Raw genomic sequence first — 72,089 nt, 5'->3', positions numbered from 1 at the left:
GGATACCAATTATAGAATCAAAATAGAGTAAAAACTCTAATTGATTGAGAAGAAGAAAAACTCTTTAGAATAATCTCACAAAATTTCAAAAGGGAAGAATTCTTAAGAAAGCTTTCAAATGCTTATAATTAAGCTTTGATTGTTGGATGATAAAACTCAAATACAAGTAGGGTATTTATAGGTTACAAGAAACAATCTAAACCACTCATTAAAATAAGCACTAAATAATCTAAACCATTGAAATTAAAACATGAGAAAAATACTTAATTTTTACCTAACAATGACATCAAAACTAAATTGATGTAAGCAATGACATCAAATTAATTTAGGTGTGAACTTATTTAGGCTAATATTGAATTTTCAACAATTTTCTCATCTTGGAATTTCCCAATCAGTGAGTTCTCTTTTTTTAGCCAAGAATTGTGCCTACTATTAATGATTTTTAAGTTTTGATGTTACACTCTATGCGGAAGATGAAATGCCAGGTCCCTCCTACAGGGATGGAAACAAGATTTTTTGTTTAAAGCAAATTGTCGAAACGATTTTTTTCTTGAAGGGTGAAAAAAGGTGAGATTTTAAAAACCACATTAATTCTTAATTATCTCTTTTTAATTTAAAAACAAATACGATTTAAAAGACCTCTTATTTCGAAAATTTTTGGATTTCCTTTACGATCGAACAATACAGTTCAAGGAGTCGCCACCAATCTTTGATTAGGGTGTGATTGGGCACCCAAAAATGCTTTGTCATTTTAAATAAAAATTAATTTTAATTAAAACAACAAATTGAGGTCTGCGTTACCAAAATCCGAGTTTGGGAGTCGGTTACGTGTGGGGAAGGATTAGCACCCCCACAACGCCCTAAATCGGTACCTAGTCAATTAATTAACGTTTTTGCAATGAACTTTACAAATTCGAACTTAATTTAATTTTTGATCCCATAAAACAAAGATATAAATTTAAAAACATTTAACAGCACTCAAACAAATTAAATTAAAATTACCAAGTCATTTTAAAAAGATAAAGAATGTTCGATTATTTACAAATATCGAGACCAGATCTTAAAGATATAACAACATTTTCTCGATATATTTAAATAAACGAACATTTCTTTTTCTTTTATTCCCAAATTTTAGGCGACGAATCAATTTTTTTGGTTTCACTTTCGGGATACACTTTTATTTTAAAATCATTAAAAGCAGACCTCAAATCAGTTATGACTGCCCACTTAAAACAATTTTAAATTAAAAGTGTATTACCCTTAATTCAATTATGTATTATGTTGAGTTATGCAAATGCGGTTACCATGCGAATCGTGCAAGAAGGATGTCATGCCAAAATTAATTAAAAAACATTAAAAATATCATACAACGTAACATATAAAAAAAATTATATATATATTTTAATTAAAAATCATAAACCATGCATATTAACATATTATGTACAAGTGTGACTCAAATATAAAAATAAAAACATGATATGTCAAACTACGAATTTTTTTAGAAAAAACATGTATATACATATTAAAAATGTGACTAAATTTAAATAAATGTAAAATCCAATCTATAAAATCAAAAGTAATCCAATGACCTAATTATAAAAATGCTCACAAACAAGGGACCTACACATGAATAACTAAAATTAAAACTGGAAAAACAGCAAAATTAGGACAAACATATGAGGTTAAATTCTAAAGTAGTCCTAAAGGTGACTAAGGTGTAAAACAAGCTTAAAATTTGAGGACTGGAAACCTGATTTCACCAAGAAATACAATGGCTAAAAATTAATTAATCCAAATGATATTATACAAAACCTAACTAAACCTAAACTAAAGTTTAATTTACCCTTTGGCCGCACAACTCTTCTTCTCTCACATCACGCAGCCATGGATTTCAAACATTGCCTCCCAACGCCATCATCTCTGACATATCACTTTTGCTTTCTATTTTCTAATCCAATTTTGCATTATCATCTATAATAGGGATTGGAACTATCGGTAGCTGAGCTATAGCCTATAGTCAAACTCCTCTGCTACTCTTAATTGAAACCCTCAATACCCACGAGCCTTCAAAACTTCTTTGGCCACCGCTCAACAATGGCCCCTTTCTCCGATCACCCAAAACTTCTGTGACACCTAAACTACTTCCCTACTCCGGTGAAGACTCAATATAACAAGGTAAATGGATTTCTCTATTTTCTATTTTATTTCGAAATCATTCGACTCATTAAGACTAAACCCAAATTTTTTACGACAATGAAATCCTAACGGCGACGAGAAGTCAACTAAACTCCACCGGATTTCCTATAACCCAAGTAATTCAACCCCAAAACCCTTTCTTCTTTACTAATATTTCATCCTTAAACGCACACAAAGGCACTGGAAAACAAAAATTGAAACAAATAAAAAATACCTCAATAAATTTGTATTGCTTCGAGAATAGTAGGGAAAATCTTTGTTACACTGCTCGCCCTTTCGAATACGGGAAAAGGACTGCTATTTACACTGCTTATGTTTGCCTTGTATTTTTTGTGTCAAAATGAGAACGATTACACTGTTTTTTGTTACAATGAATCCCCTAAAAAAATGCAGTGCTCTCCCCTGTTCTGTGCTCTTCCTCCCTCTGGTTCCTCTCTGGTAACCCCCCTAATGCTCTCATTTTTAGTGGTTAAATGTCCCACGTTTCTGGTAGTTATTTCCCCACTATTTTTTTTCCTGGTTTTTAACTCCCAAAAACTACTTTCATTTGCCCATGATATAGGCCCAGACAAATTAAGCATCTACAGCTGCCCCTCTTTGCTCATTGTTGTGCAACGAGAATAGAGCAAAGATCAATAGATGATCAAGTTTGTCCGGCCATTAGAACTTCAGAAGATTAATCCGCTTCTCTGCTATTTCAGGATAAGCGAGACTTGAAAAAATCTTCAAATGGCGGGTCTGCTCCCTATTCTTTCATGGAGTATAAGACTCGAACAATATTCAGTAAACGTGTTTGCTCCCTATTCATTCAGGGAGTATAAGACTCGAATAATCTTCAGTAAACGTGTCTGCTCCATATTCGTTCAGGGAGTATAAGACTCGAACAATCTTCAAAAAACGGGTCCGCTCCCTATTCCTTCAGAGAGTATAAGACTCGATCTTCAATAAACGTGTCCGCTCCCTATTCCTTCAGAGAGTATATGACTCAATCTTCAACGAACTTGTCCGCTCCCTATTCCTTCAGAGAGTATAGGACTCAATCTTCAACGAACTTGTCCGCTCCCTATTCCTTCAGAGAGTATAGGACTCAATCTTCAACAAACGAGTTTGCTTCACTACTCTTTCGTGAAGGCTTATAGATTTAATTGCTTCACTGCTCTTTCGTGAAGGCTTAAATTTACTTATTTTGAAGGTCAAACTGAAAGCCATTGGATATTTGAATCTTCTTTGACTCAATTTTCGTCTGAACAACATTCTTGTCAAAATCTCAAGACCAGTTATCTTCATCTCGATGCTTCAAACTCTTCAATCTTCAACTATCATTGGGAAACCTGCAAATGCTTAAGTCATCATGCAATTATGAGTGCCATGATCCTATTCATGCCTAAATGTATGCAAATATGCAATTTGATGCACTTTCTTCTTCGAAGGAACTCTATCTCCTTTGATCTCGATGGAACTCGTATTCATCTTGGGCACAGAACGTTTGACCAGTTCACCCTAGTTGACACTCTCAATTCCATATCTCTTGCCTTAACATGACCTTGGCTCCTTTCTTTCTTGAAACCCGCTAGTATCCATGATCAAATTCTCGACAAACAACAATCTCTTAGGGTCATCTTTTAATGGCTGAGATTTTCTACGAACTCCAAAGTTTTAACCTCCCATAACCACACAAGCTTACATGTTAGAACCATTGTCAACTTCAGAATACCTGCATTTTCCAAAACCTTTTTCACAATAATACAAAATGATCTCATGTACTTCAAGTTAAGCTATATGTTTTAACTTTTCAAAATAAGACGCTTACAAAAGGGAAACGAACAAGAAAAGACATCTCTTTATTTATATAAATACAGAGAATTTTAGGCAACTAAATGGCAAACTTTTAACTGGAAACAGTAAAAGAACAAAAGAGTAGGCGTCTTCAAATATCAATAATGCAAATGCTTTTGAACTGGCACGCCGTTAGAATGTCTCGAGTGTAGCTTCTGTTAGAAAGATCTCCAAAATTGTGATGCTTAAGAGTATGAAGCTACTTCTAAACTCCCAAATTTCTATCATTGAATGCCCTAAACCAGATTCAATAATCTTTAGTCTCATTCCTGATCACCATGTTATTGTCACTATCCATATCAGGAGCTCGTTCCACTTCCAAAATTGATTCAGAACCTCCACCATGTACGAATTCTGAATTTCAAATTCAACTCAAGTCGCCCTTTGTGGGTTTTCAACTTGGGACCTCCTTTGGTTCCAAGACGCCCTTTTCGGGTTTTCATCTTGAACCCTCCTTTTATTTCTATTTTTTTCATTTTTCTCTTTTTTTCTTTCATTTTTCTTCCATTTTCCATTTTTTTCGTTTTCCAATCATTTTCCTTTTTTCTTATTTTTTTTCTTCTCTTTCTTCTTCTCATTTTTATTATTATTTTTTCATTTTTTCTCTTTTATTTCTTCTTCAAGCGAAATATCTCTTAACAGCGTCAGAATTCACTGGATATGGTAATTCTGATCCGTTCATTTCAGTTAGGACTAGAGCTCCCCCAGAAAAGGTCTTCTTGACAACATAAGGTCCTTCCCAATTGGGCATCCATTTTCCTCTGAAATCCTTCTGAATAGGCAAAATCCTTTTAAACACCAAATCTCCCTCATGGAATTCTCGAAGGCGAGCTTTCTTACCATGTGCCTGTATCATACGTTTTTGGTACATCTGACCATGACAAATAGCTTTCAATCTCTTTTCTTCAATCAAATTCAACTGGTCATACCTAGCTTGGACCCATTCTGCCTCATCAAGCTTTACCTCTGACAAAATCCGAAGTGAGGGAATTTCCACCTTAATAGGTAAGACAGCTTCCATCTCATAAACCAAAGAAAACGGAGTTACCCCAGTTGAAGTCCGTACTGAAGTTCGATAAGCAAACAGAGCAAATGGCAACTTCTCATGCCAATCCTTATAGGTCTCAGTCATTTTCTATATGAGCCTTTTGATGTTCTTATTGGCTACCTCTACTGCCTCATTCATCTTTGGGCGATAAGTGGTGGAATTATGATGCTTTATTTTGAACTGTTTACAGACCGAGTCCATCATCTTATTATTTAAATTCAACGCATTATCAGAGATAATCCTCTCGGGCAAACCATATCTACAAATGATCTCCTTCTTCAAAAATTTGCATATTGTAGACTGGGTAACATTTGCGTAAGAAGCTGCTTCTACCCACTTGGTGAAATAATCTATGGCTACCAGAACGAAGCGATGCCCATTTGAAGCTTTGGGCGAAATTTGTCCAATAACATCCATGCCCCACATTGAGAATGGCCACGGAGCTGTCATTACATGCAACGGATGAGGAGGAGTATGTATTCTATCTCCATAAATCTGACACTTGTGACATTTTCGGGCATAATTGATAAAGTCTGTTTCTATAGTTGACCAATAATACCCAAATCTCATAATCTGCCTAGCCATAGCATGCCCATTAGCATGGGTACCACATATTCCCTCATGCACTTCTTCAAGAATCAATTTGGCTTCTTTCGCGTCCACACATCTTAACAAGACCTGATCCAGACTTTTCTTGTATAGGGTCTCACCATCAAGCACATACCCTGATGACATTCTTCTAATGGTTCTCTTATCATTCTCAGTAGCCTGTTCTGGATAACTCTGATACCTTATATATTGCAAGATATCATAATACCAAGGGTTTCCATCTTCTTCCTCTTCAATATTAAAACAATGGGCTGGATACTCATAAGCTTTCATTTCAATGGGCATCATATTTGAATGCTCGTTCATCTTAAACGCTGCTGCCAGTGTGGATAAGGCATCTGCCATTTGATTCTCTTCTCTGGGGAGATAATTGAAAGTTACTTCATCAAATTCTTCAACAAGTTCCATAACTAACTTACGGTATTCTACAAGCTTAGGATCTTTTGTCTCCCATTCTCCCCTGAGTTGGTAAATTACCAAAGCTGAATCCCCATATACTTTAAGCATTTTTACTTTGCGTTCAACAGCAGCTCTAAGACCCAGAACACAAGCTTCATACTCGGTCATATTGTTTGTACAATCAAAATTAAGCCGACTGGTAAAAGGATAATGCTCTCCTTCTGGTGAGACCAAAATTGCCCCGATTTCATGTCCCAAGGCATTTGAAGCACCATCGAAGTTCAACTTCCAATATTTGCTAGTTGATGCAACTGCTTCTTCTACTGAAATAGCCATTAAATCTTCATCTGGGAAATCAAAGCTCAACGACTCATATTCTTGCGAAGCCCTGCTTGCAATGAATTCTGCTATAGCACTTCCTTTAATTACTGTCTGGTTTACATACTGGATGTCAAACTCGGACAATAAGATCTGCCAACGAGCTAATCTTCCAGATAATGCAGGCACACCCATTAGATATTTCAAGGGATCAAGCTTGGATATAAGCCAAGTAGTATGATACAACATATATTGCCTAAGCCTTCGGGTAGCCCATACTAAAGCGTAACACAACTTTTCAATGGGTGAGTATCTTGTCTCACATTCAGTGAACTTCTTACTGAGATAATAGATAGCCCTTTCTTTCTTCTCAGTTTGGTCACGTTGCCCCAGCACACACCCCATTGAATTTTCATAAACCGACAAATAAAGAATCAAGGGTTTGCCTGAGATGGGTGGCGCTAAGATTGGAGTGCTCGACAAATATCTTTTCACTGCTTCAAAAGCTCTTTGACAATCCTCACTCCATTCCCCTGAGTTATTCTTACGAAGAAGGCGGAATATGGGATCACACTTTTCCGTCAGCTGTGAAATAAACCGAGCTATATAATTCAATCTCCCCAAAAATCCTCTAACTTCTTTTTGTGTTCGTGGGGCTGGCAAGTCTTGAATAACCTTTACTTTATCTGGGTCTATTTCAATTCCTTTTTGGCTTACTATAAATCCCAATAACTTCCCAGATGTCACCCCAAAAGTACACTTGTTTGGGTTGAGTTTTAGCTGGCATCTTCTTAGTCTTTTAAAAAGCTTTCTCAAATTCCCGATATGTTCTTCCTCTGTCTTAGCTTTGACAATCATATCATCGACATAAACTTCTATCTCTTTATGCATCATGTCATGAAATAACGTCACCATGGCCCTTTGATATGTTGCCCCTGCATTCTTTAGTCCAAACGGCATTACTTTATAACAAAACGTTCCCCACATGGTAACGAATTTCGTTTTTTCCATATCTTCAGGGTTCATCTTAATTTGATTGTAGCCAGAGAAACCATCCATAAAAGAGAAAAAAGAATTTCCAGCAGTATTATCCACTAGCGTATCTATATGTGGCAAAGGAAAATTATCCTTTGGACTGGCTCGGTTGAGATCTCTGTAGTCGACACACATTCGAACTTTCCCATCCTTCTTCGGTACTGGGACAATATTCGCCACCCATTCAGGATATTTAGCCACTTTAAGAAACCCGACATCAAATTGTTTCTTTACTTCCTCTTTAATCTTGAGCAGCATCTCAGGTCTCATTCTTCTCAGTTTTTGCTGTACCGGTTTACATTCAGGCTTTATTGGCAGTTTGTGAACAACCAACTCTGTATCTAAACCCAGCATATCTTCGTATGACCAAGCAAACACATCCTTGTATTCTTGAAGGAATTCTATCAAATCATGTCGACCTCCAACTGACAGAGTGGTTCCAATCTTTACTTCTCTCTTATTCTCATCTGTTCCCAAATTCAAAATCTCAGTAGGCTCTTTATGAGGTAGAATCTGCTTATCTTCATTCTCCACCATTTTCAGCAATTCAGAAGGTAGTTCACATCCCTCATCATCATCATAATCCTTGATTTCTCCTTGACATATAGGCTTCTCGAAATCAATCTCCGGGTCAGAGTCATTGGCATTCATATTATTGATATCTGAGCTCCTGAAAAAATAATGAAAGAGAAGATATATATACATATGGGAGGATCTTTTCCCATATAAATAAATAGAAAAAAATAAATACATATATATATACAACAAAGAATGAATGAATGAATGAAATGCATGGGAAAATGTTTGCCATTTGGAACTAACAGAATGCATCTTTTATTGAAAGCAAGAAAAAACAAACAGCTTAACCCTTTACATAAAATCACCTATTGCCCCTGGGTATGAACAACAGGGAGAAAGTTCCAGTGCATTACTCTGTAAAAGATTTGTAAACTACAGGCAGTTCTTTAGCAGTCCAATTGTTCAACACGAAGCCCGGCGGTGCAGGATAAATGCCCATAGCTCTCATTTCCTCAAATTCATCATCAGTTATAACGTTAATGCCTAAATCTCCCAAGGCATTCTCAACCATCACCTCAGTATTCCTCGAATTCCCTTGAAACATATGCCCCCCAGATATGAAAATGCTACTCAACGGCGGGAAGGTCATGGGTTCCCAGCTAAGGTCTTCACCAGCCAATCTGGCCTTTCTGATTTCTTGGCCCTTCTTAATTCCCCTCATCTTATCCCTCGAAGTTGGCTGATACCCCAAACCAAATCGATCTCTTTTAGTAACAGGGCATATTGGATTCACCGGTCCTTGCAACTATTGACCTAACCCCTTTCCAACTTTCGCTCCTCTTCCAAGAGTCAATTTGAGCCCCATCTTGGTATAGTCTGACAATCGAGGCTTTGGTATCTTCTTGCCTTCGGCTACAAACGTAGCATTGACAAACTCTAACGATCTGAAAGAACACTCGACGGCTTGCTCATCAACTTCAATATACGGAGCAGTAGTAGAAACAGAAGCAATAATGTCCTCTTCAGCATGAATAAATACCAACCTTCCATCAATCACAAATTTCAGTCTCTGGTGCAATGTGGACGGAACTGCACCGGCCTGATGAATCCAAGGCCTTCCCAACAAACATTTGTACGTAGGCATAATGTCCATTACGAGAAATTCCACTTCATAAGTTGCTGGACCAATATTCAGAGGAACATCAATCTTGCCCAACACTTATCTTTTAGTCCCATCGAAAGCTCGAACCACACTTTGGCAGGTTCTCATAAGCGTACTATCTAATGGAAGCTTCTTTAGAGTCACTAAGGGCATCACATTCAAAGCTGAACCATTATCAACCAATACCCGGGACAACACATGCCCTTTACATTTAACTGTAATGTGCAACGCCTTCTGACTACCTATCATCCCAGAAGGGATTTCATCCTCAGAAAAAGATAAAAAATTATCAGCTTGTATATTGGAAACTAACTGGTCCAACTTTTCAATGGGCAACTCTTTCGGAATAAAAGTCTGGTTCAAAACCTTTAACAGAGCATTCCTATGGGCCTCTGAACTCAAAAGTAATGATAAAACAGAAATACGGGCAGGCAACTTGTGTAACTGTTCCACAACACTGTACTCACTGTGTTTCAGAAATTTCAAAAATTCTACCGCTTCATTCTCGGTTACTGGTTCATTGATAACAGGCTTATCTTCTTCTATCTGCACATCAACCTTTTTCCCCTTATCAACTGCAACCTTCTTCTCAGACTCTTTAGGTGTATTAAGAGAATAACACCTACTACTTCTAGTAAAGCGTCCCACCTCATCTACTTCCTCATTCTCTTTTGTTACATATCCCATCTGGCAATCATATCTCCAAGGCACTTGTTTATTATCCCGATATGGGAATGGAGATGGAGGTGTAATAACCACTTTCGGGGCTACCTTCTCAGCAACTCGATTTTTGGGAGTAATAATTAGGGGACAACTGGCATTGTATACCCCTTTAGACGATCATTCTGAAGCACAAACTTCCGCTTCCTCTTCTTCAGTAATCTCTCTAAAGAACTCAATTTCTTTACTGTCCATCATGTCTTGTACCAAAGATAGGAAGTCAGGACATTGCTGAATATTGTGTCTTTCACTGTTATGATACTGACATACCTCTCCACTATTAAACTGTTCAACCACCAAACTGGGCTTCAACCATCCTATCTTAACCATCTGGCACCACACCCAACTCATGGGTGATACCACCTCACTAACATTCCTTACAATTCTCTTTCCTTTCTCTTCAGTAATCGCGTTAACTCCTGCCCCTGCATGGCTTGGCAACGGATTCTGAGCTATATTTGGCTTCTCACTGTCACCAAAGTTGATGACATTCCTCGTTCTCAAAGCTTGGAAAACCTTCTTAAAAGCAATACAATTCTCAATGGAATGCCCAGGGTTCCCTGCATAGTACTCACACTGAGCATTAGCATCATACCATTTGGGAAAAGGAGGTTGCATTGGAGTCACGTGATACGGCGAAACCACATGCCGATCATACAAAATCTGAAACAATTCCTTATAAGTCATCGGAATTGGATCAAATTGAGACCTCTCTCTCCTCTGGTCCCTTGCCCCTTGTCTATTATCATTTTGTGTTGACGACCCTACTCCTTGAGGACGGGAAACAGTGATGTTATTAGAATCGTACTGCCTCACATTGCTGACTTCGTTTTCCTTTTTCCTCGTTGGTGGCCTCTTACTATACTCTCCTCCCTCGAGCTTCCCACTCTTAACAGCCATTTCAATCATTTCTCCCGCCGTAACTACATCAGCAAAACTTCGATAAGGATTACCGATAAGATGCGAGAAAAAGAGAGCCTTTAAGGTGTTAACAAAAAGCATATTTGTTTCCTCCTCTTCCAAAGCCGGGTGGACTTGCACTGCTACATCTCTCCATCTTTGAGCATATTGTCTAAAACTCTCGTTATACTTCTTTTCCATTCCTTGTAACATCATCCTGTTGGGTCTAACATCTTTTACATGTTTGTATTGCTCAAGAAAGGACTTAGCCAAGTCTTTCCACGATTTAATATTAGCTCTACTTAGCTGGTTATACCACCGGATTGCCGAGCCAGTTAAGCTTTCCTGAAAGCAGTGTATCAACAATTGATCGTCCCCTATGTATCCGGTCATCTTCCTACAAAACATTGTGATATGCGCAGAGGGGAACCTGGTACCATCAAACTTCTCAAAGTCAGGAACCTTGAACTTTGGAGGCAAGACCAGATCAGGAACTAGACTTAACTCCTTTGCGTCAAATCCATAGACACTAGTATCTTCTTTCATGGCTCTAACTTCTCTTTCTAGTTGTTTCCATTTCTCTTCCAGTGGATCGTTTTGTTTTTTCTTGGCTTCTTCATCAAGGTCCGGAACTTGATGATATTGATGTTCTTCCTGATATGAACTAGATCCAGGTTGTACGTTAACAGAAGCACCGACTGGATTAGTGTGCACCTTCCCAACATGAACAGGGGTCACTTGAACGTTCTAAGATTGTTCTGGGGTTAACCCTGGATGATGAAGTGGGTCCTCAGTTACACCTTCTGGCATAGGGCTTTTCCCATGTTCTGGATTTCTTCCTTCCAACATACTCGCAAACTTAGCAAACATCTCTTTTTTGGGCATTCATCATATCTTCTTGCATTTCCTTGATATTATCTTATAACTCCAACCAAGCCTTCTCAATTTGGGCAAGTTTGTCTACCATAACTTTCTTCCTGGTTCTGTAGATATGCTTGGGATTTTCCAGTATTACTCTGTCACAGAGTCATTTTGTTATCGCTGATATTTATTAATGAATATGAAACATATGATTATGAATGAATAAAATGTTATGTAAAAATTTAAATGTATTAAAAATGCATATGCAAAATGCAGGGTGTTGATCCTGGAACGACTCCTTAGAACAACTCTTTATATTAGAACGACGTTCAATTACAAAGTTGAAACATATCACAAATAAATCTGCACCATCTCTCCTATTTCTTGTACGTGTGCTAGTAACTCTACAATCTTCTGGTTTTCTTCAGCCTCAGGATCTAGTTCTTCAGTCACATCAGCAGCTTCCTCAGATAGAATGACCAAATATTGAGCTATTCCCCGCGCGTGTTCTAGGTAACAGGCAATAAAGTCCTCTCTTTTGCTTAACTCTCGCCTGAGCTCGCTCCCATCGAAAACGCCACTGTATATCCCCCTCATAAGGAACTATCGATAGCTCACTTGTTTGCCTCTGAAACTCTTGAACCATGGCTTCAAGCTCGCTCACTTGTTTTTTCAGACTTTCAACCTCTCCCTGGCTCGAGCTACATTCCTTGTTTCGGTATCATCGTAATGCAGTCTCTAAACTTGAAATTTTCTCCTTCAACTTCTCATTCTGGGCTTGACTCTTTTGTAACCGTTGCTCTAAAGAATCCTTTTCTTTCGATAAAATCTTCACTTGATGCCTGCTTTGCTTGAGCTCTTCTTGACTCTCTCCGGCTATTCTTTTGAGGCTCGCCACCTCTTGCCTCAATTCGACAGACTTACTCGAGCTAGAACCTACTTGAGCTTTTACCATTCGCTGATAAGTTGACCGAAGATCGTCAAAATCCAGCCGAAGTTGCTTCTCTACTTTTTCAATTCGATCTGCTCTACTCTTCTGAATGTCAATCTCCAATCCTTTTTGATACACTTCATCTTCTAGCTTCTGCAAAGTCATTCTCCATTGTCTCCGTTTTGCTTCGAAATCGCGCTTGGCTAACTCTAATGGAGATGACACCACTCTCAACTGTTCCTCCACCGGCTGAATATTTTCAGGATTCACTATCGGGATGTTATCATTTACTCGACCGCTTCTCCACTGCTCGTACTCTTGAGATAACTCGAGATCATAGGTAAACAAATTCACGCGACGAGTTTGCTTCCAGGCCTCAGCAACCCCTTTAACTTTACCCTTATACTGATCTCCTTTGAATGCAAAATCCGACCCTACCAAGTCCTATGTGGCTGGAATGAACTGCCTTGACCCATACTGTCTGGAAACTAGTAGCGGTGCATACCCAACAGAACTCCATATACCTGGCAAAGGAACCCAATCTCGCTATCCACATCGGTAAAGTATATCCGAAGAGGTTTTCCACGAAGCTCGCCACAAAATATCTCCATCTCTAATATCCTTGAAGATGACAATCCATTTTTCTTCGGTGAAGCCCCCAGGCCATTCTTTAGAAAGAAAATCTTTCAAAGGCGAGAACCCCTCTAGAAACACTCGTCCTGGTGCTCTTTCAACATGTTTAAAATGACTCAGAATCCACACTAGCAGCAAAGGCGCACATCCTATAAAGCGTCATTCTCCCTCGCGCCTATAAGAACTCAAAGACCGGAACGTCTCAGCTAAAATGGCTGGAACATGATCCACATGCTTGTCTAATCTTTCAAATAGGTCAACGACTGATACGTCTACATATCCTAGCACTTTTGGAAAAATAACGAGCCCATAAATCCCTAAAGCAAACAAGTCAAGCTTCTTTCTCTTATCAGGATGATGAGCAATTACTTCTTTCAGAGCAGCCCAAGAGATGCACTCACTGTCTCCCTTCTTCTTAATGTTTCTGGTTACCCAATCTTCACTCATTCCGGTCATCAATAGTAATTTCTTCTTAAATGAAGGAGTGACTGGCAGCTTGATATATATTCTATCTATCTGGGACCTCGGACAACGGACCAATGCTTGATACTCCTCTATTGTTGGTGTTAGATCCACTCTACCAAGTGTGAAACAGCCATAAGCCGGATTCCAGAACTGCGCCAATGCTCTAAATAGATTTCGATCAATAGGAACATCCAGAAGATAAGGAATATCGCCATACAACTGATAAAACATCTCCTTATCGGCTGCTTCCCATCTTCCTCATATCTCTCTTAGCTCACTCAGATCATTCTGACGCACGTTGATGTGAGTATAACCAAATAACTCCGACACGTATCCAGGCATCACGCTGTCCCCATTGGTCAGTTGGGACTGTTCTGACCACCTCAGAACATCGACATTGTCCTCAACCTTTTTCTGAACCGTTTGTTCCATATTACTGGCCTTCTATATGGACATCGATCCCAAATCAACACCATGTAATGGATAGTGCAATGCAAAAAAGAAAAGAAACAAGACAAAGACAACAAAAGATCGGTTAGTAAACATAAAGCAATTAAATCGGGATAATAATTTGTTCAAGAATCCTACCCACATGTTGGCTACCCAATCATGCTTTATCAGATCCTACCCAACATGATATCTACCCCCATGCTTTGTTATTCACAAAAATAAATCCTAACTGCATGATATCTAATTTGCATGCTTGTTCAAAAAATAAACCTAACCGCATGATATCTAGTTCGCATGCTTATTCAAAAAAAAATGAAACTCAAAAAAGCTTTTCCTTGTGTACCCTCCTCATGGGATTCTTAAGGTTCGGGTTTAGTTCAACCTAAGTTCGGGCTCTACGTTCACTATATGCCGGGTTAGGTTCTAAAGCAATAGGTTCTCGAATTGTCCTTGTTGGTTCCCCCTTGGGCTGCCGAACCCTCAATCCTGGCCCATCACAGGCTTTAGGGGATCGAGTTCAATTTCGAGGGAATACACCTCCTTATGTCCATACGGAGGTGATTACCATCACGAGGACCATAAGGCGTGAGCTCCAGGAGCAATCCACTATCCCATGCGGAGGTGAAAACCACACGAGGGCATAGTCTCTCACTCCTACTTAAATAGGACGGAGCGGGGTTTTAGCTCATGTTATGATAATGCAGTTGTGCAGTGTGTGAGGAAAAGCGAAAAAACAATAAAAAAACACTCAAAATCAATTCCCAAAACACACAATTATTCTGAAATCATTAGCAAACAGATCAGTACAACTATTTAATTGTCAATCAAATTAAATTAAAGAAATCAAAATACAAACAAAACTTATTAAAAACAAAGCAAGGGATCAAAAATCAAATTAAAACGAATTTGTAATTTTCAATTGCAAAAACAATTAATTAATCAACTATCGGCTTGACTCTCTAAAAAAAGTTCCCAGTGGAGTCGCCAAGCTGTCGAAACGATTTTTTTCTTGAAGGGTGAAAAAAGGTGAGATTTTGAAAACCACATTAATTCTTAATTATCTCTTTTTAATTTAAAAACAAATGCGATTTAAAAGACCTCTTGTTTCGAAAATTTTTGGATTTCCTTTACGATCGAACAATACGGTTCAAGGAGTCGCCACCAATCTTTGATTAGGGTGTGATTGGGCACCCAAAAATGCTTTGTCATTTTAAATAAAAATTAATTTTAATTAAAACAACAAATTGAGGTCTGCGTTACCAAAATCCGAGTTTGGGAGTCGGTTACGTGTGGGGAAGGATTAGCACCCCCACAACGCCCTAAATAGGTACCTAGTCAATTAATTAACGTTTTTGCAATGAACTTTACAAATTCGAACTTAATTTAATTTTTGATCCCATAAAACAAAGATATATAAATTTAAAAACATTTAACATCACTCAAACAAATTAAATTAAAATTACCAAGTCATTTTAAAAAGATAAAGAATGTTCGATTATTTACAAATATCGAGACCAAATCTTAAAGATATAACAACCTTTTCTCGATATATTTAAATAAACGAACATTTCTTTTTCTTTCATTCCCAAATTTTAGGCGACGAATCAATTTTTTTGGTTTCACTTTCGGGATACACTTTTATTTTAAAATCATTAAAAGCAGACCTCAAATCAGTTATGACTGCCCACTTAAAACAATTTTAAATTAAAAGTGTATTACCCTTAATTCAATTATGTATTATGTCGAGTTATGCAAATGCGGTTACCATGCGAATCGTGCAAGAAGGATGTCATGCCAAAATTAATTAAAAAACATTAAAAATATCATACAACGTAACATACAAAAAAAATTATATATATATTTTAATTAAAAATCATAAACCATTCATATTAACATATTATGTACAAGTGTGACTCAAATATAAAAATAAAAACATGATATGTCAAACTACGAATTTTTTAGAAAAAACATGTATATACATATTAAAAATGTGACTAAATTTAAATAAATGTAAAATCCAATCTATAAAATCAAAAGTAATCCAATGACCTAATTATAAAAATGCTCACAAACAAGGGACCTACACATGAATAACTAATATTAAAACTGGAAAAACAACAAAATTAGGACAAACATATGAGGTTAAATTCTAAAGTAGTCCTAAAGGTGACTAAGGTGTAAAACAAGCTTAAAATTTGAGGACTAGAAACCTGATTTCACCAAGAAATACAATGGCTAAAAATTAATTAATCCAAATGATATTATACAAAACCTAACTAAACCTAAACTAAAGTTTAATTTACCCTTTGGCCGCACAACTCTTCTTCTCTCACATCACGCAGCCATGGATTTCAAACATTGCCTCTCAACGCCATCATCTCTGACATATCACTTTTGCTTTCTATTTTCTAATCCAATATTGCATTATCATCTATAATAGGGATTGGAACTGTCGGTAGCCGAGCTATAGCCTATAGTCAAACTCCTCTGCTACTCTTAATTGAAACCCTCAATACTCATAAGCCTTCAAAACTTCTTTGGCCACCGCTCAACAATGGCCCCTTTCTCCGATCACCCAAAACTTCTGTGACACCTAAACTACTTCCCTACTCCGGTGAAGACTCAATATAACAAGGTAAATGGATTTCTCTATTTTCTATTTTATTTCGAAATCATTCGACTCATTAAGACTAAACCCAAATTTTTTACGACAATGAAATCCTAACGGCGACGAGAAGTCAACTAAACTCCACCGGATTTCCTATAACCCAAGTAATTCAACCCCAAAACCCTTTCTTCTTTACTAATATTTCATCCTTAAACGCACACAAAGGCACTGGAAAACAAAAATTGAAACAAATAAAAAATACCTCAATAAATTTGTATTGCTTCGAGAATAGTAGGGAAAATCTTTGTTACACTGCTCGCCCTTTCGAATACGGGAAAAGGACTGCTGTTTACACTGCTTATGTTTGCCTTGTATTTTTCGTGTCAAAATGAGAACGATTACACTGTTTTTTGTTACAATGAATCCCCTAAAAAAATGCAGTGCTCTCCCCTGTTCTGTGCTCTTCCTCCCTCTGGTTCCTCTCTGGTAGCCCCCCTAATGCTCTCTTTTTTAGTGGTTAAATGTCCCACGTTTCTGGTAGTTATTTCCCCACTATCTTTTTTCTGGTTTTTAACTCCCAAAAACTACTTTCATTTGCCCATGATATAGGCCCAGACAAATTAAGCATATACACAAATGTTTTAAAATTTTTAAGGGACGAACATATATTCATGTTGTTCTTGCTACAGAGGTGGCATTGGATCCATTGATCGGGGGCTCGGGGCAATATCTGCCGGGAACACGGTGCTGCTAAAACCATCGAAAATGGCCCCAGCTTGCATGTCTTTTCTCACTCAAGCCATTCCTCAATACTTGGACAACAAAGCCATTAAGGTCATCGGTGGTGGAGCAGATGTAGGTAAACAACTACTTGAGCTGAAATGGGACAAAAATATTCTTCACCGGTAATAAGTTCCCTCCACTTTAAAAACATTCCAATGTATCCGACGATCGGAATCGACAAATATTTCTGATTTTGGTTTATCTGTAGGGAGTCCAAGTTGGTCGCTTGGTCATGACTGCAGCTGCAAAACATTTGACTCCGGTTACTTTAGAGCTTGGTGGCAAATGCCATGCCATTGTGCATAATACTCTCTCCAACCCTTCAAAAGGAAAGGTATTTTTACTTATTTTATGTATCATTTAAAGCCTTATGTATGTATATATGAAGAGGGTCAATGGCTTGACGCCTGTAATTTGCTTTATGGTATCAATGTGACTGCTAAAACAATTATAGAGGGAAGTGGGGGCCTTTCACTGGACAAGCTTGCATTGCAATAGGTTATGTTCTTGTGGAAGAGAAATTAGCTTATACTCTGGTATTAACTATGGAATTTTTAATGGAACAGGAGAATGGAATTTCAATTTGAATTCATGGATTCTTTTTTTGGTTTCAGATTGAGATATTAAAGAAGTGTATCAAGAGGTTTTATGGTGATAACCTCAAAGAGTTGAAAAGTATCTCCAGAATTGTTAACAAGCACCAGTTTCAAAGATTGGTTAATCTCATGAAAGATCCCCATGCTGCATCCTCAATTGTTTATGGTGGTTAAGTGAATGAAGAACAACTGTAATTTTTGTTGCGGAAGGCGGATATAGAATAGAGCAAAATCGCAATTAATAATTTGAAAAAATAAAAATGAAGATAAAATAGACACAAAATTTACGTGGAAAACCCCTAAATAATATAGGGTAAAAACCACGGCCAACGGTAGAAGAATTTCACTATGAGAAAATAGGAATTACAAATTCTCTCGATCTACCAAGGAGAAAACAATGATAATTCTCTCTTGATAAAAAAGAAGAAAACAACTATCAATAAACTCTATAAATTCTCTAGTATTGGGAGAAAGCTAGAATGATTTGGGATGATTTTGAAGCTAAATGAGCTAGGATATTTATAGTTGAATCTTAAGGACTAATCTTATAAAGACCATAAAGTACAATGACTAAATTTAAGATTTTACCATTTTTTTCAAAACTTTCTGCACTGAATTTTGACAAAACATTTTCGGTGCTTTCGGTGCAATAACTTGCACCATCGAAAATGCTTTGACTTTTCAACAATCTCCCACTTGAAGATTTGATTGGAACAATCATATATTCACACTATTCTTTCTACCTTGTACCATTATGTTGCTTATGTCTCTGACATGCCACAAGAGGACCGATACAGGTAAATATATCAACATTGATCGCCTTCGTCATAAAATTTGCTATCCTGTCTTTGGTATGGATTTTCTACATATCTACCATCACTTCTTCCACCTTTTCACGAATGAAATGGTACTGAACTCGTATGTGCTTTGTCCTTGAATGAAATGTTGGATTCCTTGCTAGATGCAGGACGCTTTGACTGTCACAAAATAGAGAGACATACTCTTGATTGTGCCCAAGCTCCTCCAATAGCATCTTCAACCAAATTGCTTCTTTACTGGCTTGTGTAGCTGCTACATATTCTGCCTCTGTTGTAGAAGTAGCCACAACTGACTGCAATTTTAAAACCCAGCTTACAGCTCCACTAGTAACTTTGAACACATATCCTGTAGTAGATTTACTTTTATTCAAATCCACTGCATAGTCAGAATTGACATACCCATTGATAAGTAAGTTTGATCCTTCGTAACATAATGCAACATTTGAGGTCCCTTTGATGTATCTCAGGATCCTCTTTACTGTATTCCAATGCTCTTTGCCTGGATTTTCCATGTACCGACTAACCACTCCCACTGCTTATGAAATGTCTGGTCTTGTGCATATCATAACGAACATTAAACTTCCCACTGATGATGCATACGGTACTCGAGACATCTCCATCCTCTCTTGTTCACTGCTATGACTCATACTGGATGATAATTTGAAGTTAATAGGAAGAGTGTAGAAATTGACTTATAATCTTGCATGTTGAATCGTGACAAGATTTTCTTCAAGTAATTCTTTTGTGAAAGCCAAATCTTCATATTACTTCTGTCTCGGTGAATTTGCATCTATATAATCTTGTTTGTTGATCCCAAGTCCTTCATTTCAAATTCCCTAGCCATTTGTGCCTTCAATTCTTCAATATGATCTTTGTTGGGTCCTGCAACCAACATGTCATCCACATACAACAACAATATAACAAAATCGTTATCACCAGACCTCTTGAAATAAGCACAAGGGTCTGCATTAAGTCTGTTGTATCCAAGACACACAATGAAGGAATCAAATCTCTTATACCAACACCTCGACGACTGCTTTAGACTGTACAGAGATTAGTTCAACCTACAAACCAAGTTCTTCTTTTCGTCTTCTTCAAAACCTTTAGGCTGGAGCATGTAAATCTCTTCTTCAAGATTTCCATGAAGAAAAACTATTTTAACATCTAGTTGCTCTAGATGTAAGTTCAATGTAGCACACATTGCTAAGACTACTTGAACTGTTGTTAGTCGAACCACATGAGAAAAGATTTCATTGAAATCAATACCTTCTTTTTGAGCATATCCTTTGACCACCAGTCTTGAACGATACCTCTCCACTTGATCGTCACCATTTCACTTGATTTTGAAGACCCATTTGTTACCAATTGGCTTCCTTCCTTGTGGTAGTGGTACAAGGTCCCATGTATTATTTTTATGAAGGGATTAAATTTCTTCTTGCGTCGCCATCATCCATAGTGAAGCATCTGAGCTGTTTATTGTCTCCTGGTATGTTGATAGTACACCGTCCTCTATTAAAAGGCAGTATGCAATATTACCTTCTATAACATAATCTGAGTTCCAATTGGGACGTCTTCTCACACGATCTGATTGACGAGTTGTTGGAGCTTCATAACTCCCTGGTTCTTGTTCATCATGTGCTGCTTCTACTTCAGAAGAATCTCCTTGTTCAACCTCCTTTTCCGTATGTATTTGTGTAGTCTCTGACTTTTCAGCGCTATCATCGTCTTCTTTTCTTTGTATTTTATCTTCTACAAAGATATCATCTCTACTGATGATCACTTTGCGGACAGTGGGATCCCACAAGTGATACCCCTTTAAACCATCAGCATACCCCAAGAATTTGCATTTCCTGGATTTTAGATCCAGCTTTGAAATTTCTTAGGAGTTGTACATCACATACATAATACTTCCAAATACATGGATGTTTGAATAATCAGCTGGTTTACCAGTCCATATCTCCAATGGTGTCTTTAGCTTTATTACAGTTGATGGAGCTCGATTCACCAAATAACAGACGATATTAACTGCTTATGCCCAGAATGATTTTTCTATGCCTGCATCCCTCAACATTGCTCTTGTTCTTTCTAACAAGGTTCTGTTCATTCGCTTTGTCACTCCATTTTATTGAGGAGTGTTCGCCATTGTGAACTGTCTTTTGATGCCTTCTTTCCTGCAAAAATCACCAAATTCTTAACTTATGTATTCTCCTCCATTATCTGTTCTGAAACACTTGATCTTATTTCCATAATCAAGTTCCACCCGCGGTTTGAAGTTTTTGAATGTTGAAAACACGTCTGGCTTCTTCTTAATAGGGTACACCCAACATCTCCTGGAGTAGTCATCAATAAATGAGACAAAATATTTTGCTCCGCCTAGGGATGTAACTGGTACTTGCCATACGTCAGAGTGAACCAATTCTAGAACACTTTTGCCTCTAGAATTTGATGTGTTGAATTTCAACCGGTGTTGCTTTCTTGTTATGCAATGCTCACACAAAGTAAGTGATACCTTTGTTAAGCCTTGAAGTAGCTTTTGCTCCACAAGGAATTTCATTCCTTGTTCTGACATGTGTCTAAGTTTCTGATGCCATAGCATTGAAGAATCTGAACTACATGAGGCAACAGAGGCTTCTGCTTCTAGCAAAGTCTCTCCCTTCAGCATGTACAAGTTTTCTGCTATCTTTTCACCTTTCATCACCACAAGTGCTCCACAGAACACCTTCATGATTCATTTCCATGTTTCAATTTTGCTTGCATTATTATCCAACAATCCATAGGATAATAAATTTTTCTTCAGGCCTTTCACGTGGCTCACATCTCGAACAACTTTAATTGTTCCATCATACATCTTCAATTTGATGGTTCCCACACCAACGATCTGTAAAGCATGATCATTGCAACTATACACAGATCCTCCTGAGATAGGTTCATAATGATGGAATCATTCTCTTCTTGAGGTCATATGATATGTCACTCTCGAATCAATGAGTCATATATCTGCAAATCTTTTTCTGCCTTCCACGGTGGTTGACGCTTCACAACATAGAGCATCTCCATCATCTGAAGTGTTTGCGGTATTGCCTTGTGGATTGGAATTTTTATTTAGACTCCAACAATCTTTCTTCAAGTAACCCTTCTTTCCACAGTTGTAGCACTTTAAATTCTTTTTGCTTCTTGACTTCGATCTACCATGTTTGTAACTGCTACTTTGGCCACATTCTGTTGATCTCCCTCTCATCATTGTCAACGCTCCTGCTTGTTGCAGATTTACTTGTCTGTCTTCCTTGTTCTTGCATCGATTTTCTTCTTTTAGAACAGTAGTTGCAACGTCATCGAAGACTAGACTGGCGACATTACTGTTTGTCAAGTTGATGATGAGTTGATCATACGAATCATGTAGACTTTGAAGTAGAAGTTCAGTCCGTTCTTATTATTCTATTGTACATATTAAGGATGTAAGCTGAGAAAATAAAGTGTTCAATGTGTTTAAGTACTCCGTCACTGAAGTAGATTCTGACATACATAGAGTGTACAATTTCCTTTTACGGAAAATTTTATTGTGCAACGATGTGGCCTCGTACAATTTGGTGAGATGATCTCATATCTCCTTAGCTATCTTCTCCTCCTCGATGCTTGAAAATACTTCATCTGCTATTGCTAGATGAAAGTTTGTCATATCATTCTCGTCTATCTCGATCCATTTGTTGTCATCTGTGAAATCTACTGGCCTTTCACTGATAGCTGCTAGACAACCGTTTTTCCTCAGGATGACCTTCATCTTCAATTTCCACAATGAGAAATTTCTCCCATTAAATTTTTCAATATCAAATTTTGTTGTCATAGCTTCTATTACGGGTAGCTCCCACTATTTCACTATCGTGAATAATTATCTGTAACCTTCAAAGAATGGGTAATATCTTATTACTTTCTTATGTTGGAGGATCCACCTTTTGGTGGAAACCACAAAGAAAATAAGCAGATATAACATACTCAAATCTGGCTCGGATACCAATTGTTGCGGAAGACGGCTATCGGATAGAGCAAAATCGCAACTGATAATTTGAGAAAATAAAAATGAAGATAAAAGAGACATAAAATTTACGTGGAAACCCCCTAAATAATATAGGGTAAAAACCACGGGCAACGGTAGAAGAATTTCACTATGAAAAAATAAGAATTACAACTTCTCTCGATCTACCAAGGAGAAAACAATGATAATTCTCTATTGATAAAAAAGAAGAAAACAACTCTCAAGAAACTCTCTAAATTCTCTAGTATTGGGAGAAAGCTAGAATGATTTGGGATGATTTTGAAGCTAAATAAGCTAGGGTATTTATAGTTGAAACTTAAGGACTAATCTTATATATACCCTATAGTATAATGACTAAATTTAAGATTTTACCATTTTTTTCAAAACTTTATGCATCGAATTTTGACAAAGCATTTTCGGTGCTTTCGGTGCTTTTGGTGCAACAACTTGCACCACCGAAAATGCTTTGACTTTTCAAAAAATTTCTTCTTAAACTCTTCATTTATTTTAAAATAGTCACCTTTATCTATAAGTACATAGAGCTTATTTATGGCATTAAGGGGTTGTTTGTTTACTTCAAAATGATTAAGCGCTGAATGATTCAAATGTTGAATGATTCAGAGGCTCTGTATGAATTAGCTCTGAATGTGACATGTTGTTTGATAATAGCTCTGAATCATTCAGAATGTACTTCTGTGTTGAATCATTTAGCACTGTTTTGTTGAATCAGTCATCACTGAATCATTCAGAGGTACGAAACAAACGTGCTGAATGCTGAACCGTTCAACATTCAACGCTGAATGGTTCCATTAAGAGGCAAACAAAACAACCCCTAAGTTAGCTGAATCATTTAGCTCATTTGGATTTCGAAGCATTTATTCTTATTTAATGTAAATTTATCACTTTTTTACAGTGTCATTGAGCCAACAATCTTATTAGATCCACCACTTGATTCTGAGCTCATGAATGAAGAAATCTTCGGCCCATTGCTTCCAATAATTACAGTGAGAGATTCTCCACTTCAGTTTTCTTGTTAATTTTCCTCCTGCAGAATGTTTGTTCTAAAGAAAGTCACCATTGTTGTATAGCTGAAAAAATTGAAGAAAGCATCGAATTCATCAACTCCAAGCCAAACCCTCTTGTTATTTGTGCTTTTACTGAGGACGAAACCTTCAAGAAACAAATTTTATCAGAAACTTCTTCGGGATCTGTAACATTCAATGACTCCATGATTCAGGTATTATTTATTCACCTTCTATTCGAACTTCTAATGTATTTCTGTCAAGCAAATGCTATATTTAGTTGCAGCAAAAATCCCCAAACTATCACACAAGCTTTAAATTGATCTTAAATTTCGGAAACATTCTAATCGACTCATCAAAGTATCAGCAATGTATTATTCAATCTTTCTATATGTGTATACTTATCAAATGGACAACTTAGATACGAAGTGTTAAATGAAATAGACAACATGGTACTTTTTAGCATGTTAGATCAAACTGTCAATGCATCAAATATATGTGTTTACCATTTGATCCACATATTTTAAATATCACACTAAAATTTGAACTGATATGTATCGTCTAAACTAATGGTAAGCAGTGGGGAGATCCATTTATTTCCACCATGAATTATGATTTTCTTTAGTTAATTAATTATTTATTTTACCTGCTGTACCAACCACCCTATATAAAAATTTTATGTTGTTAATATATATGTGGTCACCTTGAAAAGTATTTTTAGGTCCGTCACTGATAGTAATCAAATTTTTATAATCAAATTCTTTATGTATTGACATGTTAAATGTTAACAATGTGTGTGTACAGTTCCTATGCGATTCACTGCCATTTGGAGGGGTGGGACAAAGTGGGTTTGGAAGGTACCATGGGAAGTACTCATTCGACACTTTCAGCCATGAGAAATCTGTGTTACAGAGAGCCTTCTACCCTGAACTGGAACCAAGGTATCCTCCATGGACGAATTTCAAGCTTATGTTCATCAAATTAGCCTACGGGTTCGACTACTTTGGATTATTGCTCCTCATGCTGGACTTCAGAAAGTCTTAGTTTGGGACGACAACCAGCTTCGTAACAAAATGTTCTGTTCTTTATAGTAATGACTCCCTTTACAATTCACAATAAAAATGTTTGGTTCTTTTCATTATCTGTACTGTTTCTTACTTTCTTAACAATAACGAGGATGCATGTGCCACCATTTTTTGTTCCTTGGGCAGTAAAGGGGCGGTAATCCAAAACCTAATGGGATATCCGTTGAATCTATGATATCTTTAGCGTTGGCCTATTGAGATTTGAGACTTGGGAATAAACCTAACCTACATTAATTATTATTATTTAACAATCATAATAAAATTTCATTAAAGTTCGAAAATTGAATCTGTTAAGTGACTTTAATGGTTAAAAGTAAAGGTGTTTAAATTTCAGTTTTAATCGAATTAATCGATCGAACCGAAATTCTATTGGATAATCGGTCAATTAATTTTAAGATCAGTCAGTTACTACTTTGTAATCACCTCATACTATTAAAATAAATCGAAAAGGTGAAACCAACCAGAAACGTATCTAACTCGTATTAATGGAATAAAAAATACTTATTTTTGTACAGAAGACATATACCTAACATTTTACACCAGAATGAAACCAATCTAAAAACACATGGTAAACCAAACGTTGCGAAAAAAGTTCTCCACAAAAGCAGCTAAAGTTAAATAAAATAAGGGTAAAATAAAAAAAATCATCACTCAACTTTCTTCTCATTTCTATTTTGATTACTAAACTTTAGAATTTTCATTTTAATCACTGAACTTTTGAATTATTTTTTATTTTAATCACTTGACTGTTTTATCTATTTGTGGGTTGACTTGACGTTTTTTTTATTAATCTTTTAGACTAGACGCCACACTGATCATTGTTATCGACTACCGTTAAAACTAAAAACATATTTTAATTCTTTGAATCTGAATTCAACCTTTGCTTCACCCCAAATGGCGAGCCTAAGCTTGACAGCAGTCGGGGGCAGACGAACGGTTGGTGTCTTCAGCAGTAGCACCAATAGGGTTATCGACGACGATTGTCTTTCATGAACGATCTAACCTCGACCTTTAAAGCAACACGGTCTAAAATTAATACGGAAAGAAAAGTAAATGGAAGGAAATATGAAAGTTAGGGTTTGTGTTTTTCATGAATAAGGCTTTGCCTTTGAGATCCCGATGGTGGGAATACTCCTCATGTTGGCAAGAGTAATATAGCTCGAAAATAAAAGCATCGAACGGTGGATGATAGAAGAAATTGAAGGGTTGATCTTAGATATGCGATTAAAGGGATAGATTTTCGGAAATCGAAGGACACATTAGTGATAAGGGCATCGAAAACAAGATGAATGCAAGTTTTGAGTTAAGGCGATCGCCGATAGTGATAATCAATGACCAAATGACTTATCAATAAGACTGACGGTAAATAATTTTGAAAAAACTATACAAAAAAGGGAAATTAAAAGAAAAAGGAAATGTGAGAACATGAGAAGAAAAAAAGGATTATGGGGGTTTAAATACCGCCCTAAAACTATATTGTTTTGGGGCAGAATAGAAGCTCCAAAACTGTAAAACAGCAAAATAGTTCACATTAACATTGATAAAATGATAAAATAGTTAACATTGTTAACAATATAAATCGGTATTTGACTTATTGATCAAGTAATTTGAATATAATATTGTAGATGACCATTATGAGAAAATTTTTCAATCCAGTTTGTTTCGTTCACAAAAATAAAAATAAAATTTGAATATTATTTAAAGGACCTAATGAACTATCTCACTAGATTAAATGATCGTTGATTAACTATATACTTTTAAGTTAACCATGTACTTCTATAATGTCACATGTTTATCTAATGGATTTTTCATTATAGAGAAATAGCTCTTCAAAGGGGTGCTTTATGAAAAATTACATTGACATTTTAATTAAAATACTTATAAATATGGACTGTTTGGATTTATTAATCTGAATATAAAAATAAATTTATCAAAGTCTTATTAGATTGTTATTTAAAAAAAGAGAGAAGATATAAATTTAAGCATAATAGAATTTGATAGGAAGAAACTTTCCATCTTTATGGCATATAAGAAATACTAGAAAGTGTAAAGATCGGTAGTCTAATTTAAGGTTAAAAAATGATGATTTCGGAGTGCAATCGAAAATATGATAAAAATCATAATATTTTATGTTGAGAGCAACTAAAATGTTACTTTTTTCTAATATTTTCGATTGAACCGAAAATATTACATTCTTCTTAACATTTTAAGTTCATCCGAAAATGTTAGTAAAAAGGTAATATTTTAGTTTGCGTTTAACCTAAAATGTTAGTAAAAATATAACATTTGATTTAATAGTCATTTTAAGTTTTATTTTTTTATGAAACATTTTAATTCTTAACATTTCATTTTAGGATAAATAAATTACGTTGATAGTTTATTAACTAATAATTTCAATTAATTGAGGGGTATTTTTGTTCTAAAATTGAATGTTGTGATCAAAATACTTTAAAAAGGAATATGACTAAACTAATTATTAAATCGAACATTAGAGGCATTTTTTGTTTGATCTTTGGTGGCTTAAAGTTTGGACAAAGGCAAATCCATTAAGCTCTGTCTGCTCCAAACATCGGTCCCGATTGCAAGGCAAGTTGGAAGATGACAATGGGCAAAAGGAGTTTAGATTTTTGGTCCACATAAGAGGCAAACATCATGCTATTAAAAGAAGTGTCCGTCGTTTCCAACACCCAGAGGCAGATTTTAGGCCACTTTTTTAAAGCTATTTTACTGGTTTTCTAAAAGTATTAGCAAACATTATCTGAACCTGTTCTATAATCATGCAAATACCCTTTTGTTTTTATGGATTACAGCAGCTTCATTATAAATCTGGACCATTTTGCAGCTATACCCTTTTGTTTTTGCCTTTTCTAGGGAAGACTGTCCCCATCAAATCCAGAGCCTCACCACAGACTGTAAGGGCATTTGTTTTTTGTTCTTTTTTCTATTTTTATTTGACAGACCGCAAGCTGAGCAAAGTAATGGTTGTAAAGCCAGTTTCGGGAACCCTCTTTTCTGCACAAGATTTACCTCTCTGCTCAGTGGTGGTCAGTGGCCATACAGGGGGTTCCTTTCCAGTGCCTCGATGTGTCATAACAAATCCCAGTGGTCTTAGATGACTTTTTTGGTCTTTATTTTAAGCCTTTCAATTCTAACAAAGGACTGGTTGATGTGGTTAATCATTGGTGTTCTCATTCTCTGCCGAGTTTCTTTCACTTAGCTCCAAACTACAAACGCCCAACCCGGCTCTCAGTTCTATGCTCTTCTTCTCTCGTGTCTGTGGACTACAGTTTGCTGAGGCTAATTGGACGTCAGGACTATCAAGTAAACACAACGAAAAGGTTAAACCATCTGGGATTTTTTAAAATTCATAAACTAAGAAAAATGGCACATCATGAATCATAACTTATGGTGAATTCACCGCATGACCCGATGTGTAGAATGACAGCAGCACAAAGAAATAGAATATATACATTCCCATTATTCTTTGGCTATTCTATCATTCAGTGAATTGACGAAAGTTATGACTTGCTGCACAAAAAGAGAGTTTGATATTATATCGAACAACATAGATAAATATTATTCCTTGTTGTCTTCTCAACTTGAGAATCCGAGAAAAATCGAAAGCGGCTGGGAGCATGGGGAGACGGTCTCAGATACTCCAAAAACTCACGGGTAAAGTTGCAGTTGCAGCTGCACCAGCACATCTCCTTTCGTATTTATGATTTGTTTTACAAGTTTCGTTTTTTGTGAGGTCTTTTCAAGGAAAAAATAATTGATAGAACTCAAACAGAGTATTTAGTTTTGTAGCAGTCGGGTAGTGCGAAAATTCACATCATTCAATCATCAGCACCGGGAATATTCCAGCTTAATGCAGTTTCAGAAAACAGTATGTATATTATATTTCTTGCCTTTCAAATACTAATATTTCCCCTTCAACCCTAAAGGCAAACATATTTTCAATGAATCCATTAATATATACATATATATAAACGTAACAGACAGATATGAAACATTATTTTAATATTGTAGCCACCTTGTTCCCTTGTTATAACAATCCATTAAATTCGGTCCCTACATGCAATGAAAACTAAAACAAAACGACAGATGTGCTCACTCAAAAAGCCAATTATTGGGTTTTGCTTGTTTCTTAGTTCCCAACTATCCAGACAAATGAAACCACCAAATTTCCACTACTTCATTTCCAAGAAAACAACAAGCAGTTTCAGTATTCATGCACGCCAATACAAAATGCAAACATTCCATAGCATATCGAAGCATTGTAAGAATACAGATAGCCTGCAGATAAATATACCGGTCCAGTTAAAAATTAAAGATTTCCTGCTATTTTGAACATATATCCAAGCATACTTCAAAATCAAGAAACAATGCAAGTGGAAACTGAACTGCTTGTTTAATCTCACATCTCTAAGAGAGTAATCAACAAGCAGCAGTTAATATATCAGTACAATGAATAGAAAACAAAAATGACCTAATCCTTTGCTTTGCGTTTTGTTCTGCAGTTCATGGCTTTATGAAGATTCAAAATAAGGTCAAGTTCAACCATATTTGATTAATCCATGGCAGTTCTACTAACCAGACTAATGGTCGGTTCCATCCTTGTACTTTTAACACCAGTTTCCCTTTAGGTGGAAAGCTACATAATTTCAGTTCTGAAATTTTCTACTTTTACAAGTTTGTGTGATTAAGAAGTTTCCACTTCTGAAGCTATAATTGGTGCCGTAGGAAAACAATCAACATAAAAAAGGGGGAAAAGGAAATCAAAGGATAAACAGCTTCTGCTTTATACAATCACTAATGTTTAAGTTAAATGTTATGTAACTAGAACTCTCCATTTTGCCTAAAATACCAGTGTCTAACACTATAACAAGCTTATATATACAGGGATGGGATTCAATTACACAATAGTTTTACATAGATTTAAAACCGTTGAATGAATAAAATAGACTGAGATTAGCAATAAATAAACGAGAATATATATATATACACACTTATATTCAACACTCAACTATCAGGTCCTAGACAAAGCATGTAAGAACAAAAAAACCCTTCCCAAATCCCAAAAACAAATACTATAAATATTATTATAGATCTGTTAACCCAATGCTTATAAATCAATCTTTGGGAACTTAGAAGAAACACAAAACCAAACCAAACCAAACCAAAACTATTTCTTTTTATTAAGATCTTTTACATAGAGATGAACAAGAGTAAACAACGTGTATGTAATAAATATCAGCAGGTTAGTTTGCAGGAAGGCAATAAAAGAACGAGCAGATAATAAGAAACATTTCCCATTTTATCAACAAAGAAATCGCATCACATTCAAGCTTAATGCATGTTGAATCAAAATAAAAACATTGACGACGATGACCATCACAGGAAATTAGATAGGGGAACAAAAGACATTTGGATTTTTATGCAGCTTCCCTCAAAGTTCAAAAGAAACCAGAAAGTGCAATGGGAATCCGTAAATTCGACCAAGAATATTAAATACTCGCTCACCACGCCACAATGTTGTGCTCATTTCGCAAACAAAAAGCTTTGTGATTTGATTCAAGTGGGAAAATATGGTGTAGAAGAAGAAACAGAAGAATAATTTATATTGATGATTTGATCCAAAAGCGTTCTAATTTGTACTGCAAAAAAAGAACATACATCTCCCGCATTTCCTTCACTCTCTCTTTCTCTCTCTTTAACAACTACCTATCCCAAATGGTGGATGTCAAATTTCGTAGTACTTAATTATCAATGACACGAAGGTGACATGATTAGAGAAACAAGTGAACAAGAAGAAGAGACGTGGAAGAAAGGAAAAAAGATTGTGGGTGTGCTTTTTTTTTTTTGCTTTTTCTTTTTTTAAGATCTTTGATTTGAAAAAAACTGCGTACCGGCCATGAAAGAGTTGAGTGGAGTTGCATAGAGAGAGGAAGGGTCTAAAAGTGCGGTCGCCGATGAAGAAGCACCGCTACCACCTGCGGAGGCTACAATAGTAGCCGTGTTGGTGGCCGCTGCGGTAGGGCCGAAAGTGATGAGATTCAGCGGTTGAACCACCCTAGCTCCAGAAGAAGTCTCACCAGCGGCTGCTGCTGATGGTGTAACCATGTCGTATCCACTTTCAGGGCCTTGATTGTAAAGAATTCCCTTGAAAACGTGACCCCCGATGTTCACAGACGTCTGATAAGCGTACTGATCGTCGGCATCTTCAATGCTACTCACTCTCACGCACCGAAACACGGCTTCAGAGTTCACTTCTGCTGGGAAATTCCCTGGTTCTAACCCTAAAAAACAACAAACTCAACCCTTCATCAGATATCATGTATGCAAAGTACAGAAATTTTGGGGTTTCCATTTTTTCATGATTATATGTGGAAACAAAGGGATTATCATAATATAAACAAATGTCAATGGGGGAGAAAGGTGGAAATATATCATTGAAAAGAGGGGAGAATATTTTTTAACTGTAAAAAACCTCGTCAGGATTACTAAAAAACAGTGTTTGTAACACTGTACCTAACGCGTTAGTGGGTAAACGAGTGTAGGCAAGGGAAGACGAGGGACGATTCTCTCGATGTCTTCTGGGATTCTCTGTTCGAAGCTGAAGTTGTTGCTGTTGCTGCCAAGCAGCAAGTTGTTGTTGCCTTTCACGGCGCTTAGAAGCAGGAACCCAAGTACTCTTGACGTGAGTTTGGCAATCAAAACCTCGGCTTTTACAACAAGTTCGACACCGCATGTGAGGGCAATCCTTTTTAGCTTGGTTGCCACAATCCTGGCAACTTATAACCCCTCCTCCTCCACCACTACTACCACCACCACCACTTCTCATCATCATGAAACCGGATCTCGACGAAGAATCATCAGAAAAGTTAATCGAAGTCCTACTAGGACCAACCCCTAACCCAGCTGCCGACGCATAAAGATCTTGTTGTTGTTGTTGCTGCTGCTGCCATAGTTCGAAACCCTTGTAAGGAACATCTTCATTTCTGTACCAAAACCAGCTCTCGGGTTGTATTTCGGTCGGCGTATTGCCCTGTTGGGTGTTAGTTCCTCCTAGTGAAAAGAAGCCCGCCATTTCTCCTTCTCTAAACCTCTTCCGGAACTCAATTGTGACAGACAATCCATATCATAAAAATCTCCCCAACAACACGTGTATTTGTTACATAAATCCTCTCGTCTCTTTAACAACTTCGTTGGTTTTTTATTTTTGTTTTCGCTGCAGCAGGCTGTCCCCCCTCGTGCTATCTTCTGGCCCTTTCACTTTAATTGTTTTTTTTTCTCAGTATTGAAAAGAGGGGGCATTTAAGAAACAAAGCAACAACCCGAGAATTTACAGCTCTTTTCTGCAAGCGCCGCCATGCTCTTCTTCTCTTTCTTCTGCTGTAAAACCCTAATTTAATTCGATTCTCATAAACCCGTCTCCCTTTTCCTCTGATTTCACGAAGGTTTCTTGTGTGTGTGTCTCTCTCTCTCTCTGATGAACAAACAAACCCAGAAACAGAAAGGGAATAGTAATTGGTTTATTAATTGTAAATATAAACGAAAGAGCAGTTTGCCTTACTTTTGTTTCTATAAACAGTTGTTGGGTTTCTCTTTCTTTTCACTAACAACTGTCTTTCTCTCTTAGTTTGGCTAAGTCAGATGTCATGTCAACTCCAAATCCAAAGATCAACCGCTGCCCAGCCCCACTTCTCATTCTCGTCTAACGGTCAGAAATTTTCCACGTGTCGCCCGTCCAGCTTTTCCCTTGAAACCCGCTACCTTGTCTTTTTTCTAATTTTTGGCTCGATTTAAATTACTTTGTATAAATTTAACCAAGTCGAGTTAAAAAAAATTAAATTGTTTAAATTTTAATTTATATTTTATGAAAAAATTTGAGTTGATTCAAATTTTTATATAAATTTAATCATAATTATTTATAATATGTAGTACTAATGAATTTTAATTTATTGATTTTTTCTAATTATATAAGATGTATATATTTTAAACATTTTTTTCATATTATAATATTATTTAATAAATTAATATAATTTAAAATTATAAAATATGTTTATAATATTAGTTTTCAACAAAAGAATTTTAAGGTAAGGTTGATAGAAGTATAAATGAGTTAAGAAATTAATAAGAATAAATAATATGTAAAACAATTTAATTAAAATATCAATTTAAATAAAAATAAAATTAAAGGACTAAATTAAAAAAAGTGTAAATTTTTATTTGAAAATAAAAATTAAAGGTACAAAAGTATTTTATAGTAGTAGAGGAACTTATAGTTCAAATTTGATCAATGTGGACTTAAAATAAATAAAGGAATGAAGAAATCATGTAAAATTAAGAAAAAAACAAATTGAAAAAAAATTAAAAAAAATTGAAGATACAATTATTTTATAATAGTTTAAGTACGGTGTTCAAATTTAATAAAAAAAAGTTCACTTAAAATAAAGGAGTAAAATTGAATAAATAAAAAATCATATACCAAATCTTAAAATTGTTAAATACTTGATTAAACTCAAAATTTTAAAATTTTAACTTGACTTAAACTTAAAAATTAACTTGATAATTTAAACAAACTCAAATAAATTATTTTGAATAATTTAAAAATAAAAAATCATTTTTTTCAAATCAAATCAAATTTTACCTATTTCTTACTCATGATTATACTCCCCTTTATCTATCATTTTGATGCGTAGGATTTACTTTTAAACAGAGTACATTTGAATAGGTTAATCTAAATTTTAACTTTTTATCATATAATCTCAGTTTATTTTTACATTACGATTATTCCAAATTTAGGGTATATTTATTTTTGTTATTTTGTTTTCCTAAAAAAAATTTACATATTTGTATGGGTATGTATTTTTAATATTTACTGAAATTTTCGTTTTATCTAAACTATAATATTATTACTCTCTCTGCTTTGCGAAATTAGGTTAAATATTTAAACGATACGTGGGATAATTAAAAATGATTTAATTTATGCACAAATTAAGTGATATTGATAGTAAAAGAATAATTATTATTTATTGAGTTATTGGATTTGAGCATAATGAATGCTAAAAGTATGAGCGTTCATTATCAAATGGTTGAGAGTTATCTTTGAACATATATTATCTTATATTTACTTTAAATTAATAAAAAAACAATTTAATTTCTAAAACTTCCTTTAGAATTGAAAATTTAAATCATTTTGATGAAACTATTTACGTATAATAAATTAAAAATAGAACAAGTATATGCGTTAAATTCTATATAAAGTAAATTATTAAGATGCTAAAAATTTAAATTCATTTGATTGAAATTTTTTATTATAATTTATAGTTGTGTCTTGCAAATTCGAATTCTGTTTCTTATTCTTATTCTCTTCTATTTTAGATTAACTTTTTAATAAATTAATATAATGTAAGTGCATGAATAATTTATATTGGAGCTGTAAATCAAATTCTCCACCGTTTTTTTATTGTAATTTTACCAAGTATTACCCAAAACAATTAATTATTAAACAACAATCATTCTTAATTAATTTCGATTTAACACTCATATTTATTACGTGATAAAAAGATATGTTATACATAAAGCGTTTTACTCAAGTGTCGTCCTAATCAGCAAAAATACTCTATACAAAAAATAAAAAGTGCCTCCATTTAAATTCTAAAAAAATAATATATAAAATAAATTCCAATAATAAAATTCAAATATGACAATGAAATCTTAAATTTAATTCAAATTAATATAACAAAAGTTTTATATTAAAATTATAATAATTAAAAATAATATAAATTAGTGATTACTTCTTCGCTAATGAGTTTAACAAGACAGTGATTATCTATTTCGAGCGATATTTCATCGTATAAGTTGCACTCCAACAGGATCTTTGAGTAAAAGAAAATATAACAAAAATATTTTTTTAAGACGCCTGTCTATCATAAGGGCATATCTGTCAATTGAAACACAATTTTTGAAAAATAATAACAATTGAAATTTGCGATTAGTTTACTAATGTAGAGAGATTTGGGCGGAATAGAGGACAGTGAAATATTTTATCGATTTCTTAAAACTGTTATTAATGTTAATCATGTGTCAGTAATTCAGGTGTAAATTGTGGAGTTACAGGGGAACATTGCGCTACCCTGCCTTCTGCCTTTCCCCCCTTTAATTATTATTATTAATTTGGATAAATACACAAATAGTCCCCGATTATAGGGTATTATTTTGATAAGTCCCTCGACTATTAAAAGTTACCAAATGAACTCTCGACATAGAGTTCTGCCTTGTTAAGTCTATCGACTTTTAAAAGTTATAAAATAATCATATGACTATTCATATGTTCTAAACTCGTCATTTTATGTTAAAATAATGGTGGTTGTCTGAACTAGACGTAAACATGTTAACTGAGGTGTAATAAAATATAATATCATAATCATTTGAGTTGTAGGATCGATTATATGTTTACATTATATCGTTAATCTAGTGCTTAAATCGTTGAGTCAATGCTTAAAAGCAACGACAGTGCCAGTAGACATTACTGAAATATGAATTTATCATATATCAATTAGTAGGTTAACTTCCATCTCAAATAAACGCTGTTTTTTTAACGGAAAATGATGAGTTTAGAACATATAAATAGTCGGGGGTGATCATTTTGTAATGTTTAATAGTCGATGGACTCAAGAAAACATCACCCTATCGTCGGATGATCATTTTATAACTTTTAATAGTCAAGATACTCGATAAAGTAACGCCCTATACTCGGTGAACTATTTGTGTACTTTATCCCATTAATTTCTACAATAATTATATACTATTCATTTCTATCTATGTAATTTGACTTCTTACATGAGTTTATTCTTGATTTTTTACCCTTTCTAGTCTGTTTAATTAATATTCAAATACAAAATAATTAACAACTATTAATTGAAATATAATATATAATAAGTGGTGAATCTAACTATATAAAGGATAACATGTTTTTTAAATGATCATCATTTAAATAATATTTAGATGAATTTATCCAAACTGAAATAGGATATATATTCTCATGAGAACATAGCAAAATGTTAAAAAATAATATATTGTTTGTATTATTTTATTCTTTCTATAAAATAAGATCGCAAAGAAAGAATCAGAAAATTCAATCAAATAATTCAATAAAATAAAACAAAGTATATAAATAAATACTATTATTAACGATAAAATATAAAAATTATTAGCACTTACATAATAACAAAACATTATAAGACGTTGATAACTGATTTTATTATAATTTAATCATGACATATTTATGGTGAAAGATAAAAGCCGTTAATGCTAACATAATAATAGAACATGATAACACATTGATAACTTACTTTATTATAATTTAACTATATCATATTTGTGGTGATTGCGAGTACTTATCAAAGTGAGAGAGTCGAACTGATAGTATTATTAACACTTACATAATAATAGAACATATAACATGTTGATAGCTGGTTTTATCACACTTTAGTCACGACATATTTATGGTGATTGGAAGTACTTATTAAAATAAAATAATCAAATTGATGGTACGAAACAATGGTAGATCGACAAATTAACTCAATAATCACTCGTTGAAGTGACAAGATAAATTTAATTGATAAAAAACTTATATAAAAATTAAATTAATACATATTACAAGACGAAAGAAAATATCTATAATTTGTTTTTGATAAATTTAGGATGAATACAATGTAATATATGTTTATAGACTCTTAATCCTTCGACAATGAATGTTCATATCTTTACATTCGTGATGCTCTAATTCGAAAGCTCAAAAGATAACAATGAATCCCTTAAACACTAAGATCACTTGATTCGCGTAAAAAACATCTATAATTTTAATAAGAAAAAGATAGTAAACAAAAATAAATAACTTAAGTTTGTAAGGACTGTACATGGTGAAACATCAAAATAGATATCAAAAGCAAAAGGCAAAATGGGTATGGGTCACATTTGTCTGTTTCATCCGTGTACATGAGATGGAGAGCTTTGTAATCACTACCTGAAACTGATAGACTGCAATTTTTGAAGGTTTGTTCATCTTTCAACGTTTCTCTGATTGGATTGCCAATGCCGTTGGCCCCTTTTCTTATATTGTTTAGATTTTTTTTTATAAAATTCATTGCATTGGTGACTGTTGGATTTTTTTAAAATAAAAGGCCAATATATTTTGGAAAAATGGGACAATATTCTTGTTGCAAACCCTAATTCTTATATATATTTGAATATGAACCTGATTTAGTTATAGGATAACAGTGACTTTTTTACTATTACTACAAAACAATCTACTTCGTTTATCATAACATAAGATGAAATGAAGTTTAATTAATAGATAAAAATACAAGCTTATACTTAAAGCAGAAGCCACTGTGAAATGTCCCGATCAATAACGTTTCCCGACGTATCACTCATTTTGCTTCATTATTTCGGTTTGAATGATAAATTAATCGTGATGACAGGCAACTCATAAACTAAATAATTTAGGCAGCTTCGATTTTTAAGATGAAATTCAATGAGCGACCCAATAATTGTGAGTGAGAGCAGTCGTTTGTATGTGTCAGTTATTCTCGAGCCCTGTGCTTGTTCCCATGGTTGACTACTTTTGCATTATTTCTGCACTCTCTTCGATCCAATACAAATGCTTTCCTTCTTTCTTTTTGTGTATTAATTATTCTCGTACCACTCTTTTCTTTTTATATGTTTTATTATATTTTAAAAAATTGAGTGGCAATATTGTCTAAATAAGGCGTTGAAAAGAAATAAATATAAGATATTGAAAAATTTTATTTTTTTTATATAGGGTGAATATTAGTGTCGTATAGAGAGACACTTAGATTATCTTATAACATTCGAAAGATGCATAGAATATACATTGTTTTTAAGAAGATACATGAAAAATCTAACGACTTTTACCGATTATATGATATCTGTAAGTTGACGACGCTGCCATCCAAACTAGACCTAACAGCAAATAATGGAAACCATGCAGCAACTTGTGTACAGGGATGTTTAAAATATCCTGACTCGACGGATTCCGACCTAATTTGATTCTATAAGGATGACTTTTTAAAAAAAAAATTCGGAGCTCAGGGTGGGATGGATTATGTAGTATACAAGTTTGGGACGGGACGGAGTCGACTTTAAGGTGAAAATCATTGACCTAACCCAACCCAATCAATTTATACTTTTTTATATATAATATATTTAATATTTTAGGAATTTTAATTTTATAATATTAAATACATTATTTAATTATTAAAATATAAAATTACTATAAAATATGTTATTTTAATCATTTAAAATATAATAAATAATTATAAATATATTATTATAAAATATAGTATTTTAACTATTTTAAAATATTAATTTATTCGAATTGTATCAGGTCTGGATTGGAGTTTTAATCTAAAAATCAGGACGGGTTCAAGACAGGTAAAAACCGTAATTCATCGAGGCGGGGAGGAGCAAAGTATAAGAAATATGTTTTCGAACCAAGGTTGGGACAACAAAAATATCGACCCAACTTGCCCCGTGCCTATCCTTACTAGTGTAGAGAATTTTATTCGTATAAAGGATTTGTAGCATGGGGATTAAAACATACAAAAGAAAGAAAGAATAAGAAATTTAAAAAGACGTTAAATATTTCATGTATCTATCTAAAAACGTTACACTTTTAATGCGTCTTTTAAATGTTATTAGATCATTTATGCTTCTTTCACCGGACACTGTGATAAATAACCTAGATGAAAAAATAATTTTCTTACCATCGCTAAATACTAATTTTTTTCCTTCAAAACATTATCTCGTCAATTTTACCAAAATCAAAGATTTTATAAAATGATTGATAATTTTAGTAATTATGATTGGTCTAACCAGATGAAATATTAGTTTTTATGTTCAAAATTTAAATTATGATATTATAAATTGAATAAACTAAATCGGACATTAGTGATTATAAAAGTTAAAATTACTTGATATAGTATATACATTAAACGATTGCAATAGAATATTATTTTTATAATTTTTTTGGAAAATATAAGAAATCGTTTCGAAGGAAGATAAAATTTATTTAAGTAATTTATAGAGGAATGGGTAGTTATTTTTTAAGGGTTGAAATTACTGTTTTAATTTTTTTTTGTTTTATATTATTTTGAAGAAAATTTATATGAGATAGGCACATGTGTTAACAAAGATTTTATAAATTATTTAATATATAGAAAGAGAATGGGGTGGAATGAGGGCAAACCCCGAAAGAAAATACTGCTACAAACCCCAAAGTTAACTAACTCATTGGGGTCACTACTCACACCACCAAAAGATTGCAATTTGTTAGACACACATATTAATACTAACAACAGTAACGGTTGCTTTTGCTTGTATATTTCCCCCTTCTTACACTGTTACTGTAAGTCTGAGCAGCGAGGTTCCCATATCTGGCAAAGTAAAGCTAAAATGGAGGAAAATCCCAAAACTGGTTGTCTTCTTGCTCAGCCACAGTAGAATTCTTTTGTTTACTGCATGCAGCCGCGGCAGCATAAAAGAGTGGGATGGAGTCACTGTCAAAAGCGGGCAATAACTGGTAGCAGGGAAGCATGTGATCGCAGTTGCGGAGCATATGCACCATAAGATTTAGCTGTCTCCTCCAACCACTTAGTCAAAATCCCAAAGTTTTATTGTGAAAATGTATATATACATTCCCTTTGGATTCCTGGTTCCCCTTTAATGTCTGCAGTAGAAGGATTCTATTCTCTTGTGTTTTGATAACGAAAGATGTTTACCTTCACTTTGTAGTTGCATTGCAAGTTTGCAACTATGGTGTCCCCACTCCCCGGGTACTTATACTGTGCGGCGTCTAAAAAACAGCGTGACCGGTTAAACAAGTAACCGGTTAAAATTTAGACTAGTTATGTTATATCATTTAACCAGAAATATTATCAAGTACAATAACATATTAGGTAGATCTTATATAATGTAATAGGTAGCGATTATATAATAAAATAGGCATTTAACTGGAAATATTATCAAATACAATAACATATTAGGTAGCGCTTATATAATGTAATAGATAGCGCTTATATTGACCTATTTTATAAGTAAACCGGTATATTTATAACGGTAACATTGTAAATTTACTTATTACATTATAATTATCGGTTTCGATGTTTTTTGGATCGATACAATTTTAAATGTATCTACACTTTATGCGTGCACCTTGTTGGGCATTCAATCTGGAAACAAGTATCGACACAAACTTAAAGAGTGTGGATACATTATTTAGACATATTTTTTTATAAAACCGGTATATTTCTATCGGATACATTGTAAATTTACCTATCACATTGTAATTATCGGTTTCGATGTTTCTGGGATCGATACTTTTAATAAATGTATCGACACTTTATGCGTGCACCCGTTTGGCATTCATTATGGACAAAATGTATCAACACAAATTTAATAAGTGTCGATACTTTATGATGATTTATTTTCTCATAAAACCAGTATATTTATATCGGTTACATTGTAAATTTACATATTACATTATAATTATCGGTTTCGATTTTATTGAGATCGATACTTTTAATAATTGTAGCGACACTTTATGTGTGCACCTCTTTTGGGCATTCATTCTGGACAATAAGGATTGACACAAATTACACAAGTGTCGATACATTATGTTGACCTGTTTTCTAATTAACCGGTATATTTATACCGGTTACATTGTTAATTTACCTATTACATTATAATTATTGGTTTCGATGTTTTTTGGGTCGATACTTTTAGTAAAAGTATCGACACATATTTAGGTAGTTATTGTACACACCTAAATATGGCACACGAATTTAATGTTGTATCCACCCTTTAACTGCCACTACCAATACCACATCCTTTTGAAAGCACGACTGAAACATGTTGAATGAACCTTTACTTACATCTCCTTCAACTCCGGGACCACTGAACTTGCACAACAAAATTTTTGTCATGGATCATACTGATGCAAACAATGTTAAGCCAACCGAGGAATGCCATGAAGTACATAATGTTGATGAATCTGAAAGATTGGTTGGTCAACTCTTCTCTTCACGTGATTAAGGTTGGTACTTTTACAAGGGATTCGTACGGGAACATGGGTTTAGTGCACGTAAGGGAACAACAAAGCTTGACGTGGAAGGGAATCTAAAGACACAAGAATTTTATTGTTCCAAAGAAGGGTTTCGAGTATCAAAAGGCAATACTGTTGATCGTCAACGTGCTCATACGCCAGTCACAAGAACAGGATGCAAGACCAGAGTCGTAGTTACAATAACAAATACAAATTATCACTGGGTTATAAGTAAGCCTTATCAGAAACATAATCATGCATTGTGCACACATGCTATGACACCATTTATGCGTTCTAATAGAGCTATAAGTAAGGTTGATATCGATGAGGCAACAACATTAAAAGAGGTCGGTATTGGCACATCACAAGTAATAAACTATTTAACGCACCAGGCAGGGGGCTATCATAATGTTGGATTTACACATAAAGACCTCTACAATGCACTTCAAAGAGGTAAAGCAAAGAAAATCGTCGACGTGGATGTGAATGCGCTTATTGCTTACTTTGATTATAAGAAACGTGATGATATCGGGTTTTTATGACATACTCAGTAGATGAATCATGGGCATTGCATAATCTTATTTGGTCGGATTCTTCATCGAGATCAGATTACACATGCTTCGGTGATGTAATTGCGTTCGACACAACGTACAAAGATAATTTGTATGGTTGACCAATTATGCCTATTATCGGTGTCAATCATCACCATAACACAATTGTGTTTGCCACTGCCATAATCGCTGACAAGACGTCTCAATCTTTCGAGTGGGTGCTACAGAATTTTTTAGAAGCCATGATGAATAAATCGCCTATTTCAGTTGTCACCGATGGCGATAGGGCAATGCAGAGCGCTATCAAATGTGTTATCCCTTATGCTAAGCACATATTATGTTTTTGGCATCTTTCTCGCAATGCACAAGCTACCATTGGTGACCCAATATTTACAGCAGCATTCTCAAAATGCATGGCTTCCTGGTGGACAACCGATGAATTTGATATTCAATGGCGTTAAGTTGTTTCAGAATTCAACATTGAAAAACATCCATGGGTGATTGAGAAGGGAAATACTCGATACGTATGGGCACAATCATATCTAACCGGTCATTTCTTTGCTAATATTCACTCAACACAAAGGTGCGAGTCTATGAATGCTTCACTAGCGATTGCATTGAAACACAAGAAGACATATTTAGATGTTGTTCGTGCAATTGAAGATGGAATTAGTATAATGCGTATGAACGAGTTGAAAGTGGATTACTTAAGTTCCCAGACGAAGCCCTTCCAGATCACAAAACTGGTTGGCCTTGAAAGCCATGCTGCTGAGATTTTTACCAGCGAATATTTTCGTGCATTCCAAGATGAACTTCAATGGGAGACATTGTATCGGATTGAGGAAGAGATTCAGTCCTTATCAGATGAATGTTAACATTATATTTTGACAAAGTACAAAGAAAAAATCGGACATTTGAAATTAGTTTTGATTCTCGTACGGAAACCTTAATTTGCTCTTACAAAAAATTTGAGACCTTTGGACTTCCGTATCGCCATCAACTTCACATTTTGAAGCACTTGGATTACACATATTTGCTCGGGACTTTGTTTCAAATTAGGTGGAATAAGGATGCGAATGCTTCTGCACCCAGTTATGTTGACTTGAATGTACCTCCAGAAGTGATGCAAATGACAAGGTTCGTTGTTGTACGTTCAATGTCAAGTAGGTTATGCTACATTGCATCAAAGACAGACGCGTCTTTCAAAGCCGCAAGAGATGAGATGAAAAGACTAATAGAAGAATTTGAAAACTCGTTTGGTTTGAATGATTCAGTCAACCAGAGCAGTGTAGTAAACAACGTTCGCAACCCTCAACGAAAACAATACAAGCGAAAAGAAGTACCGAAGAATAAGGTCGAGAAGAAAATTAGGCGATGTGGGTACTGCAACGGTGAGGGACATAACAAACTAACATGTCCTCAAGTCAAGCTCAGTTTGAATACAAGCACACAACCTACATCAACTGATTTTTTTGAAGATGGAATTGAATGGCCATTCAGTCCCGCACGTGATGACAACGATCTACATATATCGTAAGTATCAACATGACTCCTATTGTGTATAAAAAAACATGTACAACAACCTATTTCTAACTTTTCTCATCTCATACATAATTACATTCACATACAAAATTATAAATTGTATGTAACTTATACAAAAATAACCCTACATTAACAAAATTTCCTCTCTTAGTCTATTTTGACTGTGGCTTACAAGACCGTTTAATATTTTATCCGCATCATCACATAAATGCCAAACAATCTGTAGACTATAGTCTCACACAATCATGGCCGGAATCAGTTCTGTAACTGGGATTATCCAAGTTAATCATGTTGACTGCATAGCCAATAAAACCTGGAGGTCCAAATGGTAAGCTAAGAATTGGTAAGGCAAGCTTCTTTTGAGGGTTTAGAGCCCTCCAACGTAAGGAGTGCATGATTGAACATTACGTATAATAGTTGTATTCAGTTGTTGAAGAATTGTTCTTAATTTTATATAACGATAGTTGTTATGATATACATTCACGTTTCGGGACCAATTAGTTAGATGCGTATAGTAGCCTATATCCTCGAGGCAGAGCACAAAAAATCTAACACTTAAAGATTTACCAAGAGAGGTATCTTTTGCTCTGAATGAAGACCGAACCTAGAATAAACTTTGCAATTATGCCTATCATGTTGAAGAGAACCTGCTGAAAAATAGGATTTGCACACAACTGCAAGCATTTTAAATGCTAAACCCAACTCCTCACATGGAAAATTTTCCATAAAATGATTGACATCTATGTTGCATAATTTTCAATGTGAGTCGTTGGGTTTAGGGTTTAAATGCTTACAGTTGTGTGCAAATCCTATTATTCAGCAGGTTTTCTTCAGCATGATAGGCATAATTGCAAAGTTAATTCTAGGTTCGTTCTTCATGCAGAGCAAAGCTACCGCTCATGGTAAATCTTAAGTGTCAGATTTCTTGTGCTCTGCCTCGAGGATATAGGCTACTGCACGCATCTAACTAATTGGTCCCGAAACGTGAACGTATATCATAACAACTATCCTTATATAAAATTAAGAACAATTCTTCAACAACTGAATACAACTATTATACGTAATGTTCAATCATGCACTCCTTATGTTGGAGGGCTCTAAACCATAAACCCTTAAAAGAAGTTTGCCTTACCAATTCCTAGCTTACCATTTGGACCCTGCAAGGGGTTTTATTGGCTATGATGTCAACATGATTATGAGCTTCCTTTATCCTTTCGCATTCAGTAAGACTGTAGAGATTTGAAGGTCATCATCTTCGTGAACAAATATTAAACTTGCAACCTATAACCATTCACAAACAACAAACTTTAAAACCTAACCCCTCTTTCTGAATATTTTCTAAAAAATTAAGGTTTCGACAACATACCTATCGAACACAAGAAGGGAAAAAAGTGTCCAATCTGGAAATCAATACCATAATATCGAGAAATTTACATGAATAACTGATCGTAACTGTTATGAATGCTGGTATTCATCACAGAGGAAGAGAAGAGAACTATCTTTAGGGTTTATAGCATTACATATAAATAACGAAGGAAGAAAAAACACGTTATTTACAAGTATCGACACAAATCTAAAACGTGTCGATACATTATGTTCACCTATTTTCTCATAAAATCGGTACATTTATATCGGTTACATTGTAAATTCACCTATTACATTATAATTATCGGTTTCGATGTTTTTGAGATCGATACTTTTTAAAAAATGTATCGACACTTTATGCATGCAACAATCTTGACATTCATTTTGGACAAAAAGTATCGACACAAATCTAAAACGTGTCGATACATTATGTTCACCTATTTTAACATAAAACCAGTATATTTATACCGGTTACATTGTAAATTTACCTATTACATTATAATTATCAGTTTCGATATTTTTAGGATCTATACTTTTTATAAATGTATCGACATTTTATTCGTTCACCCTTTTGGGCATTCATTCTGGACAAAACGTATCGACACATCACTCAAAAGTGTCGACACATTATGTAGACCTATTCTGACATAAAACTGGTATATATATACCGATTATATTACAAAATTACCTATTACATTATATTTATGGGTTTCGATGTTTAAGGGATCGATACTGTTTAAAAATATATTGACACTTTATGGGTGCACCCTTTTTGTATTTTCCTTGTGGACCAAAAGTATCAACACAAATTCCACAAGTGTCGATACATTATTTATATTTATTTTCTCAAAAAATGGTTTATTTATACCAGTTACATTGTAAATTTACCTATTACATTATAATTATCGGTTTCAATGTTTTTGGGATCGATACTTTTTATAAATGTATCGACACTTTAAGCGTTCACCCTTTTGGGCATTTATTCTAGACAAAAAGTATCGACACAACATTCAAAAGTGTCAACACAACATTCAAAAGTGTCGACATATTATGTAGACCTATTTTCACATAAAACCGATATCTTTATACCGATTATATTACAAAATTACCTATTACAATATAATTATGGGTTTCGATATTTTTGGGATCGATACTTTTTAAAAAAGTATCGATACTTTTTGGGTGCACCCTTTTTGGGCATTCCTTCTGGACAAACAATATCGACACAAATTCCAGAAGTGTCGATACATTATATAGACCTATTCTCTCATTAAACCGGTTTAGTTATACTGGTTACATTGTAAATTTACCTATTACATTATATTTATGGATTTCGATGTTTCTGGGATCGATGCTTTTTAAAACTGTATCGACACTTTATGGGAAACTTTAAGTTTGGAAACTTTATGTATGAAAACTTTGTTGTGGAGATTATAGAAAACGATTCTTTAATAATGTGTTTCGATACATTTGCATGCATATGTAAAATACATTAATAACTAGTATTGATATTTCAACAATCCTCAAATATATCTTTATACAAAGAAGCAAATATGGAATAATCAATGATAACATCCATATTAGCTAAGTTAATAAGTTTTGAAAAATGTAAGTTGTTACCTTATAAATGAAATTGCATAATTGATTCATACTATTCAAGTAACATACGTTATAAACCATCAAGTGGGTAAAAGACAATATTGATTGAGTTCAAAACTAAGTTGTGAGTTGATGGGGTTGTCACACTTGTCACATGGTGGGAATAAAGTACTCACATGGAAGAGATAGATAGATTGTTTTGTTATGCACAACGCATCCCATCCAATGAAGATATACACAATATAATCAAACCAAAACTTACATACACAAGAATTTACATAACAATGTTCAAATAATGTACCCACAACGAAATTAATCCGATGAAAAAGGGTTATTTCTAACGAAGTCCAAACAATAGGCGCCTTCAACAAATTTCCAATACTCTCATATGTTATCGCCTTTTTCTGAGGACATATATAAATAATTTCAATTATCAAACTAATGAGGTACAATTTTACTACTAAATTCGCATAAGCATGAATAAATTTGTGTCATACCTAGAGCATTGTCGCCCGAATGGGAAGCATCGTCAAAGGAATGTGGACATATGTAATTGTATTTCTATATAAACACATCAATTGTTAATCAATTTTACTACTAAATTCGCATAAGCATGAATAAATTTGTGTCATACCTAGAGCATTGTCGCCCGAATGGGAAGCATCGTCAAAGGAATGTGGACATATGTAATTGTATTTCTATATAAACACATCAATTGTTAATCAATCAATGTATGAACACCTGTTTAACTGGAAAAACATATTGCATAAATATAACTTACCAGATTATAAATCATTTTTCATGTGAATCATCGACCAATAGTGTATTTAGGTTGTTAAAATAAGGATCTTGTTCACAAACAACCGAACATAATATGTAGAAATCATAGACAAAATAAAGTCAGCAAACTGTAATGAGATTCATCTTACCCAAGAATAGAAAATGGTCAGACAACAAGGTAGTTTCTCAAGTACAGGGTCGAATGTTATGCTTGAGATTGAATCAAGTTTGAATGTTAACATTTAATTGTATATTAACAATTTTGGAAACAGTAATTCAATGCTCAACAGTTCTAACCTCATCTTGGAAGACCAAATGGCAACAACAAAATTGTCTACACAAAAATGTATAAATTCATATAATCCTCTTCTGAGGACAACATCTACAACATGAAAAAAATGAGATTAAAGTTCTACCTTATATTAAAATAATGGATACAAAAGAACATAATTAAAACCTTTGGCTATCTTGGGATGTAGGCAAGACACCATTGACATAAAAAAATTATAAGTTTTCTTGCAGGCGGCGTTGCAGACACGATACTTGTTTGGATCATCATAATCATCATCATCATCATCTTCATCGTCATTTTCATTGACCTCTTGGTTGTCCACATCTGTTAAAAAGAAAATAAATACTTTCAAACGTGTAAATGTATAGAAACTAAATAATTAATTACCTACCTCGTTTGATTTCGTTGACGTAATTCGTCACGCAACATGGAGACTTCATCGCGCAATGATGAAATATCGTCTCGCATTCCACTCACAAAGGAATCAATATACTCCAAAAATTGACAATGTATCCATCACCATCTAATTATGACATTCTCTCCACTGGAGTTCTTCCATCATTGCGTCTCCAATTGATTGGTCGTCTTCATGAAAAATATGGTCATTCCTCCTCCCTCTCTTGATCTAATCTGACCTCCTTGACACGCTTCCAATCGACTTTTTCAACAAAATTATATCCCGCTTTTTTAATATAACATGTCAATCTTGCGGGTTAATCGAACAGGGGCGTCATGCGAAAATCACTTCTTTCTTATTCAACAGATGGGTGATGACACATCCATATATTAGTGAAATTGAAATTGTTGCTCCCTTTCTGACCATAATACAATTGTATTAATATCAGTTTAGCAATGTTTGGAGCCCTTTTGGATTATACTTTGCTATCCACCAATAATTGTTGTCTCGAAGCGTTGAATGTTTTCCCCAGTAGGCCGGATATACCAAGAGAGTATTTGTGAAACACTCTCGATCTACATCTAGGTGAATTGGGTTATTTCTAGTAACCCGTTGTATTATAGTATCTAAATTATTTTCATCTGAATCCCCTTTATTCTCGACACCTAGACTTCCGCAATAGTTTCCGGAGAATATATATATATATATATCATTCCCCATGACATGGGTATTAATTCCTATTATATTAGTCTTGTTAGGCTCGTGCTGTAAGGAGGCATTGTTATAGAAGACTCTAACTAGGTTGAGTTAATATTTTGGTTCTACACCAAGGAATTCAAGCCAACCCCGTGATGTAAATGTGGATTTAAACTAAATGCATATTATCATTAAACAAGAAACCCATCAATGACACGTTCGGGAGAAATCTTCCTTACTTTAAAACTCGTCTGACATCTTTCTTTCTTCGTATCAGATCTAAAGTTCAGAGTTTTGATGACCTGATTTCCTTAGAAGAAGTGATTGTTTGAGAAGGAGGTTGTGTTGAGAAGACCTGGGTTGAGAAGAGCTTTGAGAAAGACTGCGCTTCTGACGCTGACGTTTTGGAACCATTTTGGGTGTGGATGCTATTACATTGGAACACAAACACATTCAGAAAAAAACTCCAATGTGAAAATCAATCAAACCCATAAAATAATGATAAATTTACCTGAATATCTTATCGTCACTGTTATGATAACGCTAGTATTCTTCGGATAGGAAGAGTTCTCTTCTTCCTTTAGGTTTAGGGTTTATTGATATGGAGTTTGTATCGATTATAATCTATAAATAATGAAGGGGGAAAACAAGCGATATTTAAAATGGTATTGACACAAATTTAACAATTATCGATACTTTATGATGACCTATTTTCTCATAAAATCGGTATATTTATACCGATTACATTAAAAATTTACCTATTACATTAATTATCGATTTCGATGTTTTTGAGATCGACACTTTTTAAAATTGTATTGACACTTTATGCGTGCAACCCTTTTGACATTCATTCTGGACAAAAAGTATCGACACAAATTACACAATGTCGATACATGTTGTAGACATATTCTCTCATAAAATCGGTATAGTTATACCAGTTACATTGTAAATTTTCCTATTACATTATATTTATGGGTTTCGATGTTTCTGATATCGACACTTTTATAAATATATCGACACTTTATGCGTTCATCATTTTGGGCATTCATTCTGGATAAAAAGTATCGACACAAAATAAAAAAGTGTTGATACATTATGTAGACTTATTCTCACATAAAACCAGTATATTTATACCGGTTATATTACAAAATTACCTATTACATTATAATTATGAGTTTCGATGTTTTTGGGATCGACACTTTTTATAAATGTATCGACACTTAATGGTGCACCCTTTTTGGTCATTCCTTCTTGACCAAAAGTATCGACACAAATTAGACAAGTGTCGATACATACTGTAGACCTATTCTCTCATAAAACCGGTATATGTATACCGGTTACATTGAAAAATTACCTATTACATTATAATTATGGGTTTCGATGTTTCTGGGATCGATACTTGTTTATAAATCTATTGATACTTGTTGCGTGCACCCTTTTTGGGCATTCCTTCTGGACAAACAGTATCGACACAAATTCTGGAAGTGTCGATACATTATGTAGACCAATTCTTTCATAAAACCAGTTTAGTTATACTGGTTATATTGTAAATTTACCTATTATATTTATTTATGAGTTTCGATGTTCCTGGGATTGACACTTTCAATAAATGTATCGACACTTTATGTGTTCATCATTTTGGGCATTCATTCTGGACAAAAAGTATCGACACAAAATAAAAAAGTGACGATACATTATGTAGACCTATTATCACTTAAAACTGGTATATTTATACCTGTTATATTACAAAATTACCTATTTCATTATAATTATCGGTTTCGATGTTTTTGGGATTGACACTTTTTATAAATGTATCGACACTTAATGGTGCACCCTTTCTGGGCATTCCTTCTGGACCAAAAGTATCGACACAAATTACACAAGTGTCGATACATATTGTAAACCTATTCTCTTATAAAAACTGGTATATGCATACCGGTTACATTGAAAACTTACCTATTACATTATAATTATGGGTTTCGATGTTTCTGGGATCGATACTTGTTTATAATGTATCGACACTTGTTGTGTGCACCCTTTTTGGGTATTCATTCTGGACAAACAGTATCAAAACAAATTCCAGAAGTGTTGATACATTATGTAGACCTATTCTTTCATAAATCCGGTTAAGTTATACCCGTTACATTGTAAATTTACCTATTACATTATATTTATGGGTTTCGATGTTTCTGAGATCGACACTTTCAATAAATGTATCGACACTTTATGCGTTCATCATTTTGGGCATTCATTCTGGACAAAAAGTATCGACACATAATGAAAAGGTGTCGATACATTATGTAGACCTATTCTCACATAAAATCGGTATATTTATATCGGTTATATTATAAAATTACCTATTACATTATAATTATGAGTTTCGATGTTTTTGGGATCGACACTTTTTATAACTGTATCGACAAATATGCTTACCTAATTTTTGGAAACTTAATGTTTGGGAACCATAATGGACAAAATGTTGGAAACAAATCTTTTTGTTTATTAATTTTTCATTAAAAAAGTCTATTTTTACCAACTACATTGTAAATTTTCCTCTTACTTTAAAGTTATTGAATTTTGTAGTTATTGTACATACCCTCTATATGGAATGACCATTCAGTCCCGCACATGATGACAATTATGATGACATTTGGAATAATGCAGACAATGATCTCCATATATCGTAAGTATCAACATGACTCTTACTGTGTATAAGAAACATGTACAACAACCTACTGCTAACTTTTCTCATCTCATACATAATTACATCCACATACAAAATTATAAATCGTATACAAAATTAACTCTACATTTATATCATTGCTTCCTTTTGTTATTCTTGTGTCTCATGGCAGCTTTTGTTATCTTATATCTTCATTGACTTTGATTGTGGCTTACGAGATCGTTTAATATTCGCGATCGATCCCACTCTCCAACAACCTATATTCAAATTGTAGTACGTTAAGTATTGTAAACCACAACATTCAATCTACGACTTTTAACAATTTAACCGCAAACGAATTTTTAATTCCACTTACAAAATCACTAGTTGTCCCTGTATAACCGATCAATTCCATCCACATCATCACATACATGCCACAATCATATCTGTAACAAAATTTGAAAATCACACATGTCAATTATGAAACCTGCATAAATTAAGCTTTCTATTTATGATAACATCTTATACCCATTCAATTGCACATTCTTCTTATACTCCACAAATTTGAAATTTTTCAAGGGGAACTTTCCTAGAGATCCACATTCTTCTACCCAATTGCGTTTCTTATTATAACTATATAATATTTTCATATGCATTAAAATATGAAGTTACAATCTAAACAAAATATGATTATAATTTACATAATGTCCTTTCATACATACCAATCTCTTAGCATCATTCACTCTTGTTTAGCTGCTTCAGATGTAAACAGACTATCATATATTGTTGCAACATGATCTACCATATCCAACACCAACATATACTAATGTGAATTAAGGTAGTTTATTGTGATCATGATCTGCAACAAATTTCACACCCAATTTGACAAAATTCAACATTCTATATCCGAAAACATCATTTGGAATTCGTATGGTGTCTTACCTTCTCACAGTCGGTGAACCAAAAGGTCGCAATACTCTTAACACTTACTTTGTTGTTGGCATCCAACGCCTGTTGTTGCAATTACGCGACAATCATTATTAATTTACTGTCTATAACATTACTTTTCAACATTTATTAATTTAACTATCCGCTAAGTGGTATGGAAGGTAGCCAATCCTCCGGAGTGACTTTTTCGAATCGTAGCATACTGTCTAGGCGAGCAAATCAATAACCTAACAAAATTAATTACACAATCAGAACATATTCAATAGGTTTTAACATTTTGTACTTTCTACTTACCATACCGCCAACCCATTCCGTAGGCTTTAACGTTGCAACGTCGGATATATTAGCGAATTGATTTCCCATTGAGATTACAGAATATCTGTATGAATCATTAGGATTAATATCTTGTCATGAAATATTTAAATATCACTCACAAAGCAATATATTTCACTTACCCCGTTTCTAACCCACTATTCCATAAATAATCACAAATTGCAGCTTCGATGTCATCAATTCCGCTTGGAATAACCACTTTTTCAACCTACAATTTTGCATACAAATTTTTGTCACAACAACATAATAAAGATCAAATTAAGTTTTCTTTTATTCAACTTACCTTCTTCTTCTTCTTCTGGGGTGAAGGACATTCCGAATCCAAATATGCATCTATAACACTCTCCGGTGTATAGATCACATCGACATACTTCCTCCTCATTTCCTCCATCTTCTTCCTCCCTCTTTTCTTCTTCCTCCTCTTTTCTTCTTCCTCCCTCTTTCTTCTTCATCTCTCTTTTCTTCTTCATCTCTTTCTTCTTCATATTTTTTCAGTTCATCGTATTTTTGCTCTACATAGCTCTTCATATCTTTTATTTCACCCTTCAATTTTCCCCTTCATCCAAGTATTCATCAACCACCCCATTCACCCCCGTAAGTTCACTCCTCAATTCCACAACCTCCTTCATCACTCCATCAATTTTTTCACCCCTCACCATCTTAAGTTCACCCCTCTACACCTCAACTTCTTTCACCACTTCACCCCTCAACACCTCAACTTCTTTTATCACTTCACCCTTCAACACCTCAACTTCTTTCACCACTCCATCTATTTTCCTTCCACTTCCCCCTTATGTCTCTCAAGTGTCTCTTCAACTCTCTCAAGTTTCTCTTCGACTCTTGATTGTCTTTGCATGATATCAAATTGGATTTTTTTGATATCAGCCAATTCAGACATCAAAATGTCGAATTTACTCTGTTTTCCATCACCGTCATCCCCCAATACAACCATATCTTCTTCCTTCTCCTCTGCCTCCACTACATCCTTGCCAATAACCTTCAAAATTAAATTACAATATTAATACATTGATTATATTCTTAATATTATTTAATTACATTTATTACCATTTCTTGCTTTCTCGGTCTATCCAATTTCAACTTCGCCATCACTCTAACCACCTCTTCCTTCCCCCTGCACGGATGCGTGCCACTCCAGTTCTTTCACAAGCCGGCACTGCCTCACAGCCCGACCAAAAATCGAACAGTGTAACCTGCATTTATAATAAAATTTATAATTTTATATAATAACTATATTATCATTTTATATAAAAAAACAAAAACGTTCTTCAACTCATTTACCTCTAAGATTGCTATGCACCCTTTGAGGTATCTCTGGCTGCCCTTTTTAAAGGTGATTATTGATTCAATCAATCTCAAATGGACATATTCAGCCCAATTGAATTCACCCTTCATCGCAAATGAGCTTCATATAGTCCTTGTTCGTTGACGTATCACTTATTGGACAAAGAAAGATCCCGACAAGGTACAATAGAACTTGAGCCTTCAGCTCATCCCCCCTATAAGATCCACTTTTGATTTCCTCTTCAAGTTTAACATATGTCACATTCTACTTTAAACCATATTTGGAGGCAAGTTCTTTCCAATTCTTACTCTTAGAGACTTCTACAACACTTTTGCCTTCATTTCCTACCCCCAAGACGGCTGTAGCACATGGGATCCCGAGAGGAAATGAAAAATCACCATATTTAGCAATACATTGTTTGACATCAAATTGCGCCATCAAGGATCGACACAATTCCCTCCGAATAGGTAGATCACTTACTCTCACCAACGATCTAAACCCCATTTCTCCCAGCACATTCAACTGACCCTTCTCCTTAAGGTGTATAATTAATGAATTCACCCTTTTAATGCTGCAGGTTGTCGACACTTCCTATATTTTTTAACAATATATAATGTTATAGTTCTTATATATTTTGTATCAACGTATTTACAAGTTTAATGAATACTTTCTTTTCATGTGCTTTCCTCCATTCTTTGTATTCTTCACTATCCATCTTTGACTGTGCGATGTAAGGTTCCTTCTCAGCATCAGTCATCAAATTCCATTTCTCCAACACATCATTTCTCCCCTAATATTAAGCATAAACGTTTTTTAATCAATACATTAACGCTAAATAATACTCAATGTCAATTTCAATTTACATATCGAACCTTGTTCGCTACTTCCTTCATCCTTTTGCATTCGGTCATACTATCAACATTTAAAATTTGATAATATTAATTTAAAGTTTAATTTTAATACATAATAGAAATTAAATATACGATGTTTGTTTAACATACAATGAATTTTAAATCATTTGTAAGTCAATATTTAATTACAAGATTTTAAATCATAAAATTCTTTTTACTAAATCATCAAATAAATGTGTGACCAACTCATTTAAATATGTTATTTTAATATTTTATTGAGTAACTTCAGTAGTAAAAGGAAAATTTATTTTCTTTAGAGGAATGAGGTTTGAACAGTTCTTCAAAAATATGTATGTATTGTCAATATGTTAAGAAAATTATGAACATATTACTTTATAATCATCTTAAATTATTAAAAAAATTGAAGTACTGCATGTGTTGGTTATTAGATGATCTCTTTTGCTCGATTTGTGGTGATGGTCAAAAAATAATTTTGCATGTGTTAAGAGTTTTAAGGGTTATCTGTGACCTTTAGAAACACATAGTACCTTCTAACTCTGTCACAAATTTCTTTGCTCTTGATCATGGTAGCTACTATGTATAAATTTGATATCAAAAGTTTTATTTGATGGCTTCAATGTTCATTGAAAGCTTATGTTTTTCTCATTGATATAGAAAATATAAAAGAGGTCGTTTCCATCTTCAAGCGGTTCGTTGTTCGTCGCCGTTGTTAACTCTCCATCACCTCTTATCTTGAATTGAGTGAGTGGGTTTGCTCGAAAGTCACTTCCTCTCCGTCGTCCTTCGAGTATTTCTAAATGCTGAAGCTTATCAATTACTGTGTTTCTTTAGTTGTTGCCGGTAGACCATGGGGTCTAGCTTGTTTTGTGTGAGGGGGTTATTAGTAGCGTATGGGTTTTCTGGAGTTGAGTATGACATTAAGGTTGTTGGGGTTGCTGTAGTAGATTAATGCTTGGTTTTGTTGTGGGTTTACCATTTTGTATGGGTTATCCAGAAATGCTACTTTTCATTCCCATTTCTTTCTGTTTGTCTAAATCCTTGGTGTGAGCATCCGGAAGAAATTGAGAAGTGGATAGTCCTTCTATGGCTTCCTAAGTGTTGGTCGTTTTTGTCAATAACGTTAGTATAAGAATTCTTTCGACAAGCCTTAAGGATGTGTTTCGATTGTATGGAGATGTGTTTGACGAGTTCATAGCGTACAGAAGCATTATTAGAATTTCAGTCGGGTCTTCTTTTGCTTTCTTGTGCTTTGGTGATGTTGCGTTTGAATGTGTGTTGCTGCTGCAGTTGTTTGGTGTTTGTTTTTGGCTAGATATATGCCTTTTGGTGTTGCTTTTAGTTGCTGTCCTCTGGTAGCTCCTGTGTTTGTGTTTGCGTTTGTTGTGTGTTCATTGATGGTTTTTTGGCCGGTGGTGGAGAGGCGAAGTCAGCTGTAGTTGGTGTTGAGATGCTTACTAGGATGCAGGAAGGTATTGCTGCAGTTGCTGGTATCGAGATCCTGTTGTGGGAAATGAGGTGGTTGTTGGTAATAGTTTATTCGACGTACCCATACTGTTGATGAATGGGCGTTTTGTCATGGTCTGAGTTTTCTGACTTCTTCTATATTTCGGGAGTTGTTTTCTCTAGAGTTTTAGCAACTTCTTTTGTAGCTCGAGCTTCATTGTGTGGGTAAGGTAGTGGGCATCTTTTCCTCTGCTTTGTTAGGCTGTTATCCAAAGTGTGAGTGTATGAGCCTCGGGTATGCATTGTTTTAGGAATCTAGGAGGTTGTTGGAGATGGTGCTCTGTCATGTAGGCCCTCGCATGATGTGCCTTATGTGGGAAATAAGGTGGTTGTTGGGTGATTACAAGTTCTATTTCGAGCTTCAAGGCTATTGTTTATTGGTTTAGGGTCGTTTAGTGAGATTGCTTTTCTTAGTGAATTGCTTCTGGCGAAGTTATGGTTTTTTGTTGTTTCGTTCTGTTGTTTAGGTTATTTCCTCGGGTCTTGAAGTATGTGTATGTTTCTTAGTGTGTCCTTTATTCACCTTGTCGGTTTGTCTGTGGTGGTCTTATTATGTGCAAGAATGAGACTTGTGAGAGGACGGGGTACAGTCTCAATGATGCAAGTGTTTTATGTGTATTTATCTTTACCACCCCAAGGTACACTCATTTTCCTCCATTTAGGATTAGGGAGGTTTTTTTAATGAGGTCCTTGAGCTGGTTTACTTTGTTATTTCTAATACAAAGTACCATCTTTCAAAAAAAAATGAAAATTTTCGTCCCAAGGTTGGCGTTGTCTCAATGCTGATAGTGTTGTTGTTTTAACTACTAATATCGACATTAAAACCGTAAAAGTCACCAATGTTCTACAAGTTGAGTTGTAGGGTTTGTGTTACGGTTTATAAATTGCATGTCCTAATAATTTTTTATACATGCATGTTCAAATAGATAATGTTAAGGTTCAAATTTTAAAATGGGCGTGCCTATGTCTCATTTCTTGGCGTATAAAAAGAAGGAAGAAGACGAAGGAGAGAAAATCACAACTCTCAAGTGAAGAGCACAACACTCAAGTGAAGAGCACAACAAGTAAGAGGGGATTGACATTGTGTTCACTGGGGGTCAATTTATCCCACTTAGGTCTAGAAAATCCTTGTAGAAGTAGGAAAGTTTGAGAAAGAAAAGAAAATATACTTGAATCCATTTCGATTTTCTTCAACCCACTGAATTCGAAGTCTAGATCTGTCATTGACCATAGATGTCTTATAGATTATATCGTAAGGGATTTATATACAATATATACTATTAAGAAGTAAAACTTCATGTCTCGTTCCATCTTAAACAGCTTTTATAAATGAAGCTTAAAATCTATTATTGATTAAATCAGTAATCAATTGATAACTTTCTTTTCATACGAAAAAAGATAAGGATTGTTTGAGATCGATATTAAGATTTAATATTAATCAAAATTAAATTAATATTCATTATTAATATATACCAACTCCATTGATGTTTTTAAGAGACTTTTAAACAAAGAAATAAATAATAATAAAAAACCCAAGACATTCTGCTTAATTCATTCTCTATCTAATAGAATCCAACTTACCTTACCTTTCGGAAAGTTATTAGTCCCCACTCTATATAACCTATGAGACCCAAAAGATTGTTTTGGGCCACCATCTTTTCTTTTTTTGTTTGTCTAATTACCTTAATTCTTTTTTTTGAAAGGCTAACTACCTTAATTAATATCTCTACAATGATCTAGATTAATTTCAAAATAAATTAATATCAACATAGATTTTTATGGGTTTGAATTCTGAAATATACCATGCTTACATAAAATATTGTATGCAGTATAAAGATTAACTATGGAACGAAGTTTGAGGGTGGTGGGTGCACTTGTATAGTTAGAAATTTTAAATTCTTTTATATTTTTTATTAATTATTTAATTTTATATTTCTTAAAATATTATAACTTTACACGTCTTAAAATATTTAATATAACTTTTAAAATTCACACTCCACAAATTCTTGTGTACATCCATATCTAGTGGTTTAAGGGGAGGGGGGGGGAAAGGGGTAATTACTAAAGTTGATTGAGTAGTTGAATGGACTGTGTCCTATGCATAATGCCACTGTGGAATGACTTTGATGGGGGCTATAATCATATCTGCAATGGTCTTTGGTATTGTCTTTCATCAATCCCCACCCTAAAAATAATACCATTTAGCCATTAGGGCCATTGACTTGCCTCAACTTGCTGCCTAATTCATTTAAGAAACATTTATAATGCCCAAATTATGGTGATGTGAACTTGCTCCTTTTTCATCAGTGCATCATTTTTACTATCCTTTGTGTTGGGGTCAATTATTTGTATCGGAATAATGGGCTTATAAATATTAATTAGGGTTATATTTCATGAATCACCAAAATTAATCACCATGAAAATATATATATTATTTTTCTAAAATTAATATCTAAACAATATATTTATATTAGAAATAATCTTTTATTTCTATAAAATAAATTATAAATATCATATAAAATTATATCATTAAAAAAATTAAATTAATCTCGACTACAATTTAACGTATATATTATTTTGATTAAAATCATAACAAGATCCTGAGTTTCTCTGGTGGTTAGGTGTTAGGTTTTTTTTTTTCGAGGTTTTCTGTTCAAAAAATTTCAAGTGCATTTGACATTTTCTTTTTATTTTTTCTCTATTAAAATGATGATGTTTTAGACATCAAAATAGTCGCAACAAAATGATGTTGTTCTATTTCAACATCCAGATAGTAACTGTCGTATGTGTCATCGTGTTATAAAATGATATTCATAACAGGTTTCGATTAAGTGCAGTTAGGTTTACATTACATGGTCCTTTGTTGAGTATATTACAATTTTCCATTAGTAAGATTTTGAGAGTGTCGTCTCTCATTCTCTATTGTAACATGTACCATTATCGAGTTAATAACTCAATGATATAAATAAAATTAAAACTAAAGTTCGATGCTCTAATTAAAATAATTGAAAGTTTAATGCTATAAAAGATCCACCGCTTATAATTCAATGACATCTAATATAATTTATCCTATTATTTAAGTTTAAAAGAATAAAGTTAAACGAATATATTAATCATATTTATATTTGATCAAAGTATGTATTGATGTATCATTATCTAATTTAATGGGATATATATAAAATTGTAAAATATAAATATATATATATTTAAATTATTAAAATATAAATATCAAAAGAGTATGGAAAATTTAAAAGGTATAAAATTACTAAAATTCATTATTTTTCCTTCAGTCGAGTCAATTTGAAAAATAATAAAAATTTAAAGTAAAAAAAATGGAATTAGTGGCGAATGTAGGTGTTGCTCAGAGTGGATACATGTATCTATCTTGAAATTTGATTTTTATTTTTCTGATGGTGTCTATCATAAAATTTTATTTGTGCATACTTTTTATGAAAAATTTATGTTATTAATATATATATATATGTCCATTTTTAAAAATATTTTTGGATCGCTTAGACCGTCACTAAATGAAAGTAAGGAGTGAAATGATAACTTTTGAAAAGTTCAAGATCCAAAAATGTCATTAAGCCTATAAAATTTTATGATGTGAATGCATCAAGTATAGACCTTTATTGATATTACTACACGTTGATTAAAATTTTAATTGTGAATTATGGCTTTACTTTCTATAGTATCATTATATTTGACATGATATATAAATCGAATTCACATGATTTAACTAGACGGAGGGTGTCTACATCCATATTCCGTCTATTGTCTTTGTAATAACTCCTAATTCAATTACTGATCTGGAAAGTTAAGGGACTAAAGTACTATTTGACCAAAACTTTTAGGGGGCTAAAGTTTCATTTAAAATCTAACTGAACTCAGTTAACTCACGCAATAATCTTTGAAAATCAATTTTCAATAGATTTAAATTAAAATTCAAACATTGGTAGTATCCCTTTTAGCTTGTGAGCCCTTGTCGTATATCAAAAGAAATGGCACATACCCTAGGCTCGGGTAGCATCCTTAATATGCAGCTATAAATATTTGGCCTTCATGCCGATGCTAGCAAATTGTATTTACAATCGTATATTATACATTAATAAACGAAAACATTATGCATTAATATTTTTTTTAATTTTCAATTATAAGTTCATTTATTATTCAAGCTTTCCAATAATATTTTATTGTGAGCCTCTTATTTAAATAATGTAAATCTATAATATTAACTCACTCACAATATATATTCTCTGTTTTTAAACGTTTTCGATGATAGAAAAAAGGAGAGGTTACAATTAGTTAACTTGTGCTACTGCAATTTTCATCTTGTTGTTGTATCTTGGAAAACCGTCTATCAACGTTCTCCAACACTGTAAGAGCGGACGAATATGTCTTAAAGAAACTATCGAAATGGTAAATAATTCAAGTTATAAAGATACAAAATCTAAGTTTGAATTATTCACGTTGGTGTGGGTTGGTTAACTAAGGGTTTAATCTCTTAAATACTCAAGGTTGTTAGTAGATTAAATCCTTCGAGCGTCTTTATGGGATTATTTATCAAGAAAAAATAACCATTCGAACATCCCTTTAGTTATTAAGAAACTAATTAAAAAGAAATTATGTTATCAGAACATATTGAACAACTATAATTAACCTATTTAAAAAGGTTTAAGTAATCCCTTGCTAAAATTGATAATCGAATCATGAATTAAATATAATATAATTTACATTGACCAGATGTTCCTCCATTCTTGAACTTTCTAAAATCTTATTATCTCAATCATTTTATTTCACATTAATTTTTCTTTTAATTCAAATTACAAACATTATATTTTTATTTATTTATAAAATTTAATCTAATCTCATCTTTAGGTAGATTTGATCTTGTTCACCAGTATTATAATACATATATGCATTAATAATCAAAATTTAAGGCTTGATGTAAAAGTAAGTGTCCAAATTATACCTTAAGTTAATTTTAGGCGTCTAAAGAATTTTTCGTTAAAAACATGTGCGAAATGTTTTCTCTTAACACCTTTAGGTGTAACGTTTTCTCTGTTATACTTTTAGGTGTCTACATAGTAACGGTAGATATAAAAAACCTTTAAGTGAAACGTGTCATGTTTATATTTTAGCTTAATACAAAAATATGTGCTCAAACTATACCCTAAGTTAACTTTAGGCGCATAAAGAATTTTTGTTAAGAATATATGTTTTCCTTGAGATTATTGAACGAGTTCAATAATTGTGAGAGATGTTTGATTGATGTTTTATTTTGTTGGTCAAATTTCGAATGAATCCAAAATTTTATTATTGTACGCATCTATTTAATGTTATAATTCCTTTAGCATGAAGTTATGACAGTAAGTTATAAGTGAAGTATGTATATGATCTTTATTTCTCTTGCTTGTTTGAACTGACTTTAGATGATGAGAGAAATTTATAGAAAAAAATCAAAAACGATGATTATAATTTACGTAGAAATAATCGATTTCAATTAGTTTAACTGTTAGAAACTAAACTAAATTACACTTCGAAGTTACTTAATTATAGGCTTGGTAACAAAATTATATCAAGTAGAATATTGTTATAAGCATATGACTGTTTCGTTAAATATTAGATAAAATAGTGATGTAGTCTGATATAATAATAATTTTAGTTTTTTAAACTTATAACTAATTGATCTAGTATGATAAATTATTAAATTCTTTAGACACTTAAAGTTAACTTAGGCACCTAGAGTTATAACAATCGTTACGGTGTAGGCACTGTAATAGATGAAACGTTAGACCCTGAACATGTAGTGAAAAAAATATTAGACGCCTAAAATTAACTTAAAAATATAATTTGAACGCTTATTTTTATATTATGTCAAATTCTAATGATAATTAATCAACACAATGTTGATTATCGTGACGGTGAAGTTAAGGTTTGATAGGACAAGCAGAGAGCATCGATACCATCCCAAAAAAAAAAGAAAAAAAAACAGTGTGGGCATGAGTTAATTTTGAAAGGGATGCACCTCCCAAAATAGTAAAATGGAAACATCAAGCTTTTGCATGCTTACCCCTTTTCTTCATTATTTTATGCTCATATCAATTCTCCACTTATGAAAGCCTTCTTTCTCGCGATTGATTCTCATTTCTATCATTTCACCCAGCTTCATTTTCTCCCCCGCCCCAAAGAAATTTAAAAAACAAATTGTGGTCCAAACCCATGATTATTAAAAAATAAATTTAATATTGATCGAATATATAATTGTATATATATATAGCGTGTATTCATTATCAACTATTAAAAAAGATTTTGAACAGGCAAATGAATTTGAATAATTTAAACCTAAGCTGACATGAACGAATTGAACCTAATCTAAAATTAACTGTAACTCCTAAATTTTAGTGCTTCCCTGTTGGTCATTTGATTTTTTTTTTTTTGAACTGGAAAATGTTGCTATTTTAGTGCAATTAAAGATTCATATGGGTATTAATTCCTTCTTTAAGTTGGGTTTTTGGTGTTGGATTTTATTCACAGACTTGATTAAAAGAATCATTTGGAAGTGTTTGTCCTTGAAAACAATGAATTATTCTCTTTATTGTAGCAAAGCTTTTGAATCCTAAAACTAAATCTGATTTGAAACTTTTGGCCATTGGTAGGTCAAAAGAGCTTTGATGAACATATCTAATTAGCTTTTTATGGGAAAAGATTAAACTAAATCGTCGGAAAATCGGGTGAAAATCGTAATCTTAACAAAAGTCCAGGCCCCAAAAGAGTATGATCCGGTCCTAATTCACTAGCCCTATCAGAAATTTATGTTCAAATTGAGCATTAAACTGCAAGCTATTAAGTTCTCTAATGGCAGAAGGTACAAGCAGCAAGTGTTATCACGGCCCTCATAGGCAAACCAAGTAGAGGTGGTAGTTTGTAGGTTAGGGGAGGTAAAAGCATTCATAGATTAGAAATGGAACCCTCTTGATGGTCTTGTTGGCCGTGTGCGGTTCTTCGTGATCGGTTTTCGAAAGAGAAAGAAAAAGAATGATTATGAGAGGTTCATTCCTTTTGATTTGACAGTATATACGTAGAATTATTATGATTATTTGTAGACTGATTGATTAGGTAAATTTAATAGTTAAATTTTAGATTTTATCATAGCTTATTACGTGAGTTTATTAGAAGGTTTGTTTATCAGAAATCTTATTTATACGATGTAATTAACAGAAACTTGTATTTAAAAGATGTAGATTAATCATAGATTCCAGTGAATGAAGAGGTTTCTTGAGAAAATATCCGAAGGGATAACAAAACACCAATGGCAGCCATCAGATTGGCTGGCAGCTGTCAGTGTCAGCTTTCATATGAAAATGTTGTCTTATTTTGTTACAGAAACCCACTTTCTAACTGCATTCAGCTGATGAGACTAAATTACGAGGGAAAAGTAAATATTGTGCAAAATTCATTTTTGTCTATATACTTTTAAATAAATACAAATTTTTACATTATCAAATTTTTAGTCAAATGTAATGAGTATTCAATAGAATTAAATTAAAAAAAATGAGTTAATTAAGTAAATAACTCGTATTTTATCGTTTAAATCTTATTTGAATTATAGTTAGTAGAGTCAAATTTATAAATGAATAAACTACATAAGCGATCACTAAAGTATTAGTGAATATTATTTTTCCCATTAATATTTTAAAAATAACAAAACAATCATTAATGTTACGAAAAATAACAAAACGGTCACTCGATTGTTAAGCTCCATCAAGTAACAAAACGGTCATCTTATTGGTGCGAAAAACTTAAAAACATGAAAACCTTCGTATGTAAAGGAGAGGAATTAAACCTGATACCTCTTGCAAGAGGTAACAATGGCCAACCACTGAACTAAGGTAAGGACTTGATATATTTTTCACAAAATCAATATTTAAGTTAAATTGTAGTGAGAAAATATTTGAAAAATAATGATGTTGAGTTAAGGAGAGTGTCGAGAATCTCAGTGAAGTTCTCATGGGAGATTGGATTGAGAATCGTGGTATCGGTTTAAGATATACACTAATGAGTTGGAGACCTTTTGTCAATCTGGTAAGTTATCGGCTGATGATTATATGTTAAAGAAGAGGACTGATGAGATGTATCAAGTTAACTTGATTCTCAATAATTTGCCTACCATAAGGTATACTATGAAAGAGGGTTTCATGTGTTATGGTTGGTGATGTGACAATGAAACAACTCAAAACCAAGAAGCTTTTATTAGTAACTGCACATATGGCCATAATAGGAACACATTCCCCACTGCGTACAAATAGAAATGAATCACACCAACCAGTGCCCATATCCTGTTAAAGGCCGAGGGGCACAGTTAGAAATTTCACCTTACAAGGACCCCAAGAATTTAGAAACTCCCTTTTGAGAAGCTTCCCATTCAACCTAAACTAACTACAATCCTATTCTTTGCATTCTTTCTTTCATTTTCTTCTTTTTCTGCTTGCTTCAAATGCTGATAGAGTATAGCTAAATTACCAGATGCAAACGTTATATGGAATTGTCCTCGATCTAATTAACCCCTGGTTGTGCTGTTGTTGAAATCATTGGAGCACAAATTGCTTCAACTGATAAACGCTTCAATACATTTGGGCATGGATCTTGCCCCAAGTTACTGTTGGCTATGGTCACCGCACATCATTGCTTCCCGACGCACTTCTTCAAACCATCCAAGTGCATGCATGCAAGTTTCAGTTTATTTTTTCGACAGGGAAGTTGAAATATACCTTCTCCAAGATGGCGTATGAAGCAGGAGCATGGCAAGAGCCTTGCTGGTAACTTCCACAAGCTCCCAAAGGAGTTCCAAAGCTAGCAAATTTGATGGAAGAGATAGCCTGCCCGGGACTGCAGTGCAAGTGAACCTTTGGTCTATGGAACTCTTCGGTCTTCCCGTAGCTTTCAATCTGCCATTTCTTGATATTCGGGTGATACTCAGAGATCTAAGCACAAACAGTGGATACAGATCTTTTTACAAGTGAGATTTTCGATGGATCTCCTCCAAGCTCTTCAAATAGAACCAACAGATTTTGTGTCGGTTTCAACCAAGACCGAGGCACATGGTACCTGAAATGTTATAATAAAAGGAATTACGGACTAAACGATGAACATAGTTTTTACTTAAGGTAGCTGCTGCTTTCTGTTTGTTGTACATCTTGGGTTATAAGAGTAGTTACCATCTTTGGGTTGGTTGGCCACAACCAAGCTGACACTTTGTTGGTCGAAATGTCCCGGCATAACTGCAGCCACTGCAATCACCATGAGCATATGCAGTCCAATATCTACCAATGCTCTGCCCATTAATCCAGATTTCACCTTTTCCCATACTTTCCATGTCCAAAGCCAATGGCTCATCACCCTCAGGTGCATTGAAATAAGCCTGCAACACCGGAAGGAAAAATGTTGAATTCATTGAAGCCATAGCTTATACTGCAACTACCTATACTATTCATTATATATACCTTATGCCATCTTAATGGCTGCTGTTTCTGTGCTGCCAATGATCCCTCCATCCACTCGACAGAGGAAATACCATTCGGTGAGACAAGATTCATGGCCTCTCCTTTAAGGCCAACCTGGTATGTCCATTTTTGCCAGGATAGGTCCCTTTTTCCTTGGTCAAGTCCATGTAGTGCAACTGGACCAAGGATCCCGATGTTCCATGTTTCAAAGTGCCCCCCTACATTCTTCAATTACCAACAAAGAGGAGTCAGGTTCCAGGCATAAAACACTAACGATGCCTTTAGTTTTCTTTTCCAAATTTTCTTTTGCTTCATATCGTCTCGGTACCAAATAATAAGGGTCAGGGTGAGAAACTAACCGGCAATCAAACAGCAACACTCAACAATGCGATTTTGTTTGTTCCTGCACGCAGATTGACCTTCCTGGTGAATGTAAATCTCCTATTTTCCCTTGTTCCAAAGGCAGAACCTGTTACCATCATGTTTAGAATTTTTATTTCCGAAAAGCGAAAAGGACAATGCACAGAACAGTAAATATAACTATGTAAATGTACCTGCAAGTTGTCCATTGATAAAAATGTGTACCGCATGACGTGTTGATTGAACAATGAGAGTGGGAAGTTCCCCTCCATGAAGGAAAGATTCAGATGAACCAATGTCAACACTGTAACATATAACTTCTGATCGTGAGACATTACGAAATTTAAGAATCGGTAAGCACCATAAATCTAAATTAAGAACAATTAGAAAAGAGAATTGCTTCAAATCTAACCATGGGGACATCAATCTCACCTGGTAATGTACCATAGGTAATCACTTGCATCCCTTGTGACATTTATTTGCTCTAATAGACCATTAGCAGTTACCATTAAGCTGTCATCTAGTGCAGAAATATCTTCATTGTAACTTTCCTACGAGAGCATATCAACATTTGAGGGCAACATCTGCATTTGTGTTGTCTGGACTCCAACCTGAAAAGGATGACGAAACTTATCGTTATTCAGGAAAACCTTTAAATTTTAATACCGAGAATAATACTTCCTCAAAGAATATGCGTTGGTTACAATAATACTGAACCAGAGATAATGCAAATTCAGATCATACCTTTGCAGTGTTAAAGACTGCATTCCTGCAATCAGGAAGGATGCTGATGGACCAAGGTGGCAAGTTATAGTGCATGTTGTTAAATAACACTCTTGCGGCTGATTTGGTACCATAGTTCGATAGGAAAGCTGCACAATCTCCTTTTTCTGATGAGTACATATGAGCCTGGGAAATACCAAACATTGACTAGATTCGGTAAACTACAAAAGACCCCGCATCTTCTGAAATTCGAGGAAAAAAAGTGTAGAAACCTGTTGAAAGTTTCCTATTGAAGTGACAATGGGATCTGCTGAAACTAAAGCTCGCTCACACATCTTAATAGCCTTGTGAAGCTCCTTTAGATGACCATACTTTGGTTGTCTAATCAAACCTGTCACGTTCCGCGCGAAGTGTTAATAATGCATTATCTGACTGATTCCTGAGACCATCACATAAACTGAAGACATAAAACAGGCTGAGATCGAACTAAAGGAGAAGCAATAGGAAGGGGCGTGTATGGGATAAGAATCCAATGTCTTCCAATTTTATAATCCAACTAATGGATTGATGGAGATAATATATATGTATAAATCAGCAGACACAAGAAAATAGTAATTGAATTTATACTGTTTGAACCATTTGAAGAGTTAAAAGTGCATTTAGAAGAGCAGTCACATATCTAACAAACAGAAAACACCTAAAGAAGATGTAAAAATTCTATGGTATTATAACAAAACAAGCTACATGGAAATATGCAAATAGCTCTTTTCTCACCGTATTCATCTATTGGAGCATCATAATCATAACTGGTAGTGACGAAAGGACCTCCAGCTGTACGGCCAAAATTGGTGCCTCCATGGTACTGTTTCACATTGCAAAACAAGCATCTCAGTTGACAATAATCCGTTTTCCATTGTATATATTTCATTACCTTTGAAAACTATGAACAATAAGAGAGAAAATAGAGGGAACCGACCATGTAATAATTAACGAAGGATCCTCCTTTTTGAATGAATCGAGCCACCGCAAAGGCCAAATCTTCAGCTGGACAGTGGTGATTCGGACCGCCAAACTCTGAGAACCTTTTGCATAAACAAAGGCATAAAGTGATTTAAACTCATCTCATACTAGATTCTTCATATTAAGGTCATATAGATATGAACTCATAACATACCTACCATCCACTCCATGCCTCAGTCCATATCGTCGGCTTGTATGGTTTGTTGGGTTGGAATGCATCACAGTAGAAGCCATTGCATGTGTTTATGTGTTTATCTAATAATATTATACATGAAACTCCCTTAGCCATTTCCATTGTGCACTTGCCAAATTTACGTACACCTTTTGAAGTTCAGAATGACCATTGATCAAAAAACTCGACATGCTAAATATAGATTTGAGGCTAATTGCTTACCACCGGATCTGGAGCATCATCTTCCTTGCACATCACCCAAGGGACCCCAGTTCCGGTTTCTACCGCCATTTTTGCTGCCCAATTAACATAATTAGAGCCAGCGGCCCCAAGTAATTTACTCTGTGCCCCATACTCATTCTCAATCTGAGCTCATTCATACAAACCCAAAAGAGATAAAAAAAAGTTTCATATTACCATTGTAAGCTGACCATAAAATAGATTAGCAAAATGCATAGTGACATAAATTGGCATCTTAAAAATATAGAAAGATTTTTGGGGAAAAATACAAAAAATGGGGTGTTGGTAAAAAAATAAATAAAAGCACCAACAACCAAAGCATTTACCTGAGAGAGAATAATGGGACCACCCTGGGACTCAAACAGGTTATTACTCTTCATCAGTCCTACAATCTTCTCAGTAAATCCTTGCATAGCTCTCTGCAATAATGTATATACAAATCCTTACTTATCTGTTTCTTTTTAGGAAACAATAGTTCAAATATATGCTTAACGATTTAATGATCATTTATCTTAACTCTAGTTTCACATGCAGTTAGAAGAAAAGAAATTACAGCAATTCTGAAGAACAGCAGATTGGATACCTTGAAAGGCTCATTGTCTGTTCTGAAGCTGATGCCTGGCACAAATTTTAACCACACAGGAAATCCTCTGCATGTGGTAACAAGATTTAGAACATCAGGGAAGACTGAAGAGAAATAAGAAATGAAACAAATAGGAAAAATTGCAAAGGAAAAGGAGTTAATCAGAGATTTAGAGCTAACCCGAAATTCCATTCTGCACAAACATAAGGACCAATGCGGAGATGAGCATAGAGACCTGCTCTCTGTATTGTCTTTATGAATCTCACAAGGTCATATCTTCCTTCAAAATTGTACTGCAAAATTGTTTTAGGAAAAAATAGAAGAAATATTTCACAAAGGTAAACCAAGTTAGAGAAAGAGAGTAAAAAGATGAACTTTATATTGTAGAGGGAAAACGGAGGGGAAAAAATAGTACATTTCCAGGAGATGGTTCATGGACGTTCCAAAAAACATAAGTCTCAATCACATCAACTCCTCCATCTTTAGCCTTCTGTACCAGATATGCCCACATCTATACACAAATAAAAAAAGAACCCATTTTACATTCTTCAAAAAGAAAGAAAAATTCATGACAGAAAAGCTCTAAAATTTTCAATAAAAAGAGAAACTCTGAAAGTACATCAGGAGTGCTTCTGGGATAATGAATGGAACCAGAGAAGAGGATCCTCCTCTGTCCATTAATCATTATAGCTTTCCTATCATAAGTAACACTGCTCTGAACCACTTGACAACCCAAGCACAGAGCTAAGCAAAATGCAATTAAAAGCCTTGAAATGAGCTCGTTTCCATGTTCTCTACAGCTCAAAACTCACCTTTTACTTCAAAACTCACAATCAGAAAACTTGCAACTATACGTTAGAATGAGAAAGAAAAAGAAAAGGTTTTGAGCTGATGGACTTGTGAGTGGTTTAATGAGAGTATAGCAGAGAACCCATTTTCACGGAGAGAGAAGTTAGACTCTGAGCAGACACCATTATAAATGAAAAAAAGGAATGTGTGTACAGTTTTTCAACTCACAGCTCACATGTGTCCGTAGCCATTGTTGTATTACAAAAAAAGTAAAGTAGAAAATGAATGACAAATAGCAGTAAAAAAAAAAGTATCCGACGTTTTTTTAAAAAAAATCATCGGTGATCGATATATTTATCGATCTAACATCGATTAGATTATATTTTTTGATCTAACACCCATAGCAGTAAAGTGTTCCCTGTCCCGTGTTATATGCTGATTTGGCGTCACGTGGGGTATAACGCGCCCCCTGTACCGCGTTATACGCTGACATGACTTACACGTGGGTATAGCGCGCTCGAATAATTACATATAGCGGTGTGCAGGTACCGCGCCTTATATGATTATAAATACCCTTCACTCCCCGTTAAGTTTCTCACATCTCCCCACATCTCTCTCTTTTTACTTATATATTAATACAACAATTCCGTCAACGAGTAATAATTCTGGTAATTTTCTTATATTTGATTTAGAAGTTCGTGCGATTTTTCGTTGTAAATTTTGTTATAATTTTTTTTATTATTCTTATTATTTATTATGATTATTTGAAAAAATATTATACTAATTATTTTCAATTAATTTTTGTGTTTGTAAAATTAAAAAGCATGAGCATACGTCAAAATAGTTTTGCGGTACAAGTAATAATATAAAATTATATTATTTACGTTGATGTGTAAAAAATTTATTGTGTTATATTTTCGTTCATATATAATTTATTTAATCAGGTTTGTTTCAGTTTTTTTTTGCAGATATAATATTACCGCACTTTTAAACTCAAAGAATGACGCGACTTTCAACTATTGTTTATTATGATGGTGAAATTCGAGAAGATGAAACCGACGTAGTTTTCGTATCAAATGAACGTGTTAAAATATCATTCAAGAGAAACATAACTCTTGAGGAGCTGATAACGAAGATTTCGATGAAGATTCATGTTGGAAGTAGTAGAAGAATGTCGTCGTTGCAGTACATATTTCAAACATCATTGTTGCCATTAACTTATACAGCTTTTTAACTTTCGAACGATGATGATGTTCAAATGATGGTTGAAGCTCAAAGTAATTATTCAGACGCCGCTATTGAGATGTCTATTGAGATGTATGCACATTTTGTTCAAGTGCGTACTGTTCGGGGTCAATCTTTAAGCTCCCACTATGGGTTGGCTGAACAAGTTGACAGCCCGACTACAGTAATGTGTAATGATTTTAATGCCATAATGGGGAGACATTCATCCTCAACTCATTACGATATGTACCGAGGTGGGTCCATGAACAATCCGTATGGCAACACCGCGTCCAGTTCAAGGGGAAGGCATTCATCTGCAAATTTCTTTGACCATATGGAGATGCCATCGACGCAACCATCTATGCAGTTTCCATTTGACACGATGGCTTCAAGCTCCAGGGGGAGACATTCGACTACGAGCTTTTTCGATCTCAATGTCGATATACCTTCCAGTTCAAGGGGAATGAGTGCAAGTAGTAGGTTCTTCGATAAAGAAATGTGGACGACGTATATGATGGTTGATATCGATATGGACACATGACAACCAACTTGGCAGAGGCAATCAATTCAACTTTAAAGGGTGCACGTCACTTATCAGTAGCGGCTTTGGTAAAGACTATATATTTTCTTTTGGGGGCGCTTTTTGCGAAGCTCAGGGGATAAGCTCAAACATGGATGCAAGGCGGTCATGTCTATCACCCTAGATTAGTTGCAGATCTACAGAAAAAAAAATTGATGCATCAAATGGAATGTCTGTAACAAGTTTCTCTAGAAGGCATGAAATGTTTCGTGTCACATAGTTGTCGCGACCTCTTCAAGGGATTGAAGTTGTGTCGTTAAGAGTAAATCTAAGGGACAGAACGTGCGACTGCGGGTTTTTTCAAGCTTTGAAGTATCCATGCTCTCATGTGATAGCAGCTTGCTCGCATACACGTCAAGACTATAACCGTTTTGTGGATCATGTATACCTACTATTTGAAGTTTTTAAGGTATGCGAATTTGAGTTTTCTCCCATAGGTAATGACAAAGACCCTGATGAGGTTCAAGATTGGCTTCCGATTGTACCAAACCGAGTTTATTGAGGGAGCGTGGTCGTCCAAAATCCAATCAAATTCATTGCGATATGGATATTCGAGAAAGATCTAGACAAGACAGAAGATGTGAGAATTGTAGAAACCCAGGACACACTAGAAAAACATATCCACTTCTGTTGCCATCAAGTAACAATTGATGAGGAAATTATGTATTTGTTTATCAAATAATAATTCTTGTACTTTGATTTGCATTTACTTCAAGTTAATGTCATTTGATAATCACTGATGAAGATTAAAAAACGAACACAATCATTAAATTTTATCAAACTAATAACAATTTGGTATTTGAATATAATTTTAAATACAACAAACTTACAATAAGAATTAAATGGTAAATGATAACCAAATTAAAATAACTGATATTAAATGATAATAAATAAAA

The 72,089-nt window shown here is 34.3% G+C and overlaps 1 protein-coding gene, 1 long non-coding RNA gene and 1 pseudogene across 2 annotated transcripts; 1 reads left to right on the top strand and 2 right to left on the bottom strand.

Annotated features, from left to right (window-relative positions):
- The first annotated feature begins 17,939 nt into the window (after nt 1–17,939).
- On the top strand, nt 17,940–25,012 carry LOC120122636. Its single transcript, XR_005516097.1, has 5 exons — nt 17,940–18,009; nt 18,088–18,260; nt 23,831–23,921; nt 24,006–24,154; nt 24,744–25,012. It is a non-coding gene; the product is annotated as an uncharacterized LOC120122636 (long non-coding RNA).
- A 5,839-nt stretch (nt 25,013–30,851) lies between these two features.
- LOC120122808 (protein SHI RELATED SEQUENCE 1-like) lies at nt 30,852–32,524 on the bottom strand. Its single transcript, XM_039141888.1, has 2 exons — nt 31,556–32,524; nt 30,852–31,323 (listed from the first exon to the last, which is right to left on the bottom strand). Exons 1-2 carry the CDS (start codon nt 32,112–32,114, stop codon nt 30,902–30,904), a joined length of 981 nt encoding a protein of 326 aa, XP_038997819.1. The 5' UTR covers nt 32,115–32,524; the 3' UTR covers nt 30,852–30,901.
- Nucleotides 32,525–52,609: 20,085 nt separating this feature from the next.
- LOC120122503 lies at nt 52,610–69,482 on the bottom strand (annotated as a pseudogene).
- Nucleotides 69,483–72,089: the final 2,607 nt, after the last annotated feature.

The sequence above is a fragment of the Hibiscus syriacus genome, unplaced genomic scaffold (assembly GCF_006381635.1).
Source record: "Hibiscus syriacus cultivar Baekdansim isolate YM2019G1 unplaced genomic scaffold, ASM638163v2 tig00110387_pilon, whole genome shotgun sequence".
NCBI lineage: Eukaryota > Viridiplantae > Streptophyta > Magnoliopsida > Malvales > Malvaceae > Hibiscus > Hibiscus syriacus.
The sequence above is the reverse complement of the archived record's forward strand: the minus strand, read 5'-3'. Positions and strand labels throughout refer to the sequence as shown.

Coding starts and splice junctions, on each gene's coding strand:
- LOC120122808 (XM_039141888.1), bottom strand. CDS start 32,114: ATGGCGGGCTTCTTTTCACTAGGAGGAACTAACACCCAACAGGGCAAT. Junction 31,324..31,555: donor TTTACCCACTAACGCGTTAG/GTACAGTGTTAC, acceptor GTTGTTTTTTAG/GGTTAGAACCAGGGAATTTC.